Source organism: Papaver somniferum, chromosome 6 (assembly GCF_003573695.1).
Source record: "Papaver somniferum cultivar HN1 chromosome 6, ASM357369v1, whole genome shotgun sequence".
Lineage (NCBI taxonomy): Eukaryota > Viridiplantae > Streptophyta > Magnoliopsida > Ranunculales > Papaveraceae > Papaver > Papaver somniferum.
The window spans coordinates 169,581,514-169,653,602 of record NC_039363.1 but is presented as its reverse complement, the minus strand read 5'-3'; the positions used below and the strand labels follow the sequence as shown (position 1 = coordinate 169,653,602).

General features: G+C 39.4%; 2 protein-coding genes across 2 annotated transcripts; one reads left to right on the top strand and one right to left on the bottom strand.

Annotated features, from left to right (window-relative positions):
- Nucleotides 1-32,573: 32,573 nt before the first annotated feature.
- Nucleotides 32,574-44,226, bottom strand: LOC113291792 (G2/mitotic-specific cyclin-2-like). Its single transcript, XM_026541285.1, has 11 exons — nucleotides 43,978-44,226; nucleotides 35,325-35,448; nucleotides 35,151-35,215; nucleotides 34,876-34,998; nucleotides 34,594-34,770; nucleotides 34,374-34,502; nucleotides 33,957-34,046; nucleotides 33,627-33,867; nucleotides 33,388-33,473; nucleotides 33,108-33,286; nucleotides 32,574-32,843 (listed from the first exon to the last, which is right to left on the bottom strand). The coding sequence occupies exons 1-11, from the start codon at nucleotides 44,224-44,226 to the stop codon at nucleotides 32,780-32,782; spliced, it is 1,527 nt and encodes a 508-aa protein (XP_026397070.1). The 3' UTR covers nucleotides 32,574-32,779.
- A 17,651-nt stretch (nucleotides 44,227-61,877) lies between these two features.
- Nucleotides 61,878-65,032, top strand: LOC113290082 (pentatricopeptide repeat-containing protein At4g02750-like). Its single transcript, XM_026539607.1, has one exon. The coding sequence runs from the start codon at nucleotides 61,906-61,908 to the stop codon at nucleotides 64,147-64,149; it is 2,244 nt and encodes a 747-aa protein (XP_026395392.1). The 5' UTR covers nucleotides 61,878-61,905; the 3' UTR covers nucleotides 64,150-65,032.
- The last annotated feature ends 7,057 nt before the right edge of the window (nucleotides 65,033-72,089 follow it).

Here is a 72,089-nt window from a genome sequence, read left to right as displayed (position 1 = left end):
GTCACTCAAATCAGCGATTGCTTGTTCAGTAGCAGAAAATTGAAGACCTTCAAGACTTGATGGAGTAAAATTCTGCAACAAAATTAAAAACATTGGCTTCACGATTCTAATGTTAATAGCAACGAAAGTTACGGTGAGAAATATTGAGAACTCACCAAAGAACGAACTGGGGAATTCACGGTATTAGGTAACAGCTTATAACTTTTGTTCCTTCCTTCTCCGCCGTGAACAACTTCTCCAATATCTGAAAAATCTGCATGGATTCGAGGTTTACGCTACGACCGTCCTGTAAAGAATTCAATAACATGATCAGAATACAGTTACCATGGTTTCATAAAAGACATGTGGAGAATCTTACTTGAGAACATCCTGGAGATAATTTTTGTTTATCACCAGAAAGGTACTTCAGTCTTGGTCGACCAGAGATCATCTCAGCATACGGAGGAATCTTCACTGGAGGCTGACTAACTGTCACAAATTCATGCAACCTCTCAAATTGTTGATGCCAGAATTCATTATAACCTGGGGTTACATATGAAAATCTATCAGAACCAGGAAACATGTAACTACTCCCTTCCACGTGAGTGTGATCTAAACGAGATGCAAGATGATCAACTGATGGTTTCCTTCTCCGAGTAGTTGGAACACATTGATTCATACCGATTTGTCGAGCCGCCCTATCCATGTTGTATTCTTCTACGGCCCACTCTCCATGCATAACGGATAACAAGTGACCTGGAGTACAACTCAACATGAAGGATCTCTCACCATCATTCGGGTTAGCACCAGATTTCAGAGTCGTGCTCTCTCCAGTATTGAAAGTTGTTGGTTGAGAAACATAATCAGGAACCTACACCCACGGACGAAAGTCGAACTCCGATTCTTCGTACAACACATCAATGAGGCGTGCTTTAGATCGAGGCTGCTTTGTAGACCAACGCATGATTCAGGCATTATCTTTCTCGGCGAAGATGTGACGGGCATCAGTATTTGGTCCTTGCAGGATATTACGTGGGATGGGCGCATAATTCTTGAAGTGTTCCCACATCAAAGCTTGAAGAAACATCGTGTTAACATAACACTCAATCTTCATGAAGCCATTCGACACGCTGGAATCTAACACCAAGGAGTCTAAGTTAGAATACAAGGAACCCAGGAATAAGCTACCTATTGGGAGTTGCTCACCTTGAGCCATCTTAATAGCAAAAGGGATTAGGAAAGGCTTCAACAAATGTCCACTGTCTTCGAATATGTCTCTGGATAACCATAAGCATAAGAAAGCGACAATAGGTAACATAACGGTGATGGGACTATCAGAAACTTCATCTCTTGGCCACCAACGTGTCAACCAATGGGCATAACAACCTTTACTACCCGACGCCTTGTTCTTCTTCCATCGCAGCTGTCAGAGTGTCAAAAACCACTTTTTCCTCATCCGAAAGACCTCCAGAGAAATTACCTGTAATCGGGAGATGCATCAAAGCATCCACATCTTCTAAGGTAACAGTAAATTCTCCCCATCTACATATGAAGGTGTGAGTGGGAACACACCAACGATCCAGCAAAGCCACAATACTTTTCACATCATGATTAATAAACAAGTCTCCAGAAGCTTGAATATCTCTCGTCACTTGTGCCTGGTTGAGCATAGCCCTGACATGAGGGAAGCCCAACATATACCTCTCCCATCCAGAATTTTTTTCCAAAGGGCGTCGAGAAAGCTTAAACTCTATGGTCGATGCAAGGAAAAGCCCTCGTTCGAGACAAAGCCGTATTATTATCTTCGGGGTCACCAATTTATTCTGGGTCACAGTCCTAGGGTTGATCAAAAGACGATATACTGGGGATTTGAGATATGCTTCAGCTCCTTTTGGATCCTCCTCAAAGAATGCGTCGTCTATATTCGGAATGTTATTCACGCCAGTGGCATCCTCCTCTTCTGCACCAATGGAGGTCTCGTCCATGAATGCATCATCCTTGGAGATGTCATCATCAGAATGCGATTCGTCCCTTGAAGTATCGTTGACTGAGGAATTGGTCATTTTTTGCTAAAACAACTGCAAAGTCCACATTGCATTCTACTTCAGTATGCTGTCCAGACATGAATCAAGGAAATACGGAAAAAATGGTAACTCTTACCTTTTACTTCCACTAACAATAGTGATAGTAATGCTAGAGTTAACACCTCAAAATCGTTCGTCTCTTCGAAAAACTGCAAAAAAAACGAACGAAACTTTATTAATTTCCAAAACTGATTTTTCATAAAATCATGGACACAATTTTCATGATGTGAACATTCACACAACTGACCTATGAAGTTTACAACAATAAAATATTTCATCATAAACATATTGTCTATCTTCGAAGGTTCCTCAAAACCCACGTTTCTGATTTTCCAATAAAAACAGCAATTAATGCAACATTGCTTACATAAATTCTCAAGAATTTTATCTAATGAAAACAAATTCATGCAAATAAAATATATCATCATATTTTACACAATATATGTCAGGGCTGCATATATATATGTATATAAAAAAAAAAACTATTTTTCCTTCGTATCGTCGTTATTTGTCTTTAAAACGAAGGTTTATTTCAAAAATATTGTGAAAGCTCACATCTCATACATATGATAAAGTTTTGTATTTACATGAAAGCTCATAAGCAAAATTTTATCACTGGACACAAATTCATAATACATATTTTCCTTCGTGTCGTCATTATTTTCTTTAAAACGAAGGATTATTTCAATTACGTGAAAACTTACTCCTTTTATGATAAAACCGTGGTACACATAAAAGCTCATACACTAAGTTTATCACTAGACCTAGGTTCATATTTAAAAAAAATCTCTCCTAAATCAGGGATTATAGTTAGTTTTCAAAAACTAACGATCGAACGAATGTATGTTTTCAAAAACGAGGGTTTTTTTCATACAACTCACACTAATATACACACATGTATATAATTTCATCATGGTCGAAGAATGAACAACTCATGAGGATCATAAACATCAGCAAAAGTTTTTTTTTTTTACCTAACGTGTGGCGGCCGGAATTTGGCCGGACGACGGTCGGACGGCGTCGGCGATCGGTGGCGGCTGGCGGCTCCGGCGGAAAAAATTCTTCCCTGGCGTGAAGGTGATGAAGGTGCTTGTCGTGTGTGAGGAAAATAATAAAAAAAAGGGTTAATCCCTTTTATACAATTTTATTCCAAAAACCTAATTTTACAAGGATTTCCTTATTGGGCCCGGCCCGTGAATCCTAAACGACCACGGACTCGTCGTCCAAATCAGCTGTTCAACGCCAATTTATGCTCATCAAACGACGCTCCAATCATGGCATTGAAGCCTTCATCAAGTCGTGGTTTTCTCATGCTCTCTAAATCCGGTAACGTCTCAACTTACGACTAAGTTCAATTACTGTATTGTTATTTATGGCCGGAAAATCACCATTTAATGCTGACTGAGGAACACAACTTTCCTCAGTAAGCAGGGGACTTAATGTAGATGGTGGATTTTCGACAAGGGATAAAATCGTAAACTCATAATTATACGAAGCTCTGATCCAGCAATCAGACATGAGTATCGAGACACGGGTCTCTCATCGAATTCTCAACGGAGAGTACTGATAAGCACGTAAGTGCTACATTTTATGCCCATATTTATATTAGTTAGGACTCGATATTTTGGCTAATAACACTATTTTAGTACTTTTGCAGAAAGTACAAGTAAATCCAATCACCAGAGCGATAAGTAGCTAAAAGGAGGAAAAATGACGTTTGCGGCAAAAATGAGCAAAGTCAACAACTACAAGAGAGTCTAAAATGTGGCTGGCCTGGTATCAGTTTATATATAGCACCACTCAAGCTCGGCCCACTAGTGGGTAAAATTCCATGGGCCTTGGAAGTTCTCGGTGGCTGTCTACAGATCGTGGACGGAGGAGATTGTGGACTTCAAATGGTTACTTTCTTGTCCGTAGAAGACTTTTGTCGTCTCAGTTTACTGGAAGCAGTCAGCAGTGGTGTACGAGCTTTGAGAGCCGGTGAGAGCAGAAGAGAAACTGCTACTGTGGTTAATGCAATAGTTACAACAGAAACAACAACGGAATCTGTAGGGTTCGCAGTTTTGAAGAAGTTAAATTGGAGTTGGATGCCATATATTCGGAGATGGCAGTGTGCTTGATGTGCAGACGATGTTCAGTTCAGGGGATTATACTCGAGCGAATCAGAGCATTGGAGATGATTAATTGAGCTGATTATACTCGGTGAAATAAAGGGGATGAAAGAATGTAAAGAGACGGAAAGAGAAGGAGGCTTATCTACTGTAAGCTATGCATGGGTGATGAAGCTGCATGACGGAGTCTCAGTCCATCTGGTGTTCTACAACGGTAACTATGGGTATTCTCCAATGAAGTATGGATGAGTCGAAGCTAGCCGGAATTTTGTGTGCCGTGGAAACAGCAAGAGCACTGAGCAGTTGCCGTGGTGACTGAACTCATGATGGTCCGCAAAAGAAGAGATTAAGAAGTAGGTCTGTTGTTGATGTGTACGAGAATGGAGATGTCATCGATCTTCTACTCGCACTGAAGTCTGATGGAGTTGCTGTGCTTCGTCTAATCGGAGTGAACATGGGAGAATGGTCTCCACTGTGACCTCACTGTTTGAATGGGGATTCATTTGTTTGCTAGTGCCGAGACTGAGATGCTCAGACGAATGGAAGTGGTGCTGTGGCTCAACTGGATTCGACGGTGAACTGGTGAAGTCGTGAAGAAGAATATTGGATGGCTGAAGCAACGGACTGGTACAACAAAGATAGAGAAGGGTTTGAATAATATTTCTTAACTGAGAAGTCATAGAAGCAAACGACAACAGTTCTCTGTTGGCAGTGGTGATTTTTCGAGCAGGTGGCAACTGAGTTTTGGGTTCGTTGGCATAGAACTGATGCCATGATTTGAGCAGTGCAGGCAGTAGTAATGGAAGTTGTCGTTGAAGAAAAGAAGCTGCTGTTGAACTGGTGGGTTTGCTGTGGCCGGAAAGTGGGTTTCGTTGACAGTTCTCAGTGAAGAAAATTAATAGCTGCAAAGAAGAAAGATGCCGTGGGTGTTATTGTGCCGAGAACAGATGGGTTGTTGGATCGAGTTATGTACAGGCGAGGCTGTTTGGTTCGAGTGGAGTAAGTCTTGTGCTTGCAGGTGATGATTTGAATGTGTATAAGCTGAAGTTCTTGACCGAGAAATACACACAGCAGATGATGGAATTAGGAGTTCGTCTTGGATGAAGGAGGAGCTATGGGTTGGCTGAACTGGTGCCGAGTGGGGTTGTACGTAGCTGGTGATTTGAAGCCGAGATGGAGAATGATTGGCAGCAACAAGACATGGTGCTGTGGATTAATGGAAGTTTGATTGTGGCTCGATTCTGCTGCTTTTGGTTCGAGATGTAAAAGCTGCAAAGTCTGGAAGAAGCTGCTGCGATCGATGGGTGACGCTAATTCACATATGAAGAAGCTAAAGTCAGTGGTCGGGAAATGGATTCAGCTTGAGGATAATTGGTTGAGCTTGTACAACCAGCGATGATGAAACTCAGAAGACGAAGAAGAGTTTCATATGTTGGCTGAGATGACAACAATAGGCGATGGTTGAGTTGGTTTTACCGAGAATCGAAATGGATGGTTCGTACTGTGAATGGAACAAGGAAGCAAGCTCGCAAAGTTATAAATTCTGTGTTGCACACAGCACGCAGAGTGGGGGAGAGGTTGCGGCAACAAGCCAAAACCAGGGAGGAGGCGCGGCTACGGCCGTTTATAGAGAATTGGGTTTTGCTGTTTTGATTTCCTTTTCTCCATGATTTGCTAGATTGTTTGTTAGGGTTTAGGTAAAAACCAATTAATTGTGAAAACTCTACATTGATATATGCTTAATAATGATTTGATTGATTAATAGTTTTTCTTCACAAAGCTTGGTGTTTAATCGTTTATGTGATTTTCTTAATTATTTATACTTTTGAATTGATATTTCGTGCTTCGGTTAAATCCCTAAACGTGGTATGCAAGGATTGATAGCTAATGCTTTAGAATCACTACCCATGAAGCGAAGAAAACTACAGCGGAGAAACAGTATTTGAAAATAAAAGCATGTAATATATTTTTAAAGATTAGTAAAGTTTGCACAGTTATTTGGTGGAAACCGAAAATTCTAATAACCCGCTCTCATTCCGTTTATTGTTAATAATTATTTATTATTTCATTTTGTCCCGAATTCCTGAAAAATCGTTAAACATCACCTTATTGATTTGTTGATTCTTGGTATTAGTTAGTAGAAGTATTTCACACTCCTCGTGGGAACGACCTGTACTTGCCATTGTTCTCCTAATTAGACACTGTGCACTTGCAGTTTTATTATTGTAGGTTTCTGAGCCTACCAAGTACTTTCTCTCAGAGTACATGTAGATATGTAGTCTCACGACTGGACAACGGCATATCTCATGAATACTGAATACTTTCAGTGATTGTTTCTACATAGTATCACGAGATGGACGGCTCCTAGACAGCTTGCTCTGCTAGTATAGAGCGATAACGTCTTCAGGAACAAACAACGAGTTTACCCTGACTATATAAAGGATATGACTTACCGACAAACTCATATCGGGATAATTAATGCTCCTAGACAGCTTGCTCTGCTAGTATAGAGCCACAAAGTTAATTATTCCTAATTACAATTGCTCCTATTCCATGGTCGAATCCACGACTGGTCCCATGGAATGGCAATAACAATTGCTCCTATTCCATGGTCGAATCCACGACTGGTCCCATGGAATGGCAATAAAAATTGCTCCTATTCCATGGTCGAATCTGTGACTGGTCCCACGGAATGGAAATAAACAATTGTTCTGATTCTATGATCGAATCCACGGCTTGATCTCATAGAATAGCAATAACTATATTATCTCATTACTCCGATTTCATGATCGAACCCACAACTGGTCTCATAAATGGTAATAGATAAATCTTAATTACTCCGATTCTACGGTCGAATACGATCCCATGGAATGGTAATGCTCACTTTATTATTCTGAATTCGTAGTCGAATCCTCAGCTGATCCTATGAATTAATAATAAACATTTTATTACTCAGTTTTGTGAATTATTCTCCACTGAATTCCACAATTAGTAATAAATAATCAACAACCGGGCGTCTGAGCTACCTCTAAGTAAGCCCCGATTCAAATGGTGAAAGTGTATTCAACGACGATACACTAACAGTCACCGCACGAACGAGTATTTCAAAATACAACGAAACGATGAACCTATACAAAATAGGGAAGAAAATAATAAATAATTAAAAATATTGACCAAGGTGCTGGGAACACGGACACACGACCTACCGACCGTGCCGTGGTCAGTTCCACGCCAGTTTTATATTTTAAATACATCTTTATTATTTTCCATGATTTGATGAAAATTCTCTCATCTGATCAAATCTCCTTCGTCTCGAGGAAGCTCCTCGGTTTCATGGTACTTCCATAAATCCATAACAAATAATATAAAATTAAAGAAGGAGTGTGACCATTGGCCAACCGGCCATGCCTTGGTCCCAGACGACCCCACACCCCACGGTTCCTTATTATTTTATTATTATTATTATTATTATTTCTTTAATTTCATGAAAAAACTCCTTGATTTCATGGTATTTTTTGCACAAATCATCATATAATAATAAAATAAAATAAAATAAAATCATGAAAACTTGTGGGATCGGGCCACTAGCCGGCCGGCCATGCCCTAGCCGGTCCCACACGCCCTTTGCTTTATTATTTTATTATTATTTATCCTATTTTTCCTTGAATTCATCAAATTCCTTGATATTATGGTATTTCTCTCAAATTAGGAAAAATTCCCTCAAATCATCAAAAATACCTAAAAATATTAAAAAATTATGAAAGAACTCGTGGGACCGGGCCATAGCTGGCCGGCCATGCCTCCATGGTCCCACACGCCCGTGTTTTTATTATTTTAATATTTTTCTTCCATGAACTCATGAAAACTCCTTCAATTCATGAAAACTCCCTAAATTCATCAAATTTCTCAAAATTCATGAATTTTTCATAAAATCATCAAAATATTATAAAATTAAGGAAAAGGCACCACGTAACCGTGGTCACGACCGGCCGACCATGCCTTGACCACGGTGGTCCCACGCCTCCTCATTCCTTAGTTTATAATTATTTTTCATCATCTCATGGTGTTTTCCTCAGTTTCGTCGAAACCCTAATTTTGGCATATTTTCTCGAATGGATGCTCAATTGCACGCCAGAAAATATCAAAATTCTCAGGACTGAGACGCGGACGCCTTGGGGATACGAGCATGCTATCTTGAGAGACCAAGATTGGCTCTTTGGTTCACGGAATCCGGTCCCATCAATTTTCACAGTTTTGACCTAATTTGCACAATTGCTCGTATTAGGTCCAAAACTCTTCAAAACACTTTGGATTTTCATGAAGTGATCGTCAGGCGGTCACGTGGCAACCCAGGGCCGGTTTCATGACTCCATGGTCGGTCCCTCGCTTCGTCATAATTAATTAGGTTTTCTCACCTAAGGCTCAGAGGAGCATTTTTGAATAAATGATTAAGCCAGCATTTAATCATTCTTCCACCAACAAATCGTCAAATCTTCAGGAGTTCTTCGTATTTTCTCACGTGAGCATATGGAAACTACATGGTTGATCCACGGTCCCATGTAGTCGCTCCCTCCTTCATCCCATGGTTAAACTTCTGACGAACCATGAATTGATAATCAATTGATCAAATTAGGGTTTCTGAATCCAAGGATCATCATTCCAGATTCCAACCTTAATAATTTTACGACGGCATCATGGTCATTAATTTTATTAATTATGCTCGGTTCAACGACCAGTATTCTAATTAATATTTTTGGTACGCTGCCAATAATCTATTAAATGAGCAACACATGCTCAGACGATCAAATATTCAACAATTCATCACATGAGCAACACTTGCTCAGATGATAAATATTTGCTCAAACCAAGGAATATTGGTTCAACAATCAATATTCAACGATCCACCGAATGAGAAATACTTGCTCACTTCATCGTAAGAATTATACCTCTGTCTCATGACATGTTCAATTCATGAGTTTCAGAACATCATGTTCGACACTCAGCAACTACATGGACTCATCATCCCATCAAACCACGAAGTCGTCAATTGACTAACAAACCACGAGACGTCAATCGTGTCACTTGGGGGGATATCACTTAAGGTTTTGGTCTGGCGGTCTACGACACGCATGTTCAAATACACGATGAAATGTGAGCAAGTCGTGCATTCAGTTGAAGGAATTCACGAGGTAGTGGGTGGAAAATCGACCAAGTATCCACATGTTGATCAACTGGTTTCAAACACGATATCCACTTTCCCACTCCTTGATTCCATCAACTGTCACACTTCATGGGATCACGGTGTTTAAAATTCCAGCGATACAAATAAGTCTCTGAATCATGATTGAATCATCATCAGTATCATCAATCTCACGTCAAACTGACAATACGAGATCATCAACTCATCAATTGAGCAACTACTCTCAATTGAGCAATTTCAATCATTCAGAGCTTATCATATTCAGAATTCACACACCCACAATCTTTGATTACCATTGATTCCACGTATTTCTTAGATTCCCTCCTACAGATCAACCCATCCTCTCTTGTGACCGAATTTACTCTGGAACGGTCATTGTCTTGATTTAGGCCAGAGTACTACAGATTGATCTCTCAATTCTAAAGCACCCCCTTTGCAGCGGTGCATCTGTGTGAGGTTTAACATTTCGCTCGGTTCGAGGAGTCTCCTCCGTACGGTCGTCTCCTCAATTCCTTAAAAACCAGCAAATCGTTTTTCCCCATCTACAATACCATTTGTTGAGCATTATGAATTAAATTAATCATCCTTGGTTATTTAGTTTGTACTCCATAAGTTTTCCTTCTTATGTTGAATACATGTTCGGTTAAGATGGTCATGTTCCATGATAATCTTAGTCGGGGTTCCATAATCTCTTTTATGTTGAGCACAAAATAATTAAATTGATTACTTCGGTGATTAGTTTGGTTGTTTGCTTCTGGATTAGATTAATTATAGGTTCTCTTGTAATTAATCTAGTTGTGTTTTCATATATTCCACAAGATATTGTATTGAGTATATGAACGGCCACACTATCATGTTCTACTGGTTAATGTAGTCATGTATTTCGTAAGGGTTTCCTTATGTTGAGTACTTGAACGGTTAAGTTAGTCACCTCCATATGATTAACTTAGTCGTAGCCTGTTGCTCCGTGAGTTTACTTATGTTGAACACTTTCAATTAAATTGAACACTTTTGTGGTTTTGATTTAATTGCGTATTCCAATTAGAATATTCATGGGTTTACTTGTGAGTATTTTGGTTGAGTTTTGGATATAAAAAATCATTCACATGGTTTTTGGTGTCCAAATAAAAATCCTTCTTTTCTTTCGAAATTAAGGTCGCTCTTGTTGTTCCTTTGGGAATGACATCAAATGGGGGGGGGGGGGGGGGAGTTCTTTTGAACTTGTGCTTAATGAGAATATCTTGCGGGGAGTGCGGCTGTGGAATTTTTAAGGGGTTATCTTGCATCTTAAAACTCCTTGATGAATGTTGTTAGCTTCGGCTATAAGATTGCATCTAAATTAAGATGATATGTTGTCTTTCTTTTGGTCATGAAATGTCTCTTGTGGAAATTTCATTATGAACCCATTCTTGTACCTTTGCCAATTTTATTGACAAAAAGAGGGAGAAATATTTTAGGTCACACTACAAATACATATGGTTTTCGGATCATTGTGTAAGGGGGAGTGGTTTCCATGATCGAGATGGAGTATTGACTAAGGGGGAGTGATACATATCACCATAGTATTATTGTTAAAGTTGTGATGCAATTGGACTTTGATGTTCATAATAATACTATGACACTGTATAATAATGATCGAGAATCTCGATTTCTCTCATTGTTATAACTACGGATCTTCAACAACGGTGATACTAAACTTACAACCTTTGGGATCATTGGAGTACTTGGAAGGACGAATATTTCAAGGAACTTTGAAGATTGGACTATGGAATACGAGCCACTAAAGTTTATCTTTTTCGTATTCCATATGTATTAATAGTTTTGTCACTAAAATTGACAAAAGGGGAGATTGTTAGAGCATAACTCAGTCAACCTCGCATGCGTTGCTATATCAAGCATGTTTGTCAATGTTAGTGATCAAAACTATAAAGTCTTGATTTCTAGCCTATTAGCTAAGTCTCGGACTAGGATAAGAAAAGTGTAGTTGAGCTCAAGGACTTCATGGTGATTTAACGACAATGACGAAGATCTACACCAAGGAACCGTGGAACTTCATCAACAAAAAGGTATGTGAAGACTTGAACTTATCTATCACTCGAAAGTCTATCTATTCTTCTCCTAATTCTTATGAGACAAAAGTCGTATGTTATATAGACTAGATCATATATACTTGATAATTCATTGTGTAATTGGCTTGCCAAGTCCGCGAACCCAGTCCGCAGACCCAGTCCGCGAATTGACGGAAGTTCTCGACCCGAAAATTTCTGCTGAGTTTGGAAAACTCAAACCGATTAACTTAAGTCCGCGAACTTGTTTGTGAGCTTAAGAGGTTATGATATAAATATGTGCCAAACATTAATTATTAAGGAATGCTTTATGCAAACCGTGGGTATAATGTTCATGAGCCGATTCTAATCGAATCAAATCATCTTTGTTTCAATTGTGTCTTGTGTAGTTACATAAGATCTCATAGCAATTGAACAACTCTTAACTAGTTCATTTGAGTCAATTGGACTAGTTATGGTGAAGAAGAACATGATTAATATAAGACGCTCATATGGTTGACCTTTTGGGTTATCATGTTGAACCAACATACGTGTACTCGTTTGGGCATGGTTTTCTCAAACCCAGTAAACGTGTACCCAAGTGTGTGTGACAAGCTATGTCTTTCGATCTAACGGTTGAGAGATATTTGCTTGAATCTAAATCAGGTTTTCATCTAACGGTGGATAGAGTTTGCTTTGTACCTAAGGCAAAACCTGATTTGAAAGGCTATATATAGGAGACATATAGCTAGAGCAAAACTTAATCCCCACACGTCTGTGTGCTACTAGGGCGCTCGCTAGAGTCGATCTCCATTAACCCTTGATTTTCTTCTCTAAAATCGGGTTAACGACTTAAAGACTTCATTGGGATTATGAAGCCAGACCGATAATACTTTTATCGTAGTTGCGTGATCTGATCTTGCATCTTCTATCTACGAGCACAATCTGTGATTGGCTTGAGATCGTGAGAGTTCTCCGATAGGCAAGATAAAGAAGTCACAAACATCTTCGTCTCACTGTTTGTGATTCCTCGACAATCCGCTTGTGTAGTCAGGAAGGATTGTAGATAGGTGATTGATTAATCTAGGCTGTTCTTCGGGAATATAAGTCCGGATTGTCAATTGGTTCATGTTACCTTGATTTTATATCTAAAGACGGAACAAAACCTAGGGTTTATCTGTGGGAGACATATTTATCCTTTTGATAGACTTTTCTATGTGAGACAGATTCGTTTATTATCAAGTCTGTGATTTTGGGTTGCAGCAACTCTTAGTTGTGGGTGAGATCAGCTAAGGGAATCAATTACGCAGTGTCCTGCTGGGATCAGAGGCATAGGAGTACAACTTTACCTTGTATCAGTGGGAGATTGATAGGGGTTCAACTATAGATCAGTCCGAAGTTAGTTTGCAGTAGGATAGTGTCTGTAGCGGCTTAATACAGTGTGTATTCAATCTGGACTAGGTCCCGGGGTTTTTCTGCATTTGCGGTTTTGTCGTTAACAAAACTTCTGGTGTCTGTGTTATTTCTTTTCCGCATTATATTTTATATAATAGAAATAATACAAGTTGTGCGTTAAGATCATCAACTTCTCTAATCCAACCTTTGGTTGTTGATTGTAGTTGATTGATCCTTGGACATTGGTCTTTTGTACCGTCCAAGTTATTTCTCTTTGATAAAGACTCGCAGATTTCTTTTTGCTTGAGTAAAGATCAAATCGAGAGATTGAGATAATAACTTCTTGAGATGCTTTTTATCTAGATTGAGTCTGAATGTCTAGTTGATTCTCTAGCAAAGTATTTCGGATTTAGTCCATACAGATTTCTAAGCAAAATATTGGGTGGTGTTGTTAGACCCCCGCTTTTTCAATGAAGTTTCATGGAATCACATCATGTTGCAATAACTTGTTATGTGAATAATATTTATTGAAATAAAATTGATTTCCCCAATAAGATCAAGTCCCTGGTGTATGTTGAAGGAGTTTGTGCCATCCATGGATGAATGATATTGCATCTGCTTCAGAAGTCTTATCATGGGATAAATTTAGTTACACTTTGATCATACTGGTGTTGAATCAGTGTGTCATCGTCGAGATATTTGTGCTGAAGCTAGAGGCGCCAGTATAGAAGGTGTACTCTTTGATTGGGAGTACAATTTGAAGGCTTCTTAGATGCTTGAGCGTTGAAGTGTCATATCCCTTGAGATATTAGGTTTGATCATCTCGGCCCTGAATATCTTCTGTTGATTCAGCACTCTTTTGTTGCAGTAATGGGATTCAACAGTTGTGCAGACATCAGAGCTTTCTGATATTGTGGCATACATGAACACTCCTGCAAGGATACACCCAAAGTGTTCTTTGCCAGGCTTGGAAATTATCTCAGTAATGAATGTCTCAGTGTTCGATTAGGAGAAATGTCAGATTCAACCACTTGGTAAAATACTAATGCGTTAAAGCTACCATTCGTCTTGCAATAACAGAGTTGCATATTAAGTCCCCATGTTAGGATATCATGTGAGGAAATAAATGACATAGACATGGAAGTAATTACACTTTCCTGAGTGCGGAACCTCTTGATGAATGTTTATGCATCTTTTGCAGGTTCTTGCGTTAACCTCATCAAAGTTCAAAATTTCCCAAGTGCTTTGATGATGGAATGTCCGCCAAATCTTATGGATCAGAACTTTCTTTGTTGAAGAGATGTGAACCAAAGGCGCTTTGTCAGTACCTATATTTTCAGTGTGGATCCACGCTCGTCTGAAGAACATGTCATATCCCGGATCTTCCTGATTATGTGAAACTTGGTTTCTGTCCAGGTTGAACTTATGTTCACTTTGAGAGTGATGAATCCATAAGTATTTCCGAGCGTTCATTCAAGGTCTCTGATTGAGATGGGATCACGAATAGCTTCTTTTCGAGTGATTCTTGCGGCTCTGGGGTTTTTCAGTGGAATGACGTTGATGGCGGTGTCAGTATCGATCATTCTTCCGAATTCATTTCCTCTGAGATGGAATGTGGTAAGCAGTCCCCAGTCGTGCATCTCTGCTAAAGGTTCATGGAATATTTCCAGATGGACAGACGTTTGACACACTGTGATTCAGTGTTGTGAACATATCTTTCCTTTGTGCTTTAGAAAGATAGAGCAATTCACGTATATGTTCGACCAAGGATTGAACTGCTTCGTTGAATGATTGCTCGGAGAGATTGAAGTTCTGATTGAGAGAGGATATTTGTGCGCTCCTTCAGTCCCTAGTTGAAGCTCTCCTGTATCGACCTTCTCTTTGAAGATGCGCTTCAAAATATTGCAGTCACTTGTTGGATGATTGAAGAACCCATGAAGGCGAAAATATCTGGGATTCTCCATTTCTTCTTCAGTTGGCTCTCTCCTGATGAACGACAATTTGATTGCACCATCTTGAACCCAGACTTCCAGTAACTCGATCAATCCTTCATGAGAAGAGGGAAGTTTGAGTCTGTATGATCATTTCCCTATTTGTTGATGTCGGGTCGAGTTTTGTGCATTTCAGGATTGGTTATCTTTTCTTTGCGCCTTCATAGGATCCTGGGATGTTGGAGAAGCGCTTCGGTTCTGTGTCTCGGCTTTCCTTTCATTACTTTCATCAACGACGTTTTTTGAAGGCTGGAGATTGTACTGATTATTGACTAGGTTTCGACTGCTTCGAGGTTCCTCGATCTTGCAGACTTTGCTCTTTCCAGTAAAACAGGTGCAATAGTTGCATATCTCTTAGCCTCTTCATGAAGTTATGAGAAAGTCTGAAACCTAAGATTTTCCAATAAAGCTTTGTAGACCGGGATCATTCCATTGATGCACAAGTCCACGAGTTGTTGATTTGTGACATTTGGATCATGACAGTCCAGAGCTTGAACTCTGAACCTTTTCACATAATCATTAGGATGTTCATTGCTCCTTTGAAACATCCTTCCGAGATCAGAGAGGGTTATTTGCTCTGAGACGAATAAATATTTTCTGTAGAAAGCATTAATCATTTCTCCCCACTAGTAATACTTCCTGGTGTGATGTTATTGTACCAGGTAAATGCCCTGCCTTTCAGAGATTTTGAAAATTCCTTCAGACGAACAACATGGTTGTGCTCATGTTCGCCCAATGCCTCCATAAACGGGGAAACATGTTCTCGTTCATTGCCTGTTCCATCATAAAGTGTGAATGTTGGATAAGTATAACCTTTTGGTAGAGGAATCCTTTGTGTAGCAGCAGGGTATGAAGGTTGGTGACGATGGACAAATGAAGTTTTATCTTTTCCACAGTCCTCCAAGAGGCGCTCCAAGTATTCACGGGTGATGAAACTGGATTGTTCCTTCGCTGGCGGATTGTATGCAGCTTTAGCTTTAGGAACTTTTTTATCATCTACTACATGGATTGGAGTGACTTTAGGATCATCTCCGAAAGATGTTTCCTTAGCTTTTCATTTCTCCTGAGTTTTCTCTGACATCTTGTCTGTAAGAGTCTTGAGATAATTGCATAATTCTTTCTGAGTAGCAGCCATGTCAGTCTGATTTTTTGCAAGAGTCTCTTGCACCTTCATGAGATCACCAATGGTAGTGGATTTTCTATGATTTCTTCAGGAGACCGACCAAAGAGTGGATTGTTGATGGCGCCAGTGCCGTCACTTTCAGGTTGATCACCGGAGCACTTGGAGAAGTAGATGTGGCAGGTTGTGTCGGAGGAGTAGTAGTAGCACTAGAGCTTGCAATATTGGGGTCGGGTGTTGAACCCATATTGGTACCTGAACCATCCTTAAGACCGACCATCTTTGTGAGAATTGTGATTGCAACTGAGATAATGATCTCCCACTGTGGTCGCCAATCTGTAGATGGGGCAAAACGAGTTGATGGTTTTTACGGAATTGAGGAGACGACCGTGCGAAGGAAACTCCTTGAAACGGGAGAACTGTTAAACCTCACACAGATGCACTGCAAGAAGGGAGTGCTTCGAATTCGAGAGATCAATCTGTAGTACTCCGGCCTAAACCAAGACAATGGCCGTTCCAGAGTAAATTCGGTCACAAGAGAGGATGGGTCGATCTGTAGGAGGAAAGCTGAGAAATGTGTGAGATCAATGGTAATCGAAGATTGTAGGTATGTTGTGTATTCTCAAAATAAGATAAGTTCTGAATGATTGAATCTTGCTCTGTTGAGAGTAATTGCTCAGACGTTGAGTTGTTGATCCCGTGTTGTCTGTTTGGCGTAAGATTGTCCTGTTTTCAATCATGATTCAGAGACTTATTTATATTGCTGGAATTGTAAACACCATGATCCCATGAAGTGTGACAGTTGATGGAATCAAAGAGTGGAGAAATGGAAATCGTGTTAAAACCAGTTGTTCAACGTGCGGAAACTTGGTCAATTTTCCACCCACTACTTTGTTAACTCCTTCAACTAATTGCACGACTTGCTCACATTCTCATCGTGTGTATGAACACATGTGCCATAGACTGCCAGACCAAAACCCTAGTTAATATCCCCCATGTGACACGATTGACATCTCGTGATTAGTTAGTCAGTTGCTGACTTCATGACTTCGTGGGACGATGAGTCCTTGTATTGTTGAGTCGAACATGATTTGAAAATGTTCTGAGGCTCATGAATTGAACATGTCTATTGAGACAGAGGTATAATGTGTGAATAAATGTTGATAGTTAACGTGAGCAAATATTGCTCATTCGATAAATTGTTGAATATTGATAGTTGAACCAATATTCAAGGAGTTTGTTGAAACCCAGGAGTTTTTTGTTAAAATCAAGGAGTTTCCTTGAAGTGGAGGAGTTTCCATGGGATCAAGGAAACAAATAATATTATTAATAATAAAATAAGGGCGTGTAGGACCGGTTTGAGCATGGTCGGACGGCTATGGCCTGGCCCCGTGCGTTTTTCCTAATTTTATATATTATTTCATGATTTGAAAGAATTTTCATAATTTGAGAGAAATACCATGAGATCAAGGAATTTCATAGGATCAAGGAGACATAAAAAATAATAATAATAAAATAAGGGGCGTGTGTGGGACCGGCTAGGGCATGGTCGGCCGTCTGGGCCCGATACCACGAGTTTCCTTAATTTCTTATTATTTTTTCATGGTTTTAAGGAAATACCATGAGATTAAGGAGTTTTCATGGGATTAGGAAAATAATAATAAAATAATGAGGAATCATGAGGTGTGGGACCGACCAAGATCAAGGCATAGCCGGTGGGCTAGTAAACACGGTTCCATGACACTTTTCCCAATTTTATATTATTTCTTTGATGCGAAGGGAACACCATGAAACTGAGGAGTTTCTTTAAAACGGAAGATATTTGTTCAAATGAAAGGATCTTCATAAGATCAAAGAAAATAACAAAAATATGATAAAATATAAAATTGGGCATGGGACTGGACAGGGCACGACCGGCCGGCCGGTGGGCCCAGTCCCCAGCGCCTTGGTCAATATTTTATTATTTGTTATTTTCTTTCCTATTTTGCATAGGTTCATCGTCTCGTCGTATTTTGAAATACTTATTCGTGCATTCAGGTGCTCGTTAGTTAGTGCATTGAATACACTTGCACCATTTGGTCGGGGCTTACTCGATAGTGCTCAGACGCCCGTACGTTGAATATTTATTACTAACCCATGGAATTCTGCTGGGAAAGACCATAAATTGAAGTAACGAAATATTATGAAAATATTGAATTTTTCCAGAGATTCAAGGAATGAATCTAATAACTTGAGAATAATCAACTAATAGCTCTACACTAGTACGATCGTCTAGGAGCATTAATTATTCAGGAATTGAGTGATATGAGCTTGTTGAAGCGTCATATTTCTTTTATACAGTCAGGGAAAACAATTGTTACATCCTGAAGACGTTATTGCTCTATACTAGCAGGCAAGCTGTCTAGGAGCCGTCTAATCTTGCAATTTTATATAAAAGTGATCACTGAAATTGCTCAGTATTCATGAGATATGCCGTTGCCTCAGCTGAGAGACTACACATCTATTTATACTGTGAGAGACAGTATTCTCAGTCATAGATTCTTGTGGCGTGAGCTTTCACGCTTTCGATAAGAGACATGAGCCTCAATACTCGTCTGATTACTGGATCAGGAGCATATACAATTATGGGTTTACGATTTTAGCCCTTGTCGAAAATCCACCATCTACAGTGGTTAATGGCTATAATGCTCCCGTCGTGGCAGTTGGAGATGTAAACTTTTCCAAGCCTATTGGTGAATACACCCCTGCTGAGATAAATGTTGCAAAGAAAAATTCCGAACGTTTGAATGTCATTATACATGCCATTACCCCAAATCTTCAGCATCATGTGTAAAATTGCACGAGGTCTAAAGATGCGTGGTATTTTAGAAACCGTATTCGAAGGAACTCCAGTGAAAAGGAAGCTAGGATTCAAAACCTTAATTCCGATTGGGAAAACCTTTGTATGGAAGATGAAGAAACATTTGATGAGTTTAATCACAAAGTGCCTGAAATTTTTAATGCATCTTTTGCATTGGGTAAGAGTATTCCTGAAAAAGGAATTGTGATGAAAATTCTCTGATCGCTGCCATCTAGATACGACTCTAAGAAGCATGCCATCGTTGAGTGAAATAACCTTGATAATCTCTCCAGAAATACGCTGGTTGGGAAGCTTAAGATCTTTGATCACGAACATTCATCCAAAACTAAGGATGTTGAGTTCAAAGCAAAAAAGGACACTAAATTACTTGATAAGAGTAAAAAAGTGTATATCTCTGAAGATGACCACTCTGAGACAGATTCATCAGATGAAGATCTTGACAAGTCTTTCTCGATGATCACAAGACAATTTAGGGATCTTATGTTGAAGAGAAGTAAACGGTTCTCCAGAGATAAGACTAAAACATCAGTTAAACCTCATAAACGTATTCCTCCTAAAAACAGGGAAACAGATGAAACTGATGATGACGATATGCCTAAGTGCTTTAAGTGTACGGGATTTGGTCATTTTGCAAACGAGTGCCCAAATCGTAGATAATACACCGTGAACAAAGGTATTGCTGCAACTCTTGATGATATGTCTGACAACTATGATTCCAATGAAGACGAGAAATCAAGTGTTGCACTTCTTGGTGAAAATATTGATTTTGATAATTGTAGCATTACATACATCAATCTCAATATTCTTTCAGAAGAGAACCCAACTAATCTGGAAGAAAAAATTGACCCATTTCTTGGAAACTCTGTTTGTAATGTTTCAGGTTCCACCATGTGTCTAGCTGCGTGCACATCTCAGAAGCCTGACTTTTATCCTAGTTTGACGTGCTCGTATTGTTCTCTAAATGGTCATGAACTTTCAAGGTGTTACAAGTACAAACACCAATTGAGGCACGTCAACAAACTTCAGCGAAGATCAAATCAATTAGCAAATAAGCTTAAACTTGCTCAGAAGACCGTTGAGGTATGTAGGATTTTATCTTCATCTAAGAAGTTAGTTTCCAAGGATAAACCAAGACCATTAGAGAAGAAAGTATGGTCGAATCGTGTTGATAGACATAGGTCTGTGGATTCCTCTCAAGAGGAAAATGGTGGACAAATTATTGTTCACCGCAACACAACTTGATTGTGTTGTTTTGGAAATCTTGTCTCATGTGCCTGATCAAAAGAGACAATGACTTTGTACCTCTCATGCTTTAAGAAAATTTTTTTTGTTCTTTTCTTAGTTTTGTTCTTCCCTGTCAATCAACAAAGGAGGGTTATTATCGACAATTCTACTCTTTATAGTGTTGTGAGTCGGACGCGTACGAACCTGTTTAAAGGTTTCGAAACCCTACATTTCTTTTTCCTTCCTCAAAACCTCTTTTTATCTCAAGACTACTTGTTGAGTACAATTTGTGATTTCCTCTCACAAACCCATACCTATGGATACTCCAAGCATGATGTCTTCTGATGGAAAAGATGTTAATATGATTGTTAAGCCATCAATCATGAAGGAAAAATATAAATCTCCGTTATCTCCTACCTTGAAAAGAAAAATAAGGAATGTGAGGAAGCCAAGAGCCGTTCCTTCAAACTCTCAGAAATTTTCTGGTGTTCTTGAAGAGTTGAAGGAGATGCGAAAGGAGATTCAACAAATAAAGGCATTTGTGTATAAGACTCATTAGATTCAGAAGGCCCTGGTTCGACAGCATCATCCGAGAAGGTTTATTGATATAAACTCCTACCTTAATGAACCTTATGTCCCAATGGCTGTTGAAGACAAGGAGTTCGGGGACGATAAAGAATTATTCAAAGGTCTTATTTCCTAGTAAATCTTCTATTTTATTGTTTTTGTTAGAAGAGTAACTAGAGTTTGGAATAGCCATTATTGTGATTACACATAGCTATGTCCAACGTTTTCATCTTCATGTCTTTAGAGTTATTGGTTTCAATTCTAGACTTGTTTGGAAGATGATTTTTGCAGTATTAATCTTTATGGTTTTATATATTGCAATATTTTTATGTGATATGTGTGTTTACGTCCGTGAACTATGATTGTCATATACCTTGTCAAAAGTAAAGTCTTTCGCAAGTCGATATGCATGTATTGATATAAGAATGAATGTACTTTTGACAAATACAAAAGTTAAGCCTATTATGTCAATTATTGATGGAAGATAGGTTAAAATCTTTTGTTTTCAAGGATTATGTCTATTGAATGTCATTATGCGAATAGTGATGGGAAATAGAATGAATCCTTGTGTATTCTGCAGTATTGATCTTCCCTGATCCATATTTTATGTATTACTGTGAGGCTCCGTAAAGTGTCTTATGTTAAGCACTAAAACGACCAAGTTGATTATTTTTATGATTAACTTTGTTGTTGTTCCATGAGGTACTTTATGTCGAGCATTTTCAACTAAATTAATCATCTTGTTTGGTTATTTAGTTGTTTCTCTGTAAGTTTTCTTATGATGAGCATGACCAATTAAATTGATTACTTTTGTGATTAGTTTGGTTGTGTATTTCAATTAGATTGGTTATGGGTTCTCTTGTGATTAATCTAGTAGTATATTTTTGAGTCTCCATAATTTCACTTATGTTTGAGCATTTTTTGATTAAATTAATCATGGGTTCTCTTGTGGTTAATTTAATTGAATATTTTGGATTCAAATTCATACTTGTACGTGATTTGTTATGTCCAAAGAAATCCTTATTTTCTTTCGAAATTAAGGTCGCTCTTGTTGTTCTTTCAGGAATGACATTTTATGGGGGAGAGTTCTTAATTGAACTTGTGCTTAATTGCCAAATCTTTATGGGGAGTGCGGCTGTGGAATATTATAGGGGTTATCTTGTATCTTTACAAACTCCTTGACGAATCCATTTAGCTTCGACTTTATAATTGCATCTAAATAAGATGATATATTTTTACTTTCTTTTGGTCAAGAAATGTCTCTTTCGGAAATTTCATTAGGATCCCGTTCTTGTACCTTTGCTAATTTTATTGACAAAAAGGGGGAGAATTAATATGTAGTTCACACTACAAATACATATGGTTTCGGATCATTATGTAAGGGGGAGTGGTTTCCATGTGAGATGGAGTATTGACTAAGGGGGAGTGATACATATCACCATAGTATTGTTGTTGAAGTTGTGATACAATTGAACTTTAACGCTGTGTAATGATACTATGATACTGTATAACAATGATTGAGAACTCTTGTTTTTTCGTTTTTATAGCTACGGATTTTCAACAACGATGATGTTGAACTTACAACCTTTTGGATCATTGAGTGCTTGGAAGTGACGAAGATTTCGAGTAATGTTGAAGATTAGGCGTATGGAATATGATCTACAAGATTTTATTTATTTATTTTTTGTATTCCATATGTATTAATAGTTTTGTCACTAAAATTGACAAAGGGGGAGAGTGTTAGAGCATTGCTCGGTCGACCTCGCATGCATTTCTATCTCAAGCATGTTTGTCAATATTAGTGATCAAAACTATAAGTCTTGATTTCTAGTCTACTATAGCTAAGGTCTCGGACTAGGATAGAAAGTGTAGTTGAGCTCAAGAACTCCATGGAAATCATCATACAAGACGAAGGACTACTCAACGAACCGGTGGATCTTCATCGACTAAAAGGTATGTGGAGACTTGAATTTATCTATCACTCAAAAGTCTATTTATCTCCTATCTTGAGACAAAAGTGGTTTTGCTATATAGACTTAGATTATACACATTTGCTATTTCGAGCCGAGTTTATCTCACATATCTATTTCTCGAAATACGTGTTGGTAAGTGTTGATGGTGGTTTTTAGCTTAGGGTTAAAATCGTAAAACCTTAAATCTGACATGACGTCACTAGCGCATTTATTGAATCATCCAACATGCCTAAGTAAGAATTACCAGGGTACCTTTTTTTTATGCATGTGTCATGTTCCACGGCAGAACCCTTAGTATTGACCAACATCACCTTCATACCAAACCCTAATTCTCACGCCGTGCCAATGGAAAACCATGCCACCCACGTCTCCACGCCAAGGCATGCCAACCATGCCAGCCGTACCACCGTGACAATGGAAAACCATGCCAGCCACATCTCCGCGCCATGGCATGACAACCATGCCAGCCGCACCACCGTGCCAATGACAAACTATGCCAGGCACGTTTCCGCGCCAAGGCATGCCAACCATGCCAGCCGCACCACTGTGCCAATGGAAAACCATGCCAGCCACGTCTCCGCGCCAAGGCATGCCAACCATGCCAGCAGCACCACCGTGCCAATGGAAAACCATGCCATCCACGTCTCCGCGCCAAGGCATGCCAACCATGCCATCCACACCGCCGTGCCAATGACAAACCATGCCAGCCACGTCTCCGCGCCAAGGCATGCCAACCATGCCAGCCACACCGCCGTGCCAATGGAAAACCATTCCGGCTAAGATGCTTAATTCTCTCATATATAGTTGTGTAGCAGAGGGCATCAAATGCCTAATGCTCATTTATAGTTGTGTAACAGAGGGCATTTGATGCTTAGGCATTATTATGCCATGCCGCGGACCCGGTGCTGCATAATCATTGTGCATCTTCATGGAACGACCTATACGGACTAGGCCATTACCATTTTTGCTAGGCTACGGCCTTGAAAATGAGTTGGTTAAGATTCTGTCCCTTCGATGATGAACTACGGTCTGTGCTTGATCCCTTTAGAGTATGAAAGGGTACGTAGGCAGCCGCAATGAGTTGCAGCATTGCCGGTCCAGCACATTGGCCCCTCATATCATCTAAGATCGGTAGTTCGATGCAAGAGATGATTGCGGCCATGCTTGATGAGGCTTGGTTGCATGCCAGCAAGTGGATGCTCATACTTTCTATCAAGCTACGTAGAGTTGGTAATCGAGATAAGGTAGGGAATGGAAAGGGCTTAGTGCGGCCTATGCCAAAGTCCAAGGCTTACGCCTGGATAAGACTTGGCGTTATGACGGTTGGTTAGCTAGATAGGAAATTCAGTGATGAATTCCCTACATTGAGGCAGAACTAGAGATGCATGCAATATGCATTAGCGTTGGCCTTATGTCCCTAAACCCTTTAGAAGACAAGGGTAAGTTTGGAACGGTGTGGAAGCTAAGTTAGCCGCGTCATGCTCCACGATCATGCTTGTAAGGGCAAATGGACGTGCATTTGCCTAGCTTTGAGGCCCGGATCGTAGCTTCATCATTGACGCACCGGGGGAGTTACGGCCTGCGGGGCAACGCGCCAAAGGCGTAATTTTCCGGTCCGTCACAGTTGGTATCAGAGCAAGTTCTGAGAAAACACTAGGGAGCGGAGTGGACTCTTCAAACGAGTATTTTTCCTTCAAAGGGAAATAAAGTTGGGGAGTAGGCCAAATTTTGCGCGGGAAGAGTTTGTAACTGCTATGCCAGTAACTATGTGAAAAAGCGGGGGTCTAACAACACCACCCAATATTTCGCTTAGCAATTTATATGGACTAACTCCGAAATACTTTGCTAGAGAATCAACTAGACAGTCAGACTCAATCTAGATAAAAGTATCTCAAGGAGTTAATATCTCTCTCTTGTTTTTGATATTACTCAAGCTAATAGAAATCAACGAGTCCTAATCAAACACAAGGAATACTTGGACGGTACCAAAGACTAATGTCCAAGGATCAATCAATATCAATCAACAACCAAAGGACGGATTTCCAATTGATGATCACGAACGCACAACTTGTATTATTTCAATTATATAACAAATATAATGCGGAAAAGAAATAACACAGACACCAGAAGTTTTGTTAATGAGGAAACCACAAATGCAGAAAAACCCCGGGACCTACTCCAGATTGAATACACACAGTATTAAGCCGCTACAGACACTAGCCTACTCCAAACTAACTTCGGACTGGACTATAGTTGAACCAAAATCAGTCTCCCACTAATTCAAGGTATAGTTGTACTCCTACGCCTCTGATCCCAGCAGTTTACTACGCACTTGATTCCCTTAGCTGATCTCACCCACAACCAAGAGTTGCTGCAACCCAAAATCGCAGACTTGATAATAAACAAATCTGTCTCACACAGAAAAGTCTATCAAAGGATAAATCTTTCTCCCACAGAAAAACCTTAGGTTTTTTTCCTGTCTTAAGATATGAAATCAAGGTGAACAGGAACCAATTGATAATCCGGTCTTATATTCCCGAAGAACAGCCTAGATTAATCAATCACCTCTCAATGATCTTTGTTGACTACACAAGCAGATGTTGAGGAATCACAAACAGTGAGACGAATATGTTTGTGACTTCTTTATCTTGCCTATCGGAGAACTCTCACGATCTCAAGCCAATCAATAGATTGTACTCATACGATAGAAGATGCAAGATCAGATCACACAACTACGATAAAAGTAGTATCGGTCTGGCTTCACAATCCCAATGAAGTCCTTAAGTCGTTAACCTGGTTTTATAGAAGAAAACCAAAGGTTAGATGAGAATCGACTCTAGCGAGCGCACTAGTATCACACAAACGTGTGGGGATTAGTTTTTCCCAATGCTAGATGTCTCCTATATATAGTCTTCAAATCAGGGTTTTTCCTTAGTTATAATATTTAGATTCAAGATAATATTTTTCAACCGTTAGATCGAAAACTTAGCTTGTCACACACACTTGAGATATACGTTTACTGGGTTTGTGAAAACCGTGCCCAAACGTGTACGTGTATGTTGGTTCAACATAGTAACCCAAAAGGTTAACCATTTGAGCATTTAAAATTAACCTTGTTCTTCTTACCATAACTAGTTTAATTGACTCAAATGAACTAGTTAGAGAGTTGTTCAATTGCTATGAGATCTTATGTAACTACACAAGACACAATTGAAACAAAGATGATTCGATTCGATTTGAATCGGCTCATGAACTTTATAGCCACGGTTTGCATACTGCATTCCATAATAATTTAAGTTTCATGTTCAGAGCATATCTTTAGATCATAACCCACTCAAGTACGCAAGCAAGTTCGCGGACTAGGTTCGAGGATTCAGTTCGCGGACTAAACACGCAAACGAGTTTTTGGAAATCCCGGCAGAAATTCTCGGCAAGAGAACTTCCGTCAGTTCGTGGACTGAGTTCGCAAACTGAGTTCGCGGACTTGGCAAAGCCAATTCCTACAGTTTCTGTCAATCAAAAAAGTTCGCAAACTTCGGATTACAGAATAGGACTTGTGCAAATATGTGTATCCACACAATGCTTATATCCAACATTGGTTATATAGACCTAAACTCTCATTCCAACCATTGAAACATTCTTAGAGGACGTTATATAGTTGTTACACTATTTCTCGTCAAAGCGATTTTCGAAGTGATTGAAACAATATGACTTTCATCATTAGGTGAAGATAAACCCGATCAAAGAGAAACGCTTTACCAACACATGATTTCGAGATATAGATAGGCGAGATATACTCGGCTCGAAATATCAAATGTGTATGATCCAGTCTATATAGCATACGACTTTTGTCTCATAAGAAGTAGGAGATAGAAGAGATAGACTTTTGAGTGATAGATAAGTTCAAGTCTCCACATACCTTTTTGTTTATGAAGTTCCACGGTTCCTTGAGTAGATCTTCGTCGTTGTATGATGAATCACCATGAAGTCCTTGAGCTCAACTACACTTTTCTATCCTAGTCTGAGACTAAGCTATGTAGACTAGAAATCAAGACTCATAGTTTTGATCACTAACATTGACAAACATGCTTGATATAGCAACGCATGCGAGGTCGACCGAGCTATGCTCTAATAATCTCCCCCTTTGTCAATTTTAGTGACAAAACTATTAATACATATGGAATACAAAAAAGATAAACTTTAGTGGCTCCTATTCCGTAGTCTAATGTTCAACGTTCCCTGAAATCTTCGTCCTTCCAAGTACTCCAATGATCCCAAAAGTTGTAAGTTTAACATCACCGTTTTTGAAGATCCGTAGCTATAACAATGAGAGAAATTGAGATTCTCGATCATTATTATACAGTGACATAGTATTATTATGTAACATCAAAGTCCAATCGCATCACGACTTTAACAATAATACTACGGTGATATGTATCACTCCCCCTTAGTCAATACTCCATCTCACATGGAAACCACTCCCCCTTACACAATGATCCGAAAACCATATGTATATGTAGTAGAACTACACATTAATTCTCTCCCTTTTTTTCAATAAAATTAGCAAAGGTACAAGAACGGGATCCTAATGAAATTTCTGAGAAGAGACGTTTCATAGACTAAAAGAAAAAAATACATACCAACTTAATTTAGATGCAATCATAAAGCCGAAGCTAAATGCATTCATCAAGGAGTTTTAAGATACAAGATAACCCCTATAAAATTCCACGACCGCACACCCCGCAAGATATTACCATTAAGCACAAGTTCAAAAGAACTCTCCTCCATTTGATGTCATTCCCGAAAGAACAACAAGAGCAACCTTAATTTCGAAAGAAAAGAAGAATTTTGAAGAACAAAAGAGATACTAAAAAAATGACAACAATCCTACAGAAACTGAACTTGGAAAGTACCTACTAGAGTTTCAGACTCAATTGCCCAAAAGATAAGGATAAACATAGGGGCAAGAGTCATCGAAACGATTTAATGAACCAAAACGACACCAATAGACTTCCGCAAGTGTTGAAAAGTTGCAGTGTCTAAGGGTTTGGTGAGAATATCAGCCAATTTTTGTTCGGAAGGCACAAATTCCATACCAATGATACCATTTTCATAAAGATCGAATAAAATGGTATCTTATGTCAATGTGCTTTGTTCTTGAGTGCTCAACAGGATTCTCAGTAATTCGAATCGCACTGGAGTTATCACAAAAGATCTTCATTATTCCTGTATCAACTCCATAATCAACAAGCATTTGTTTCATCCATAGGAGTTGAGTACAACATGATCCGGCAGCAATATATTATGCTTCACATGTAGACAGGGATTGAGAGTTTTGCTTCTTACTATGCCACGCTACAAGATTGAGACCCACAGAGTAGAAGCCCCATGATGTACTTTTTCTGTCTTCAACACATCCTGCCCAATTAGCATCAGAATAAGCAGAAAGGTCAGTATTAGTATCAAAAATGTACGAGAGACCATACCCAACAGTGTGATTTATATATCGTATGATTCTTTTTGCAGCTGCAAGATGAGATTCTTTTGGATCCGCCTGAAACCTGGCACAACAACCAACACTGAAGGAAATATCAGGTCTAGTAGTTGTAAGATTCAAAAGGGTACCTATAATGGATCGATATAGTTTTTGATCCATTTTGATCCTTTCTCATCCCTGTGTAATTTACCAGTAGTAGGCATGGGAGTCAGCTTAGGAGACGACTTATACAGACCAAATATTGACACAATATTACGTGCGTACTTCTCTTGGGATAAGTAAATCCCCTCCTTATGTTGTTGAATATGTAATCCTAAGAAGTATCTTAGTTCACCAACATTGCTCATTTCAAATTCTTTAGCAAGAGAAACTTGAAAGTCTTTTTGCGATTTTTTCAGAAGTTGATCCATAGATGATATCATCTACATAGATTTGAGCAATGACAACATCTTTCCCACTCCATTTGGTAAATAATTTTTTATCAGCTCCTCCTCTTGAAAATCCTTTTCTAATAAGAGAGGTAGTAAGTTTCTCAAAACAGGCTCTTGGTGCTTGCTTCAATCCATATAATGCCTTTTTGAGCTTCAACACATGATCTGGGAAATCAGGATTTTCGAATCCCTTAGGTTGAGAGACATAGACTTCCTCTTTTAGAATTCCATTCAGGAACGCTGATTTTATGTCCATCTGAAACAACTTAACCTTGAGAAAGCAGGCATGGGCCAATAAAAGTCGAATGGAATCAAGAGGTGCCACAGGTGCAAAGGTTTCGCCAAAATCGATTCCTTAAATCTGTGAATATCCTTGAGCGACAAGTCTAGCTGTATTTATGAAAATTGTGCCAAATTCATCAGACTTTTTCTTGAATATCCATTTGGTACCGACAATATTGACATTTGGAGGACAAGGTACACGTTCCCAGACATCTTGTCTTTCAAATTGATTTAACTCTTCATGCATCGCATTGACCCAAAAAGGATCTTTCAGAACTTCATTAATATTCCTTGGTTCCACCTGCGAAAGATAACAACCACAATTGCATATATTTTGAAGTTGACCCCTTGTTTTGGCTGTAGAATCCCTTCCCCCAATGAAACTGTTGGGATCATGATTCCTTTGAACCCATAGATGTCGTGGAGAGACACGTTATTGTTCATCAGGAATGGATTGATCAGTGCCCTTCTCGTTGTCTCTAGAAATGTCAGGATCAGTAACAGTTGGGATAACTTTAACTGATTCTGGAATTTATTTGGCTTTCTCAATTGTCTCTGTTGGAGGCAACTCAGCAGGAGGGCTATCTTGACGAAAATTACTAATGTCGTCAATGATAACATTAGCAGATTCCATCTTGACTTGTGTTCTGAGATTAAAAACTCGAAAACCACGACTATCAGACGTATAACCAAGAAAGATACCTTTGTCACTTTTGGTGTCGAATTTCCCTCTCTGTTCTCGATCTTTCAGAATATAGCACTTACTTCCAAACACCCTGAGATAGTGTAGGTTGGGTTTCCTTCCATACCATAACTCATAAGGAGTGTTAAGGGTTTTAGACCGCAAATACACACGGTTGATCAAGTAGCATGCTGTAAAGACAGCTTCTCCCCAAAATTTTAAAGATAAGTTTTTGTCGTGGATCATTACCCTGGATATTTCCTGTATGTTCCTATTCTTTCTTTCAACAACTCCATTATCTTGAGGAGTAATCGGTGGTGAGTATTGTTGAATGATCCCTAGTTCATCACAGAACTCAAATACCTTGGTGTCTTTGAATTTAGTGCCACGATTGCTTCTAATTTTCTTTAGTTTGAGACCTTGTTCGTTCTAAATCCTTTTAACAATAATCTTGAATTCACCAAGGGTTTCATTCTTATGGTATAAGAATGCAACCCAAGTAACTCTGGTGTAATCATCTACCATAACTAAAGCATACTTCTTACCGGCAACCGTGGGTTGTTGAATTGAATCAAGTGGAGCTCCATATGAATTAAATCAGGTGGAGCTTTAGTGAGAATATCTCGGGATGATTTGTGGTGAACTTTTGTTTGCTTACCCTTTTGACAGGCACCACATACACCTTCAATCTTTGCATTGATTTTGGGAATGCCTCAAACAAGTTCTTTGTTAATGATCTTAGTTAGAAGGCGATAATTGATGTGACCAAAACGCTCATGCCAAAGATGTGTAGATTCCACCTTAGTCAAATTGCAGTTGTTGCTAAACTGAGTATCAAGAAGATAACAGTTGTTTTTACCACGAGCTCCTTGGAAAATCACTTTCCCAGATTTGTCAACAATATCACATCCATTCGCATTGAAGATAACTCGATGTCCCTTGTCGTAAATTTAACTAATAGAAACAAGATTAGCAGTCATACCTTTAAGGTATACCACATCAAGGATTTCTGGAAAACTGGGTAGCTTGATCGTTCCCTTTTTGCTAATGTAGCAACAACTTCCATCTCCGAACGTTACAGGGCCTCCTTCATAGTCAACAGACGAAACAAACCACGTAAGGTCTCCTGTCATATGTCGACTACATCCACTATCAAGAAACCATTGAAAGGGAGATGTAGATCTTAAAGCAAAGGTACCCATACTACTAGTACTTCTCGATTTAGGGTTTCCTGGTAGTGTTGTATGAACTTTTAGAGAATCATACAGTTTTTTAGCTTTCTTACAAAGAATACTTGCAACGTTAAGACTCTTTTGAAAAGACATACTGTATATGATCGGATGGATCACAACATGAGCCTATGCTTTGAAGATTGTCTGACTGGTTCCTTGTCATATCAGTTTTCTCAACATCCAGTCGTTGATTACTATCTGACTTATGACATTTCTTGAGATAGGAACAACTGAGATTTTTCAAATTCTCAAAGGGAGTATTTCCAGATATCAAATCCTTAAGAACTGCAATTTCTGCAACAAGACCATGGTTGATCCGGATTTGTTCATCCAAGCCTTTTTGAAGAGACATCAGTTTGTCAGACCTTTTCTTGCGGTTGTTTTTTACACCTAGTGAAGCGTCAATTGAGACTTTATGTCCATATAGTCAGATCGCTACAAACACAGACTTTTGAGGTCTTTAACGTGTTTTCCTACTCTGATACCAATTGAAAAAGAGGGGGTCTAACAACACCACCCAATATTTCGCTTAGCAATCTGTATGGACTAACTCCGAAATACTTTGCTAGAGAATCAACTAGACAATCAGACTCAATCTAGATAAAAGTATCTCAAGGAGTTAATATCTCTCTATTGGTTTTGATATTACTCAATCTAATAGAAATCAGCGAGTCCTAATCAAACACAAGGAATACTTGGACGGTACCAAAGACCAATGTCCAAGGATCAATCAATATCAATCAACAACCAAAGGTCGAATTTCCAATTGATGATCACGAACGCACAACCTGTATTATTTCAATTATATAACAAATATAATGCGGAAAAGAAATAACACATACACCAGAAGTTTTGTTAACGAGGAAACTACAAATGCAGAAAAACCCCGGGACCTAGTCTAGATTGAATACACATTGTATTAAACCGCTACAGACACTAGCCTACTCCAAGCTAACTTCTGACTGGACTATAGTTGAACCCAAATCAGTCTACCACTAATTCAAGGTACAGTTGTACTCCTACGCCTCTAATCCCAGCAGGATACTGCACACTTGATTCTCTTAGCTGATCTCACCCACAACCAAGAGTTGCTGCAACCCAAAATCGCAGACTTGATAATAAACAAATCTGTCTCACACAGAAAAGTATATCAAAGGATAAATATGTCTCTCACAGAAAAACCCTAGGTTTTTGTTCCGTCTTAATATATGAAATCAAGGTGAACAGGAACCAATTGATAATCTGTTCTTATATTCTCGAAGAACAGCCTAGATTAATCAATCACCTCTCAACGATCTTTCTTGACTACACAAGCAGATGTTGAGGAATCACAAACAGTGAGACGAATATGTTTGTGACTTATTTATCTTGCCTATCGGATAACTCTCATGATCTCAAGCCAATCAATATATTGTACTCGTACGATATAAGATCCAAGATCAGATCACACAACTACGATAAAACACTAGTGAAAAATGGAAGTTAAACTACTGTCAGGACATGAAGTAATATCACTAAAAATGACTGTGTCCATCAGCTGCATTCTAGAAGTGGTTTTTTCCAAAACGACTGTGTCTGGCAAAAGTTGAATTCTTTAAAAAAACTGACAGAAATAGTAGTTGTTTTAATGATATTTCATAAAAAAAAATTGATATTCATTCAGCTGAATCCAAAGCTGATTCAACTAAATCAAAAACTAAAAACGGGAATTAATTAATAATGACTTCGAAACTGAATATAATAGCGACTTTAAACTCATTTTGTATGGAATAGTGAATTTATTGAATAGTGAATTCAATTTACAATTTCAACTATCTTAAATCTTCAACTGTGTCAAAGTTAAACTTGGATTTACTACTTCCTACTTTCCCTGAAGAATCAATAGATGATGATATAAAACTTTTAGATGAAGACCTATTTCCCAAATCAGACCCAGAATGACCACCACCACTAGCACCATCTCTCCCACCACCAGGCGGAGAACAGAAAGACCCATTATCAATTCCCCCCGCCGTCTCCTTCAACACCCCAGTCAGTAGGTTGCTGCGAAGCCTTAGGAATTTCATTTACTTTCCCACTGAACATGACTAAATTCTCCCAATCCCACTACAAGGGAGTCTTTGTGTTCCACTCCATCACTGTTCCGAGTCCAGAACCACCTGCAACCATCCTTTGATAAAAAAAAATGTATATATTTAGTGGGGAGTACAAATGGTTTCTCAATTAGGAGAAAAAATACGAATCTGATATCTGGACGATGTCTACCATGAGATAAACCCCAATATATTAAAATTAAGAACATTTAACTAGCTTCTCGTAAAAAAAAATCATAAATGTCGGCTAAATGTGTACATTCATAACAATGGCACTACCTGTCGAATGTCCAAAGAAAAAACAAGGAATTCGGTGTGTTCAGGAAGAAGTTATCACTTACTGTAATTGATCTTCTGAGTAATATGAATGCCACTCTGTGGTCTTACTCCAATGTCTAGTCCTGTTAAGAGTAAATTGAGTAGTGTAGATGGATGCAACAACTAACAGAGATGGTGGTAACCTAAGCATGTCATGATCAACCAAGGATAGCTCGATCAAGAAAAAGGAGAGAAGCTCAAGCTGGTTCAAAATGCAGAAAATATGTTAGTATCCAAGATATAAAAAGTTATAAAATACTATGGATCAACAGTTTAATCTGATGGAAGACTAACTATACAAACCTTCTTATCAGACTGAGCCGTTTTAAGGAATCTTTTCATAAATACATATGAAGTTGGAGCTGACATATTGAATTGCAATTTATTTACTATCGATTTCTCTTGCAAACATGTTTATGCAGTGTTGGAATCACAATGTCAAAACTGGGTAAAACTAAGGATGCTAAACATGTTTCTGCAGTGTTAGAATCATAATGTCGAAACTGGGAAAAACTAAACACACTTGATAAGATATATATGACTTAGAAGTGAAACATTTACCATATCAAGAACTTGCTTCCTTGTATAAGCCTTGTCAGAAATTAGAATAAGATCATCTACAACCGGTACTGAAACTTCCTCATACTTGCATGCTAAAAGCATGGCTGTAATTCCGACCAACTGAAGTTTCTTTCGTTCCACAGTTTGGTGGGCTAAGAATCTGTCTATAATGTTAACCATAAGGAATAATGTCTCATCCATGAGCTCAAATTTATCATGCACCTGTTAAGATTCAAACCAAGAAGGATGCTTAGCATATGTTTTGTTTACCCTTTCTAGGAGATAGAAAATCATGTCAAAATTTTGTATACCTCGATTAACCAATCAACTAGGATGACCCTCATCTTCTCATTGATGTTGGATTGCTGAACCATATAGTTGGGAGATACACAACTAGAATTCTGCAAAACAGGCAAGGTTCAGTCAAGTTACCTCAGGCTTTACAAGTCTACCCTATCTTACTTTTGCATTCTTACTTTTGAAGTTTTGGGGATTTCAGCAATAAAGAAAGTAAAGGTAAAGTACACTCTCAATTGGAACAGTTAGGCAAAGCATTTGAAGGTATTCAGATTGAAGAATGTCACTAAAGCAAGTAAGACTAGCACTTGATTCTCAAATGTGCACTTTGAGTAAATGGAGTATGTGCACTTTGAGTAAATGGAGTAGGAAAATCAGACAATGCTACACCAAAATTGAAACAAGTAAGAGTTGAAAACAGTGAGACTAACCTCAGTTTTCTTGTAGTGAGCATATATATCATTGATATAATCTAAAACTGCAAGTGTGTTCTTTGAGTCGCAACTATCAATATCCAGAATGAGTTCTTCAACAATATCCTCCATCTCAACTTCCTCTTCCTACAACATTACATTATAGAACTGTTAACACTGTTGCCACTACAAGAAAATAAGGAACAAACCCTTAACACAAAACACAAAGTCATCATACCATTAAGTCAATATCCTCGAAGATTTCGAATTCATCAAGAATTGCTTCAGTGTGCTTCACAAACATTGGATCGGAGAAGGAACTATCTGCTCTATATTCATCTACATCTATAAGGACCTTATTTGATACTTTTTCAATCATAATCGATGATGAATTCTGTACTGGCTTCTTAGTTTCCTGCAAACATTTGAATAAACCTAAGGAAAACCAATCTATTTCGTATATCACATCTAAACAAAGAGATTACTGGGCAACATTTTGGTTCTAAGAGAAACGAATTACCACTTGACAAGGTTGGTTTTGGTTAGAAATTTGAGTAGCAATCTTTCTTGTAATTGGTCTATGCACAACAACGGAAGGATTTTTGTCACAGATCCCATGATTTCTATACAAAAAAATAATTTTCTGCTAACATCTTCTTAATGAAGGCTTTCTGTTATTTAACAGACAACAAAAAACACAAATCAATTATTACTTTTTCAAGCAATTTTCTTTAAATGAATCACAAGGAGCAAGATAAAATTCTCGTTTATTTTCAGCGTTCATGTGAAACATACCAAGTCATTGACTGCAGCATCAAGGGAATACATGTATCCATGGACGCCATCACTTCCACCATGTCCTGATTTAAAAAAAAAAAAGTACATAATACATCAGAAATGACTAAATTATGACATGAAACCTCTTCAAAACTATAAATCTAAAGAAATTGAGTGCTCCCACGTGATTACCAGCATCTACTCCATCTATGTACACAACGGGGCCAAATGATATTTGGATAACAAAACAACAGGGTGAGGTGTTCTCCTCTAGTTCCAACAGGGATGATGTCAAATAGTTAATTGCTTTATCAGGCTAATGGACCACCTGCAGCACATCAAGAGAGGCATCTCCCTCAAATGATCAGTATGCAAATTACAGTATATGCACCACACTTCCACCACCCCTCTGGTGAATAGGATGCAAACTTCAAACATAACAGAGAAATATGTCAAGAAAGCTTCAGTCCTACTGCACGAAGCGTGCGCTTTTAAAACCCCTGCATACTGCAATTTAGAGCAGGATTTATATTTTGTCCATCATTCAGTCATGCAGAAAGCAACTGCTAACCCATCGGTACACCAGACAAACAACATAATAATAATAATAAAAGCTTTAAAAGCATCTACAGTTCCACAAAATGAGATTTTAGCATTGTGATGACAAACACAGATGCAATTAACGTCCATCCTAATAAGAAATTATAAAGAAACTACATATAAAGAATTCCTAATATTATACACCCAAAAATCAAGCTAGCAAACTGAAATAGGATTGTAAAGGCTTTTCCCATGAAATTATCAAAAGCAAGGCGTTTTCGCCAATTTAAATGACTCATTAATGCTAATGCACACTTTATCATATTGATGTCCCATATCAAGAATCCCATTACACAAATTTTCAAAACTATAACAAAAAATGCATCAAAAGCAAACTTTATACTTTTTTTTGATTTGATACGAGACTCACAGTGGTGAATATGTCAACCACGAAACAATTGGAAAGCAGTGAACTAAGGATTGCGATAATTGATGCACCACAGAAACCATTTTAATCAAAGATGTAACAACACAAATTCCCAGCACAAGGATCCTAATTTAGAAACATAAGAAAACCCATATTTTTCAAATGGTATAATATGCATAATATTTCATAAACTAGACGAAGTAATGATCTTACAAAGCAAAACCACAGATTAAATCCTATCTTTATCAAACATGAGCATGTTGTTAACCTTCTCATTTTGCTTTCATTAGCTCCACTTCTGTAGAAATCACACAAAACAAAAACAAATCAATAAAAAGTACAGTAAAAGACCTAAATCCAACATAAAAGAAGAACCAATTATAGATTTAATCATGAATTGATATTCTTCTTTTGTTTACCTCCATTAGTTTTAGTTGGATTTGAAGATGGTGATGGAGTTTTCTACTTCTTCAGTGCCTGAATACAAAGAGAATACACACCATCAATAAAACAAAACTAAGAAAAAGAAACCAATGGATTAAAAGTATGAAAAAATGCACAAACTGATAACGAATCAGAAAAGAGAACTGAGATGTAATCAAGCTTTTAGGTTTACTGAGATCGATTTCTTTTTCTTCTGAAATTTCAATTTGGAGATGGATAAGTTAATCGATTGAACTGAAACGATAAATAAAGATGATACTTACCTTTCAATTCAGTTTTCTTAGATGAATCTTGGTTTTCAGTTGGTGTTGATAAGCATCATCACCTCTTTTTCACCGATTCAGAATAAATCCTCAAGATCTAATGTTGTTATGATAGAGACGAAGAGGACGCAAAACCTAATACTAAAGTTTTGATACAGAAAAAAATGAAGCGAAACAGACAGAGATAAGTGATGGAAGAGGATAGATGCAGATGAGATAAAAGAGATAAGGTTTGATTTCTTTTTCTCTTTCCACAGAATAATCCAGCCCTCAAAGTAGTTCTTGAATCTCAGAATTTTTATAAAAATACCCCTCTAAAGAACAACTGTGTGAGAAACAGGTTTAAGTTTTCCATTTTTTTTCCTAGAAAAACTACTGGGAGTCACGGCACCGCACATAACTACAGCCCAACAACAGTAGTTTCTGTAAAACCGAGGAAGTGGTTAAAAATCCATTTTTCGCTAGTGAAAGTAGTGTCGGTCTGGCTTCACAATCCCAATGAAGTCTTTAAGTCATTAACCTGGTTTTAGAGAAGAAAACCAAAGGTTAGAGGAGAATCGACTCTAGCGAGCGCACTAGTATCACACAGACGTGTGGGGATTACTTTTGCCCAATGCTAGATGTCTCCTACATATAGTCTTCAAATCAGGGTCTTTCCTTAGTTATAAAGCAATCCATATTCACCGTTAGATGAAAACATGATTTAGATTCAAGCTAATATTTCTCAACCGTTAGATCGAAAACTTAGCTTGTCACACACACTTGAGATATACGTTTACTGAGTTTGTGAAAACCATTCCCAAATGTGTACGTGTATGTTGGTTCAACATAGTAACCCAAAAGGGTTAACCATATGAGCATTTCATATTAACCTTGGTCTTCGTCACCATAACTAGTTCAATTAACTCAAATGAACTAGTTAGAGAGTTGTTCAATTGCTATGAGATCTTATGTAACTACACAAGACACAATTGAAACAAAGATGATTCAATTCGATTTGAATCGGCTCATCAACTTTATAGCCACGGTTTTCATACTGCATTCCTTAGTAATTTAAGTTTCATGTTCAGAGAACATCTTTAGATCATAACCCACTCAAGTACGCAAGCAAGTTCGCGGACTTAAGGAAACCGACAGAGTTTTCCAAACTCAGCAGAAAATCTCGGCAAGGAGACTTCCGCCAGTGCGCGTACTAGGTTCGCGGACTGAGTTCGCGGATTAAACACGCAAACGAGTTTTTGGAAATCCCAGCAGAAAATCTCGGCAAGAGAAATTCCGTCAGTTCGTGGACTGAGTTCGCAAACTGAGTTCGCGGACTTGGCAAACCAATTCCTCCGGTTTCTCTCAATCAACAAAGTTCGTAAACTTCGGATTAAGGAATAGGACTTATGCACATATGTGTTTCCACACAATGCTTATATCCAACGTTGGTTATATAGACCTAAACTCTCATTCTAACCATTGAAACATTCTTAGAGGACGTTATATAGTTGATACACTATTTCTCGTCAAAGCGATTTTCAAAGTGATTGAAACAATATGAATTTCGTCATTAGGTGAAGATAAACCCGATCAAAGCGAAACAATTTACCAACACATGATTTCGAGATATAGATAGGCGAGATATACTCGGCTCGAAATATCAAATGTGTATGATCCAATCTATATAGCATACGACTTTTGTCTCATAAGAAGTAGGAGATAGAAGGGATAAACTTTTGAGTGATAGATAAGTTCAAGTCTCCACATACCTTTTTGTTGATGAAGTTCCATGGTTCCTTGAGTAGATCTTCGTCGTTGTATGATGAATCGCCATGAAGTCCTTGAGCTCAACTACACTTTTCTATCCTAGTCCAAGACTTAGCTATGTAGACTAGAAATCAAGACTCATAGTTTTGATCATTAATATTGGCAAACATGCTTGATATAGCAACGCATGCGAGGTCGATCTTGCTATGCTCTAACACTATGCGAATCGAGTTGAGCTTGTTCATGCGCTGTGAGTTTTCCTGGCCTAAGTGGCACCCCACTTACGATTGGATATCCAGAAGACCGTCTGGGACGGTGGGTAGACAATGGGAATGATCATCCCCACACATTGGCAACTGGCCAATGGTGTGCATTGTCAGGCCCGGCTAGCATCCCACTTACGAGTGTCAACCTGGATGACCGTCAGGGACGGTTGGCAAATGGATACTGATACACACAATACTGTGCTAAAATCTTGTCATTTCAATGACATCAACCTTGTGAACTTTAGGGACTCCTGAGTGTGTAGTATGGGATGCATACTTAGGATACCTTGTTGAGATATCCTCTTGGCACTGTCCAATTGAGATTCTTGGTATTGTTGTGGGCACTTTTGGATTCCTGGGCAGGTGGTATGAGACAATTTGCTCAGAAGGTCTAAATTGTTGTTCATGACAACTTGAAGAAACTCGTGATTTCTGAGCATTTGGTATGGGACTTTTTCTCAGGAAATCCAAACCGAAGAGATTGTCCACAATAGTTTGGTTTTGAATTTCGGGGAAGAAATTCTTTGAAAGGGTGAAGAGTGTAATACCCCGTGTTTTTAGTATGGCGCATGCTAAAAGATGCACCATGGCTTGAGATGAAGCTTCATTCAAAGCTTTCGTTGCTTGGCAAGAGGTAGATTGGATTAAGGCAAATACCGCGCCAAAATGGCGCATTATGAGTGACATTTGGCCAAGAGACAAATCTCGCATCATCATGATGCGTTAGACCAGTTGGGTAGGTGGCCTTGAGCTTGCAGCGTAATCATTGTGCATTACGAAAGTTATTGGTCTAGAGCCAATATCGCACAATCATTGTGCATTACGGCAGAACTAGTGGTGCGTGATCATTGTGCATCAGGACAGAGAGGGATGGCAAACGAATGTTGGGCAATCATTGTGCGCAATGATTGCGATGAATAGTGAAGCAAGAATGTCATTTTTCTCCCCTTTCCATACTTGTAGAAATTCCATTAAGACATATATAGGGAGGGGTAGTCGGTTGAAGGTGCATATGCGGACTATGTGCCAAGTAAGCTTCATAGCTTAGACGGAAGAGTATAAATGATGCATAAGGATCATTTATAGTTGCGTAGCCTTGCGTCGCGGACCGATGATGCATAATCATTGTGCATCTTCACGGAACGGCCTATACGGACTAGGCCATTACCATTTTTGCTAGGTTACGGCCTTGCAAATGATTTGATTAAGCTTCTGTCCCTTCGAGGATGAACTACGGTCCGTGCTTGATCCCTTTAGAGTAGGAAAGGGTACGTAGGCAGCCGCAATGAGTTGCAGCATTGCCGGTCCAGCACGTTGGCCCCTCATATCATCTAAGCTCGGTAGTTCGATGTAAGAGATGATTGCCTCCATGCTTCATGAGGCTTGGTTGCATGCCAGCAAGTGGATGCTCATACTTCCTATCAAGCTACATAGAGTTGGTAATCGAGATAAGGTAGGGAATGGAAAGGGCTTAGTGCGGCCTATGCCAAAGTCCAAGGCTTACGCCTGGATAAGACTTGGCGTTATGACGTTTAGTCAGCTAGATAGGAAATTCAGTGATGAATTCCCTACATTGAGGCAGAGCTAGAGATGCATGCAATATGCATTAGCGTTGGCCTTATGTCCCTAGACCCTTTAGCAGACAAGGGTAAGTTTGGAACGGTGGGGAAGCTAAGTTAGCCGCGTCATGCTCCACGAGCATGCCTGTAAGGGAAAATGGACGTGCATTTTCCTAGATTTGAGGCCCGGATCGTAGCTTCATCATTGGCGCATCGGGGGAGTTACGGCCTGCGGGGAAACGCGCCAAAGGCGTAATTTTAAGGTCCATCACATAAGGCTACTTCTAGCGGCATCACTACACCACCTACTGATCCCAGCAGCACCGAAAGCACTCTTTCAGGTGTTACACCACCAATCACCAAATCCAGAGCCGCTGCCGCCTCTAATCTTTCTGCGCAACATGCTAATCCCGGCAGCACCGAAAGCGCTCCTTTGAGCGTTACACCGCCAGTCACCCGGCCCAGAGCTGCTGCATGCTACCACCCCTAATGCTTCGTCAAGCATGGCGCCTCCAACCGCCACTAGGACTCCAGTTACCCCACCAACGGGACGAGAAACCAGAAGATCCAGAGGGAGCCGACCCTATATCACCATCGCTGATTTGATGGAACGACATGAGGTTCTTGCTAGAGCCCAGACGGACATGGTCTCAAGAAGTACTCGTCTTTCTCAAAGCCTTGACAGAACGGCTACGCAGGAGTCACGCCATCCATAGCCGAAGGGAAACTCCTCCAACACCCCTGGCGCCGGCACCTCAGCAGAGCGCATCTCCGCGGACGAAGAGATTCGTGCCAGAACCCCATTGGAGAGAAATCGACCGTCCAATTTTGTCACACGAGAGGATTTGGAACAAATTCTTCAGAATCGAGTCAAAAGTGATGAAATAGGCATGCATCGGCATCAACCCCCTTACCCACCTGAAATACAAAGAATTCCTCTTCCAAGAGGATACTCCTCTCCTCAATTCACCATGTATGACGGAACCGGAAATCTCGATTCCTTGAGTCCCTAGGCGAACACGAATACAATCACGTTCTTCGTCTGAGGGAGTTTTCGAAATCACTTACCGGAAGAGCATACACGTGATACAACGAAATCGCGCCAAACAACATCCACAACTTGGGTGGCATGGTTACCGCGTTTTACAAGAAGTACTTCTTCGTGTCTGAGCAAGTTACCTTCTCGGACCTAGAAAGGATGTATCAGCGAGCCAACGAACATCCAAATGATTTTGTCAAGAGATTCAGGTTTCAAGCACTAGACTGTCATGACTCAAACGTAACCGAGCAGCAGTTGGTGAATTCCTGCATCAACGGTATGGTTCCCATTTACCGCGCCTTGCTTGAGAACCTACGTTTCAAGACATTCTATGAACTCCATGAATCTGCCAAGCGATCAGCCACGACAACACCAGCATTGTTAGAAAGAGATAGACCGACCAGAGCTGAAGACGTGCGTGAAACTCGTGGGAGTAGACTTATCATCGACAAGCAGTACAACGCCGGTCCCTCCTCTGTGAGCGTAGTTGATGAGGGAGGAAAAAGGAAGGCCCCAGCTTCGGACCAACAACCTAAACGCACGGCGCCAACACGACAAGCGGCTCCGCTACGGAGGCCGCCGCTAAAACTCCCATGCCTCATCACGAAGCTGAAGAAAATGTTTTGGATTTTCCCATTGAGGAGGTGATCGAACTCTTAGAGGAATGGATTCAATATGATGTTATCAGATTACCATCTCCCATGCGCCCACCAACCGAGTCCGAGATGGCAAACCCCAAATACTGCCACTATCACAGATTTGTTCTTCACCCAACCAATGATTGCAATAGACTAAAGCATATCTTCAAGGAAAAGGTAGAAGCAGGAAAACTTCAGCTAGAGAACGAGGGAGTGCATAGAGATCCACTTCCGGTGAGGAATTGCGAGGTCTTTAGGGACTCCGTGCACGAGACTGTACAATCCATGATGCAGCATATATGCGAAATTCTCTAGTTTTCCAAGGCGCAACGTCAAGATATCTTCACGGCTCTTAATCGTGTCGTGTCGGGAAAACGGCTCTTTCCTATTACGGAAGTCGCATCAATAGCCCAAGCTCTCTCAGAAAGCGGTACTGAAAAACACAACTGGGGACTGCTGACCACATCCTATTTAAGAGGCATTGAATTCGGCAACACACTAGTCGACGCGGCCTCTGACTTCATCATCGTTACCTTCAAGGATCTGGAAGCTGCGGGAATTTCGAAGCAAGAGGCTACCCGTTCCCCGTCCGTAATCGAGAACCCAGAAGGGGAAGACTTGAACGCGTACGGCTACGTTAACCTCGAAATCAAGATGGGAGACGCTATAACGCATAGAAAGTTCCACGTTGTCAAAGAACTAAAGTACGACATGATCTTGGGGCTCTCATGGGTACTCGACAATAAAACGAAACTGGGAACATCCCCTCTGCCGATGTCGACACCCGAAAGAATCTCCAACAAGCCGTCCGACCTGCTGTCGTTTCAATGACTTACCAACGGAACTCGATCACCCGGAGAAAGCATGTTGGCGCTAACTCATAGGTTCCAAACGCAAGTAAGTCTGGTCGAACGATATTCTCTACAAACAGTCATTTCTTCCCTTATCCCGTCATGAGGACTCAGTACGATTACCAGCACAGACGCTCTCAAGAGATGTGAGTGGGGCGCTGGGCCATTCAAGTGCTTTGCCAAGAATTTGGAAGCTGCAGTCGAAACTGACGAAACCAAGATTCAAGCGGTTACACAACACCTGAACTCGTTTCAAATCGGAGATATGGTGGTCAAAGCGACCTCGTTTCAAGTCGGAAAGATTACGGTGAAGATAGCTGTTCGAACCGATTTACCCAAAGAAAAAGAAGACGAGCCGTATCTGGTGGCAGACGTCCTTCTGGGTGGTTATTGAAATCTCATCAACACAGACAAGCTGGAGGGCGTGATAGTTCACTCGCGATGGCTCAAGTCTTTCAATACCTAAAACTCTGTACTACTTTCTCTTCCAGCACTCTTCCTTTAATATTTTCTTCAGCAATTCCTCTTTCCGCTCAATATTTGTATCCCCCGAGATGAATACACCGCTTGCATTCTTCATTAGGGTTTCGTTTTTTTATTTAAGTATACCTTTCCTTCCAAATGAGTCTTCCAAATCTCAAAAAAAAAAACATACCAAATAAATCCCAAATCATCGAGAAACCATTAACCATCAGGTCACAATCAGAAAAGCCGAAACCGTGCCAGAAATACCTTATTCAATTATTCAAAGCTCTGAAGGGAATAATGTAAGGACAAGAAAAGTCGAACAACCTATTCTAATGGAAGATTTGGGTCTTTTAAATAAGAAGTTTTATTCAAAGATGAGAAACCGCAAGCGGGATACTAAATGGCGAAACTCTAACTTCGCCACGAATACAAAGAAGGTAAAGATGAGCCTGAAAATCATCAGGACGACTACGCAAAAAAATAGAAACAATAAAAAGGAGAATCTAGTCATCGAAAGATGATGCGCGAGTTGCCAATTCCTCGGTCGGAGCTCTTTCAAGCACTTTCCCCAACAATCTCGAGGGAATCAAAGGTTCCATACGAAAGCCGCATCAGCAATAGCAACCTCAACATCCCACTCGGAAACTGTCTCAGCAGCAACAACATCCGTCTCCTTCCCGACATCCGCTTCAACAACCGACCCAGCATATGCCACCATAAATCCCCCAATGTCACCGACAACGGTTTCAGCACCTATGCCGAAAGCTGTTTCAGTTTCATCAAACACAGCGTCATCTTCCTCGAAGGTCTTCTCAGCACTTTCGAGGAGGATTTCCCGATTTAGCCGCATCAGAATCGAGAATTATGATGCTGTCTTGGAAATGGAAGTTACGTTGGCTTTCCCCTAAAAGTTTCACAAACTCAGTCTTTCGTCGTTTCAACCGAGAAACAAACCGTTCCGCCCTAGCACTGGGTCGTGAAGAAGTTTTGTTGCACTGAAGCCTCTCAATGCACTGGGATGTTTCGTCACCTTCCCATTCCTCCTCCATGTTCACTGAAGCCAAGAAGGTTTGAACACACACCCGCACTTCGTCTAGATAGATAGAAGGTATGTCTTAAATAATTCCGCCAGCTTCACGGAACAGAGATTCAATTCTATCTAATGCCTCCTTATGAGAATAAAACTGGTTTTTGCCGATTCCAAAGTTTCTCTCCGAAGAGTTAGAGGTACGGCTGCCACTGGAATATCCCATTATGCACTACAAAACCAGAGAGTGGGGGTAAGTTTTCACCCTGTCTACACCAGCAACCTACATAAGAAAGAAGACAAAATGGGAACCAGGAGAAAAAACGAGATGATACCTGTAAAGAGGATTGGCACGATTTCAGGACGACCTGTGCGAATGAAGGATTCAAGATCATCTCTTATATCCAGCAGAACGATGAAGTCCCGAAAAGGAAAGCTTTCTACTAGCCGTGAATTAAGGCGTGACATCAGGTCTTAATTAAACCCTATTCTACCAGCAAATATAGGGAAAAGTCTCATACATGGTCGTGCAAGATAATTAGGTATTGATGAGAAAACGTGGAAGTACGTGTTTGAGACACACTTGCCCGCGTTATTGCTTCTCTGCCGCCAGCACCGAGATTTGGAAGCAAAACCGGCAACGTAACATGAGGAAAAGGAGTAACGCCCCTTTATGGGCATAACACCTTCGGAAATTGAATAAGGAAAATATTTCCTGATTCGAGCTACACAAGAAAAGAGGCGACCAAGCCCGCAACAGCAAGCTGCACATCCCCAATAGTCCGTGCCGTGCCTTGCCTCACGGTGCCCTAACAGTCCGTGCCATACCGCGCTAGCACCGTGCCAAGGGTCCGCGCCATGCCGAGTTAGCACCGTGCCAAGAGTCCGCGCCACCCCACGCCCAGTCGACGTCCACGTCGAGCCAACGTCCACGCCCAGCCAACGTCCATGCACAGCCAGCGTTTGACCCCAAGACAATGCCCACGCCAAGCTTACGCTAACGGCTCCATTGCAAGCCGACCAACGCTAACGGCTCCATTGCAAGCCGACCAACACTAACGGCTTCATTCCAAGCCGATCTGATGCTAACAGCTCCATTACAAGCCGATACAATTCCTGCGGCTCTATTCCAAGCCGCACAATGCCTACCGTTCATAGTCCAATCCGACCAACGCCAACACCTCCGCGTTCCCTAGCCCAGCCAAGATGACGCATGACCAAGCCAAGCCAACAGTCTACATCACACCACTTCACGGTCTAGCAAGCAACACCACAAGAAGAATCTATGCAAGACCACTAACACAAGAATCACGAACTCTCCTTACCTATCGAAAAAGGTTAGCCGAGTCTTCTTGACCATCTTTTCACGACTTGTCATTTCGATTTGTCCTCGCCTGTCACCATCTTATGCTTACCTCGCAAGAATGCTCTTGTTCCGAGCTAAGAAGGGGACTTAATGTTGATGGTGGTTTTTAGCTTAGGGTTAAAATCGTAAAACCTTACATCTGACATGAAGACACTAGCGAATTTATTGAATCATCCAAAATACCTAACTAAGAATTACTAGGGTACCTTTATTTATGCATGTGTCATCTTCCACGGCAGAACCCTTAGTATTGACTGACATCACCTTCATACCAAACCCTAATTCTCAGGCCATCGTGTCAATGGCAAACCATGCCAGCCACGTCTCTGCGCCAAGGCGTGCCAACCATGCCAAGCGCACCACCGTGCCAATGGAAAACCATGCCAGCCACGTGTCTGCGCCAAGGCATGCCAACTATGCCAGGCGCAACACCGTGCCAATGGAAAACCATGCCAGCCACGTCTCCGCGCCAAGGCAAGCCAACCATGCCAGCCGCACCACCGTGCTAATGGCAAACCATGCCAGCCACGTCTCCGCGCCAAGGCATGCCAATCATGCCAGCCGCACCACTGTGCCAATGGAAAACCATGCCAGCCACGTCTCCGCCCCAAGGCATGCCAACCATGCCAGTCGCACCACCGTGCCAATGGAAAACCATGCCATCCACGTCTCCGCGCCAAGGCATGCCAACCATGCAAGATGCACCACCGTGCCAATGGAAAACCATGCCATCCACGTCTCCTCGCCAAGGCATGCCAACCATGCCAGCCGCACCACCGTGCCAATGGGAAACATGCCAGCCACGCTTCCATGCCAAAGCCATGCACGACGCTGGCTTCCAAAACGAAGGTTGCAATAATCAACGACTACCCTTCCATTTTAGATGCAAATCTCAGCCGTCCAAGTTCGCCACCCAATGCATGGAAACTTCCAGCCCAAGGCCAAACGTCACGGTTTATGCAAACCCTAATTTAGACGCGCCTAACACATGCCAAATCCATGCACGACGTTGGCTGCAAAAACGAAGGGTTGCAATAATGAACGTCTACCCCCTTCCATCTGAGATGCATATCTCGGCCGTCCAAGTTCGCCACCCAAGGAATGCCAACCATGCCAGCCGCACCACATGTGCCTATGGCATGCCGTGTAACCTTTCCGCACCAAGGCATGCCAACCATGCCACATGTGCCAATGGCATTCCGTGCTAGCCGCATCTCCGCGCCAAGGCATGCCAACCATGCACCATGTGCCAATGGCATGCCGTGCCAGCCACATCACCGCGCCAAGGCATGCCGCATGTTCCAATGGCATGTCGTGCCAGCCACATCACTGCGCAAAGCCATGCCAAACATACCACATGTGCCAATGGCATGCCGTTCCATCCACATCACCGCCCCCAGGCATGCCAACCATATCACGTGTGCCAATGGCATGCCGTGCCAGCCGCATCTCCGCGCCAAGACATGCCAACCATACCACATGTGCCAATGGCATGCCGTTCAAGCTACATCACCGCGCCCAGGCATGCCAACCATACCACATGTGCCAATGGCATGCCGTGCCAGCCACATCTCCGCGCCAAGGCATGCCAATCATACCACATTTACCAATGGCATGCCACGCCGCATCTCCGCGCCAAAACATGTCAACCATGCCAGCCTTTCCTTCACGCCGTTGGCTGCCAAAACGAGGGGTTACAACAATCAACGGCCGCCCTGCCATCTAAGATGCAGATCTTAGCCGTCCAAGGTCACCAGCTAATGCTGGCAACCTTTGGACCAATGCCAAGCCTTAATTTTGTCCGCGCCCAAACTATGCCAAAATCCTAGTTCTTGGTCGCGCCTAAACTATGTCAAAATCCTAGCTTGGCCACACCTAACCATGTCAAAGTCATGCCGGCCATGCTTTCATGCCGCTGGCTACCAAACGAAGGGTTGCAATAATCAACTGCTACCCTTCCTCTCAAGATGCAAAATATCGACCGTCAAGGGTCACCACCGAGCTGGCAAGTCTCCCAAGCTCAACTTGCCAAACAGCAGCAACATGCTACATGTTTTCCACGAAAACACTCGAGACATCAACACATGTCACAAACTGGGGGATTCTCATTAGGGTATTGGTTTGGCGGTTTACAGCGTGCGGCGTACACTACGCCCGTTACAAGACAGTGTCATAAGAATGAGGCGGTTAGTAAATACAGGGAGTAATGGTGAAACGCTTTCCTTCATTATGGAACATCAATTCCAGGCGTTACCGGTTACCACCTCCTCCCATTTACTCATCAGTTTCTATTTCTTACGAGGCCAGAGTACGTTTCACTTCGACTTGTATAGATAGGTCTTACCTATTTCCACCGAACAACAAGTTTTGGTCAGGAGCATACAACACTCGAAAATCACTTGTTAGCTTTCCCATCTGTTAGCTTTCACTTTCTGATACAAGTCAAACAACTACTCTTCCAGAATCAACTATTCTGGTCTCAACACTCTCTTCGCTTCCCTCCCCAAAACCAACCCTTCTCCTTCACTTTGTGACCGAAGCAAGTCTGGAACGACCATTTCTTGGTTTAGGCCGGATTCTTACAGATTGATCTCTCGAATCTAAAGTACTCCCTTGCAGTACATTGTTTAGGGTTTAAGCTCATTTCTCACCCACAACACACGAAATTACCGAAACCAACAAAAACTGTTTTCACCCTCGAACAATAAGCTTTCTCTTTAGCCAAGTTCATCTTTAACTAGTGACGAATGTCATGACAAGTTTCAATCACTTTGAAAATTTCTTACTTTGACGAAAAATAGTTTGTGAATAACAACCATAGAATATCAATATCCTCTAAGAATGTTTTAATAATTGAAATGAGAGTTTGGATTTTATAAGCATTGGAGGATATAAGCATTGTTGTGAAAACACATATATGTATAAGTCCTTATTCCTTGAACCGAAATTTGCGAACTTTGTTAATCAAGAGAACCATCGTGGTGGCGTGAGCCAAGTCCGCGAACTGGTGGAAGTTCTCGTCTCGAGAATTTCTGTTGGCGTTTGTGAACTCCGTCCGGGAACTTAAGTCTGCGAACCCAGTACGCGAAATTGAGTAGGTTATATCTAAAAACAATGTTTATGAACTTATTCTTATATAAACTAAGGAATGAAAATTGCAAACAGTGGATATATAGTTCATGAACCGATTCGAGTGAATCAAATCGTTTTTTCTTCGATTGTGTCTTGTGTAGTTACATAAGATTTCCTTGCAATTGAACAACTCTCTAACTAGTTCATTTGAGTCACTTGAACTAGTTATGGTGAAGAAGAATATGGTTGATATGAAAGTGATCATATGGCTAACCATTTGTTTGACTACTGTTGAACCAACGAATGTACAAGTTTGGGTACGGTTACACAAGCCTAGAAACGTGCATTTCATTTGTGTGTAGCAAGCTAGTTTTCGATCTAACGGTTGAAAGATATTAGCTGAAATCTAATCAGGTTTTCATCTAACGGTGAATATTGAATGCTTTGTTACCAAGCTAACATTGATTGCAAACCCTGATTTGAAAGACTATATAAGGGAACTATAGAAACTGGGAAACCTAATCCCCACACCTTCTGTGTGATACTAGTTATGCTAAGCTAGAGTCGATTCTCCTTTAACCTTTGGTTTCTTCTTCTAAACCAGGTTAACGACTTAAAGACTTCATTGGGATTGTGAAGCCAGACCGATACTACTTTCTTGTAGTTGTGTGATCTCATCTTGTTGTTTCTATCGTACGAGTACAATTGTAATAATTGGCTTGAGATTGATATCTCCGATAGGCAAGATATAAAAGTAATCACAAACACTTCGTCTCATCGATTCCACAATATCTTTTTTCGTTGCGTCGATTAAGATTATTGTGAGGTGATTGATAATACTAGGATGTTCTTCGGGAATATAAGTCCAGTTTATCAATTGGTTCCTGTTCACCTTGATTTATCAAAAGACGAAACAAAACTCGTAGGTATATTCGTGGGAGATGTATTTATCTATTACCGTATACTTTTCTGTGTGATACAGATTTGTTTATTAAAGTCTTCGACTTTGGGTCATAGCAACTCTTAGTTGTGGGTGAGATCAGCTAAGGGAATCAAGTACATAGTATCCTGCTGGGATCAGAGACGTAGGAACATAACTGTACCTTGGATCAGTGTAAGATTGATTGGGGTTCAACTACAGTCCAGACCGAAATTAATTTGGAGTAGGCTAGTGTCTGTAGCGGCTTGATACAGTGTGTGTTCAATCTGGACTAGGTCCCGGGGTTTTTCCGCATTTGCGGTTTCCTCGTTAACAAAATTTTGGTGTCTGTGTTATTTTTTTTCCGCATTATATTTTGTTATATAATTGAAATATCACAGGTTGTGCATTGTTCAATCAATTAGAATATCTGACCTTTTGGTTGTTGATTTAAATTGATTGACACTTGGATATTGGTCTTTGGTACCATCCAAGTTATCTCTCTAGTATTTGATAAATACTCGCAGATTTCTATTTGCTTGAGTATATATCAAATCGAGAGATTAATATATAAACTCTTTGATATACTTTTATCTAGATTGAGTCTGACTGTCTAGTTGATTCTCTAGAAAGTATATTGGAGTTTGTCCATACAGATTGCTAAGCGAAATATTGGGTGTGGTTGTTGTACCCACGCTTTTTCAGCATATCAATTTCCTCCATTGTTGTTTTACTCAATGGAAATCCTTGTAATGAGTTTAAACCCACAAGAGACATTAGACAAGGGGACCCTTTATCCCCTTATCTTTTCATCTTACATATGGAAGTCTTTTCCCGTCTACTAAACCATCTAGAAACACACAAAAAAAGTCCAGGGTATCAAATTTACACCAAAAGAAACACCCATTTCACATCTCTTCTTCTCAGATGACCTGCTCCTGTTTACAAATGCAGACCTAATAAGATGTAATAATATTCTCCATGTTATCCAGATGTTTAGTATAGCATCAGGACAAGTAATTAACTTCACAAAATCTGGGCTATTCTTCAGTAAGAAAGTCCATAACAAACATCAGGGAATTATTTGCATACTTATGAAAATAAAAAAGATAGATATAGAAGACACTCAGCTAGGGGTTCCACTCTTCATAGATAGGTCTGTTTGTATGGTAAAATTACTTCTACCGCGAACACGAATTTCTTTATGATTTTGCTGAGAATCGAATCAGTGCTCCAGACTGCAAACGGATTGAGTAATGAGGGGGGTTTACCTGCAAAAAATCCTCTGATGCTTAAGTTAGCAAGAGATTTTTCACAAGAGTTTTTAATGGGGAAAGATTGCATACCCTTTGGGGTTGTGAATTCCCCTATTTATATGATGCCAATTTTAGTTTAATATCTTTGATTTTATGACAGAAATCAATTGTTGTAACTGACCCCTGCATGCCTCCTGTAATAACTGGCCCTGCATGCCTCCTGTAATAACTGGCCCTGCATGCCTCTCTCTCATTATTCACCTTGCATGCCTCCCTGTCATATCCTGCATTGACTGGTCCTGCATGCTTCCAGAATCTTCCATGTGGGCTGTGGAATTAACCAAACCAAAATGGTGCAAAGGGTTGTCCTAACAAATTAGTTTACATGCCAAGTCCAATAGTGGGAAGTGTGCATAAGCCCACAAGGGAGGAGTGTGTATAAAGAGGGTAGAATTCCCAAGCCCACAATGACCCAACTCGGCCAATCAGTGAGTCAACTCGGTGGGGTGAAAACATCCGCCATTGTTAATCTCTGGGGCGTGAACATCCTAGGAGCATGGGAGTAAATTGTGTCGCGTTGCACTGGATCAGGATTACCGAATTAAGTTTCTCCCGCTACACCGAATCAGGGCTACGGTATTAAGTAGCATCGGGTCACACTGAATCACACCAACTTGCCGGCGTCGTCATCTGTCGTTCGCCGTCGGCCACCTGCTACTACACTGGTGCCGGCCGTTGACGTTGACTAAGAAGATGACCAGACGTCATCTGCTGACGTGTCACAACCAGGTTCGTCTTATCTACTGACGTGGCATCTGACGTGTCAGGTTCTGGTTGGGTCGTTTTGCTGACGTGGCAAGTTCTGGTTGGACCTTTCTGGTGACGTGCAGTTTGGTGATGACGTGGCAAAACTGCTGACATGGTTGGGTGATGACGTGGCAGGTTCTGGTTGGACCTTTATGCTTACGTGGCGAAACTGCTGACGTGGTAGGGTGCTGACGTGGCAGGTTCTGGTTGGACTTTTCTGCTGACGTGGCAGTTTGGTGATGTGGCAAACTGCTGACGTGTCACTGACATGTCACCTTGCTGCTGACGTGTCTCCTTCTGATTGGCCCACGCTGTTGACATGGCATGATGACGTGGAAGTGGGTGATGTGGCTCTCCCTTAGCTTGTTTCTATGCACATGGGTTTCTATTTAAAGTGCTTTCGAGGTCTAGTTAGCCATACTTGGCTAACTAGATGAGCATATTAGGCCCATTGAACCATATTTAGTTATTGAGAGGAGCTTTCTAGTCCTAAGTAAGCCCATTTTTGGTGTAGAATATTTAGGGTACAAACAAGGTCCAAACTGAAGGCTTTTGATAACATTATTGAGAAATGGAACGACGGATTAAAACTTGGCTAGGAAAAATTCTTCCACAACCTAGTAAGATTGTCTTGAAAAAATCAGTGCTCTCCAGTATGCCCATTTTTAGTATGGGTTGTTTTGTCTTACCAAAAAAAAATAACTAAAAAAATCAACAACATTCAGCGTGATTCTTGGCGAGGTAAATACACAAACTCTAAAGGAATTTACATTAAAGATTTTGACTTCCTATGTAGGCCTATTGATCAGGGAGGTTTAGGATTTGAAGAAGCCCATAAGGTAAATCAGGAAATGATCAGTATAATAGCTTGAAGGATAGTTAGCCATCCATATAACCTGTGGGATCAAATATTAAAGGGTAAATACTTTAAAAAAACAGGTGCTTTATAGGCCAAGAAGAAATCAAATGCTTCTTGGATATGGAACTGCATTCTGCAAGGCATTGAGCACATAAAGAAATACAACATCTGGGAAGTAGGGGATGGAGCATGAATAAATATATGCGAGGATAGATGCATATCAGCCAGAATGAAGTCTTAGATAACTCTGTACAAAGAACAAACACTCACATAACACTTGTGTCTGAATTGATTAATCCAGACACGAAAAAGTGGAACATTCAATTGTTACAGTCAATTTTTGATAATGTTATAGTTCAGGAAATTTTAAACATGAATCTGTACACTACTAGGAGTGGCAACCTGAATAAAGACAAATCAAGATGGACCTTAACCAAGAATGGTGAATTCTCTGTCATTTCAAAACTCTTAAACCCTTCCAATCTTGTTTCTCATTCTTCTAAAAAAATTTGGAAGGGATTATGGAGCATGGATACATCTCAAAGAGCAAAACTTTTTATTTGGAAATGTTTACAAGATGCCTTACCAACTAAGCAAAAGTTGGGATCTGCAAGAGATGAAGATAAAAATTGTGTTTTTTGTCGAAACAGAGAAGAATCGACTTATCATTTATTTTTTGAATGTGATTTTGCAAAGGCTGTTTGGAGATTACCACCAATGGCTACACAGGGAGTACATTTAAACTTACATACTACTAATAGATCTTTATTTTAGATAACTATTATGAATGGCGGACAGAAAACATATTGTTTATTTCTAAGGCATTAGCAGCCACAAAATGCTGGTTTATATGGAAAGAAAGATGCCTTAGACTCTTTGAAGATAAATCTAGATCACATGAACAATTAGCTCTAGTTATTACCAGACGTTTTGCTTACTGGCACCCAGAAAATAGAGCCAAGACAAATGAAACTAGCAGCACTACTCAAAACATTACAATTTCTTGGAACTTACCTGTTGTAAATACATTTAAACTTAACTGTGACGCTTCTTGGTTGTCTGGGATTACTAATGCTGGTTTTGGCTTTATCATTCGTAATTGGACAAGCACCTTTCAAGCAGCTGAAATTAGATGCTACAGGACCTTCTCAGCTGAAGAGACAGAAGTTGTAGCTCTGCCAAAGGAAATATAATGGGCCAACAGAAACAATATGCAAAATCTGGTGATAGAAGGGGACAATCAGGCGACAATATGGTATCTTCGAGGAAAGAAAGTAACTGTTCAATGGAAATGTGTAGCAATATTAGAAGATGTTAGAGTATTAGCAGATCAATTAGTTTCATTTTAGGATTCCAGTACGTAGATAGAAGAGCAAACAAGGTGGCAGACTTGTTGGCAAAAAAATGGAGAAGCTCAAGCAACACGGTTTCTTGGAATGATTAGGCTCCTAGATTTTTATTTCCTGCAATAGATTTTGATCAAAGCTTATGATATATGTGAAAATACGAGGGTACCCAAATATACCTCAATCTAAAACTTTTCCACCTATAAGTCCTTTCTCCGAAAAGTGATTGTCTATGGACTGAGTCGAGACAATACAACTAATCGGTTCACACTTCGTGTGATCGTCTATGGATACAAGATCGAGACAATACGACAACAAGATAACTTGCGTGATTGACTATGGATACAAGATCGAGACAATACAACAACAAAGTATGATTACTTGATAATAGGTTCGGAGTTAACCAAACACAATAGGATTGCTATCAAGTAATTAGGAATTAACGTCTGTGTATTTTACTTCTAATTATAATAAAAACAATTATAATTGAGGAAATAGAAAAGTAAAAGACACAATAATATTCTCTTAACGAGGAAACCGCAAATGCATAAAAACCCCGGGACCTTGTCCAGAATTGAATACTCTCAGGATTAAGCCGATATACAAAATCTAAACCAACTTCGTATAGTTGAGACCAAGCAACTAAACCTATAGTTCACCTAGTTCCATATGTATCCTTGCGCCTCCAAGTTGCAATAAGTCACGCACTTGGAACAATTCCTTTGCTTCCTATTCCAAACAGTATATGAACAACAATTCTGTTCGGTAACAACTCTTTTCAAACAAGTGATGTGAGTTTGACAAAAGGATCTTCGTTTATCCCAATAAACTCCTTTGTCAGGTTCTTAGATCAATCTATTAACAACTACCAAAGTAATTGTCTAGACTATGCAATCAATACTTTGAATCACAAAGAATTGTATTGATGCCGATCTACTCAACTAATCAATCAAGGTTATCACAAAGATAAACCGATTATAGTTGGATCCCCAAACGATCAAGTTTTGTGCACACCAAAGATTATGAACTCAAATAAGAAATATTCCTTGTCTTCAAATCTTCTTAGATCTTCAATAAACACCTGCACACAATCAACTTGAATCTCTTGTGATCAATCACACACAAAATGGAGTCTGTTAACAATGGATTATCACAAGACGTCTTTAGATCTAGAAACAGTCTAAAGATCCCCGTAGAAACTTCGATATAGTTTGAGTGAATTTTATATTAGAAGACAAGATTCTCAAGCACAAAAAAATTAGGTGCAATTAAAGTTCAACAACTGTTAGTCAATCAAATCAATCGAAAACTAATAATAAACTGCAATTATCTAGTTTCCCACCAACGGTACTCGTAGAGATTCCCAATCCCAAAGAAGTCTTTAAAACGAGCGGTCGTAAGAGATTTTGCCTAATTATGGTACTTTCCTCTCCGAATAGACGGCTCCACCAGTAACAGCACAACTAGGTAGTTTTGCTGGCTCTGAGGATTGGTTTGCTTGAAATGCAAACTTTAATATGTATAGACCAAAGAAGTTTGGACACCAAGGAATTTCCAAAACCGAAAATATCCTCAAGATATGCAATATATTTCCAAATTCGGTTTTCATAATTCCTGGAAATGCTCTGTCCAAATATTGACCGAAATCTCAGTAAAAAAATCTCCAATTAGTAAATGCACATTACCAATTTTTATTTTCTAAAGATATGCATTTTAATTGATGGAAATTAAAAGCATATAAAACTAAAAACCTTAATTAAAAGATTCTCAATTTATTTCGATCCGGGATTCTCCTTTAGTTATTAAGGAATATCTTTGAACAATAAAAGATAAGAATTACTTCACATGTTCAAAGTATGTCGATATCTTTACTTTGTAAATCCTTTTTCATATTTACAATCTTGGAACCGATTTTCCACACTTCCAAACGAGTTTAAAATTGGTTCATCTGACTTCCAAGAACTATGTGATTGATTATCCTACCAAATCACCATTAATGGGTTTCACGGTTCTACTAAAACACAAAGCTTCGGTTCTACCTCCATGTGGGTACTAGGATCGGTCACACTAGATTTCCAAAAATTGGTTGACTAAGTACTAGGATCGGTTACCACATAATTATGGCATTTAACTTGTAATCGGTTGAACAAGTCATATGATTGGTTACCAATTACTAAGACTTGTTGTACCTCTTACAAGGATCAACTCCACACACTTGCGATTGGTTGCACCTCTTACTAGGATCGGTTCCCCAATTTCTAGAGTTGGTCATACCAATTACAATATATTGATCATACCATCTCAGGTGATTACTTAAGATCGGTTTCACTAATAAAAGTCATACCAATACAAAAGTCAGGCATTGTGAATAGTTTTACCAAGATACATAAACAAGTTATGAGCGGTTATACTAAACACACGTATTGGTAATCCAAAGATTTGCAATGAAATAACAATACCAATAAGCCTAGTGATTTCCCTTTCGATTCATAAAACAAGTTTCTGAATTGTACTTCCTTTAAACGAATGTAAAACATTATTTCCTAGGACGAAATCTTCACCCATACCCATACATAATCACAATAACATTCATACGATTATGTCTATGTCTTATATACGAAGTTCAAAAGATAGACGTTATACTTCGTGTTATAATTCCTTAATATTATGTCTAACTAGAGTATAACCATTCACAGTTTCGCAGTTATGTTTTCAATATGCACGACTTGAAAGATACGTTAGGAATGAAAAAGTTCAAGTCAAATATTACTAATGATGTCGTCGATGTATCTCTTTACTTCTTCACATTCTTCAAGTCTTCATGTAATACTTGTAAGTCTCATATCCTAGTAACTTTCTAGCTAACCTATATGAAGTTGACTCTAGTAAATAATCAAGCGACTCTTTAAATGAGTTTTGATTCACTAAAATATGACGACCAAACTTGACATACCAACGCTTGTTGGGTTCAACCGAGCAATGTTCTAACAATATGTACTTTCAATAACAATGTCTCTGTAGTTTCTTCTGTCGATGTTAATCCAATAAATTCAGTCATTGAAAGAGCAACTCACCATGAGTCTATCTCTGAAGAGTCTGAATTTTGCAGATTAACGGTTGACCCAGTAATATAAGTATTATTTTCAAAAAAAAACTGGCAGAATTTTCGATCGGAATTTAGACATGTTACGAGCAGACTAAATCGCTGTAATTGATTGGACTATTTCCATTGGGCTTAAAAGACATGATATGGGTGTCTGATCCGATTAAAATTGGCTGGATATTCGGTGAAAATAAAAAAGAGCCGGTCATGTACATGAGTTATTTCGAGATTCTGTGGAGATTTTGGGCAAGCATGAGGAGATTTGATCTACAATTATTTTAAAGTATCTTGTGTAGCAAAACAGGATTGATAAACGCGTTGGAATCGGAAAAATTGGGCTAGAAAATCACGTGGAAGAAAACAGATAAACTCGGGTGTTGGTTAGGCATTCACGAGATTTCACAGGATTGTGTGTGTTTGAATCTGTTTAAACTATGCATTGCACGTGCTGGAGGGTGCTGGCTTGGAGTAAACAACGTGAAAGAGGAATAAAAGGAAAGAAAATCGCATGATATTGGAAAAAAAGAAATAAATATTCTGTGAAAAATAATAAATTGAAGGCGAGATATTATGAAGATTTGATGCTGCTATGAGTATATACAGGGTTGTCGGGAGTTAAAGAGAGGTTACAGAGAGTCTGGAGAAGAATATAGTTAGATAGAATTCGAGAATTAAGAAAACGCAGAAAGTTCTGCTGCTGTTATTCAACGAAGAACACGAAGAACAAAAGTACGTTCAGAACAGTCACAAAGAAGCTATCATTATTCAACTACAATAGCTGTCTATCGTTAATAATCCAATAGCGGAATACCTTCTGCAACTCAAACTGTAGTAGCTGTTAACTTATTTGCAGAGCTGTTTTGGTCGCTATACATCTTTAACGACTTCAAATCATTGTAAGCAGATTTCTATTATTTTTTAATACAATGATTAATCAAATTTTCTCCACTTCTCGATTCATGAGTAACTAAGTTTCTTTTCTAGGATTTTGGAAGAAGCTATTTTCGATGAGTGAATTTTAATAAGTATTTTCTTGGACTTATACTCCAATATCCTGCTTTTAAATTGTCTAAAAATTTTCTCTTATTTATATGCTTCGTAAAAATTGTTTAGGGTAGTTTAGCTACCGATCTCCTATAAGCGAAGTAAATTTAGGCCTTAGAATAGCGACAAGAGTCATAAAAAGAGCTTGTAACATTATATCTTCCAAATCATGATATTGGTTCGAAATTGTTTTGAGTAAAGTAGAAGTATTTTGTCAAAGAAGTTGTTATTGAGTTTACAAATATCGGAAGTAGTGGAATCCAAAACCCTAGATTCATCTCTCCTTGATAAACCAAAAATCAAAATTTATTAGTTTTTCTTTTATTCTTCTTGAACCAAACCTTAAAAAATAGTCCGAGCAACGAATCTCTTTCTTACCAGTGTTAAAACTGCATCAGTTTTTAGCGCTGCTGCCGGGGACTTGCCTTGAGGTTAGGTTTTATATTTTCATTTTATTTTTGTTTAGTTTAGTTTAGTTTAATTAAATTTTATTTTATTTTTATTTTATTTTATTTTCTTTGAGGTATTTTTCTTGTTTTTATTGTGCAGGTAATATTCTACATTTATTGTGGAATTGTCTAGCAAAAGAGGTAAGTAATAAAAATCCAATTTATTTTTGATTTTACTTCCTTTTTGTATATATTTCTTTTATTTTTATAAAAAAATAAATACACTTTGCATACACCAAATTGCATCGTTAGAATTACCGAATTTAGGAAACCCGTGGAAAAGTACGTTGAACCCGTACCTTGGGCCTTATGGGAGTTACTAGCCGAAATTCCACAAGCCTCAGCCCCGTATCTGTAGGTATATTTTGTTGAGGTAGTCCAAGCTTACCTAATTTAGTAAACCCTGCATTTGCATATGCATGATTTTTTCTTGCTGAACAATAGTATTCTTGCTTGTGTATGCGCCGTTGGAAACAGGTAGGAAATAGACATGAAGAAAACGACCTTTTTAATTTGAATTCGAACCATTACGCGGATCTAGGTGGTATTTCTATCTTTGTCGACAAGGTTATTGATGATGAAGTCACGCCAACCAAAACCCTTAGGAACTGTTTGAACCCGTCTAGAGTAGTCCGTGACCCTGGTGTTGTTTTACCGGCCACTACCGCTAAGTTTGATATGGAACCTGAGACAATTGGCATGATACGTAAGTTTAGGGGAATAGAGAATGAGAACACGTATACCCACATCCGAGACTTTGGGATGATTTGTGACACCATGAATTATCTGAATGTCTTCAAAGACGTTCTTAGGTTACGTATGTTCCCTTTCTCTTTTGCAGAGAGGGCCAATGAGCGGTATCACATCATCCCTTCTAAAATAATCACTACCTGGGATGGATTTGTATAGGTTTTCTTTAAGAAATTCTACCCACACCATAAGACTGTTGCTATTCGACAGTGTATCCAAACCTTTAAACAGATATTAGGTGAACACATACACGATTATGTATAAAGGTTTAATGAGTTATTATACCAATGCCCACATCATGGCTTTGATAAATCCCACATGACCCAAATTTTATATGAGGGCCTAGATAGTGAAACCTGAATGCATGTAGAAATAATGAGTGGTGGAGAATTTACCCATCAATACCCAGAGGTATGTTTTGACGAGTTTTTCGAGTTAGCTGATAAAACTAGAAAATGGGCTTCGATGAGGGAGCTCGAAATAACTAGGAACCCTATCCATAGGGTCAATAGAATTGATAATGGGTCTGATAACCTTAGGCGTCTAGAGGCCTTAGAGATGAACCAAGGGTCCAACCAGACCATGAGCTGTAACAGTGAAACTTATCCATGTATCATTTTTTGTGACCAAAGTCATAGTGGACCTCAGTGCCCACTGTTTTACCCAACTGAAACTACCCGTGACCAGGTTAGTGTCCTACATGGTTGTATGAACTCTAAATATGAGGGTCAACCAAATTTTGATCCCTATTCTAATATATATAACCCGGGTTGGAGGCATAACCCGAATTTTTGGTCTAAAGGTGCCCGTCAGGGTGGGCCATCTAGTAACCTACCACCAGGTTTTCCTAGGAACCAAACTCAAATTTAAGAACCAAGCCCAGTTGATAAAAATGTGTCATATCTAGAGGAAAGTATAAAACTCTTTATTGAGGGTAATGCCCTAAACAATGCCCATACTACCCAAAATATCAACCTTTTAAGTCAGAAGCTCGATGACTTTATCCTGACGAGTCAGCGTAACCAAAAAAACAGTGACCGAGCTATTGTCAACTTAAAGACTCAAATAAGTAAAATTTTGTACCGGTTAAATGATAGGGAGAACGGGACATTTCCTAGCCAAACGACTCCAAATCCGAAAGGAGTTAACCAGGTTAATAGATCAGGTAGTTCTAACCACAATGAACATATCAAAACAGTTATCACCCTTAGGAGTGATAAAACTCTATAGAACTCGGTAGAACCACCTAAGGACAAATGTCCAGCTGAAAAAGAGACTGAGGTTGACCAAACTTCGTCTAAAGATCCTAATGTCCCTGAGAGTGCTAAGAGTCCAATGAGGAAAATATCCCTGAGAGAGTGTACAAACCACATGCACCATTTCCTCAGAGACTCGCTAAGAAAAAGCCTAGCATATATGTTGAAATCCTAGACATCTTTAAGCAAGATAAGATCAACCTGCCCATGCAATAAAACATGTACCGGCTATGGACAAGTTCCTAAAAGAGATGTGTACTGTCAAGAGATGTTCTGAGAGTCCAAGTAAGGAAAATATCACTGAGAGAGTGTACATACCACCTGCACCATTCTCGATAATAATTTTAAGAATATTAAACCGTAATAACTTAATAAAACACTGATTATAGGATAATGTTAGATCGGCTAGGTTTTCTTGAAAAGACCTAGCCGGTTTTGATGTGTTCATCATTTTGAAAGAACTTTTATCACATACGGCTGGATGGTTGGGAGTAATTTAACCGATTTTTTCTATCATTTCGTTTTTAACGTACAATATTTTTCCATGAGTATTTGAACCAATCAAAAACAAACATATGAGGAATAGATGATGGAAACGATGTTTGAAAATCGTTTAAAACAAAAAAAAAAAAAAAAAAGAAGGTAAATGAAAATCCATTCGATTATTATTAGGAAACAAAATAAAACTGAAGTTTTGAATATCTGACGGTTAGTTGCATAATTTTGTCACACAAAAATAACTCAATTTTTCCCTGCACCTATTTGCGTGCTTGAATACCAAACGTACGAATGTTCCTGCTTCTCAATCCTAGATCTTAGCCTATGTGGACATCCCCGAGAGCTACTTTTGACTTCTGGAAACAATATAGTTAGAAGTTAGTTTGGGTACACAGTTTAAAATGACTTCTAAAACCAAAAAATTAACTTTTTGTGAAGCAACAACATTTTACTTCTGACTTATGTTTTTGATATCTACTTCTGGTATCCAAATAGGCTATTAAGTCAATCCCAAAAATTAAACCCAAAAACTTTCACAAAAAATTACTTTTAGATATTATTTTAAAAATGTGTTGTCACCTCAATTTAACTTCTGACATTTTGACTTCTAGAAATCAAAAAGCTACTCTACTTTTGTATCCAAAGTCCAAACACCCGATAAAGACAACCTTTGCTATACTACGGGGATCGCCCTATCCAAATTAACTCCCCCAGCCTTGCTCGTGCTTTGGCCCAACGGAATACCAATGTTGAGCGTTGTAAGAGGAAAAGAAGAAAATGAAAAGGATTCTGAAACCAATGAGTGGAAATGGAAGTTTGGTTTTCAAACAAAATACGAAGATTACCCAATTGGGTAAATCTGGTAGAGTTAAAGAAGCCATTCAGATATTTGAGAGCATATCAAATAAAAATACTGTATCATGGAATTCCATGATCTCTGCTTATGCTAAAAACGGGAAAATTAATGATGCACGTAGGCTGTTCGATGAAATGCCTCGAAGGAATCTTGTTTCATGGAACACAATGATATCTGGTTATTCTCATAATGGTCAAGTACATGAAGCAGCTGCCTTGTTCGATGAAATGCCTCAAAGAGATTACTTTTCTTGGACTTTGATGATAACTTGCTACACCAGAAATGGTGAGCTTGATAAAGCAAATAACTTGTTTGATATGCTTCCGGATAAACAAGACCCAGTTTGTTGGAATGCTCTGATAGCTGGTTATGCAAAGAGTCAGTGGATTGAAGAAGCTCGAAGGTTGTTTGATAGAATGCCAGTCAAGAATTTGGTTTCGCGGAATTCTATGCTTGCGGCTTATACTCAGAATGAACTCATGGATTTGGGTTTGAAGTTTTTTCTCGGAATGGAAGATAAAGATGTTGTTTCTTGGAATCTGATGGTTCATGGGTTTGTTCAGCTCGGCGACTTGGAATCAGCATCATTGTTTTTTAATAGAATTCCAAACCCGAATGTCGTTTCTTGGGTCACATTGTTAAGTGGTTATGCAAAAAGTGGTAAGATAGAGGAAGCGAAAAGAACGTTCGAGGAAATGCCTGAGAAAAATATCATTTCTTGGAATGCTATGATCGCAGGTTATATGCAGAATTCACAAATTAATGATGCTCTGAAAATTTTCAAAGAAATGCCAGAGAGGAATTCTGCATCATGGACTGCAGTGATCAATGGGTACGTCCAAAACGGTAAGCTTGAAGAAGCAAGAGAGTTACTTGAGAAGATGCCTTCAGGGAATGCCACTGCTCAAACTAGTATGATCTCTGGGTATGTGCAGAAAATGAGGATCGATGAAGCGCGGCAAATATTTGATAAGATTGGTTCCCGAGATTCTGTATGTTGGAACACTATGATTGGAGGTTATGTTCAATGTGGTAAAATGAGCGAAGCGATAAGATTGTTTGAGCAAATGCCAAGAAAGAATTTAGTTACATGGAATACTTTGATTGCTGGTTTTGCTCAAAGTGGGAAAATGGATAAGGCAATTGATATCTTTGAGGTTATGAAAGAGAAAAATTTAGTTTCTTGGAATTCAATAATATCAGGATTTACTCAAAATGGGTTGTTCTCGGAGGCTCTTCAGCATTTCGTGTTAATGGGAAAGGAAGGGAGAAAACCTGATCAATCTACTTTTGCTTGTGGTCTCATTGCTTGTGCTAATCTTGCAGCATTGCCAATTGGGAAGCAAATCCAAAATCTTGTTTTCAAGAGTGGCTATGCTCAAGATTTATATGTTACAAATGCTTTGATCAGTATGTACTCTAAATGTGGAAGAATCTCAAAGGCTGAACAAGTTTTTAGAGATACAGATACGGTCGACATCATTTCGTGGAATTCTTTGATATCTGGTTATGCACTGAATGGATATGGGAAAGAGGCGATTAAAATTTTCGAAGAGATGGAGGTTAAGGGGTTATGCCCAGATCAGGTTACCTTTGTTGGGGTTTTATCTGCTTGCAGTCATGCAGGGTTGGTTGATCATGGGATAAAATTGTTTAAATTAATGACTGAAACTTACTCCATTGACCCTGTGGAAGAACACTATGCCTGCATGGTTGATTTGCTAGGGCGTGCAGGAAAGTTGGAAGAAGCATATAAACTTGTAATTGAGATGCCGGTGACGGCTAATGCAGGAACTTGGGGTGCATTACTCGGGGCGTGTCGGATGCATAAGAATGCAGACTTAGGGAAAATTGCAGCTGAGAAGCTTTTCGAGTATGAACCACACAAAACATCAAATTATGTTTTAATGTCTAATATTCACGCCGAAGCAGGTAGATGGAATGAGGTGGAACGGGTGAGGATGCTGATGAAGGAGCGGAGAGTGGAAAAACAACCTGGGTGTAGTTGGATTGAAGTAGAAAATCGGATCCATCCATTCTTCTCTGGTGATTCAGCAGAAACCAGGACAATAGACATTTGTGAAGCACTGACTCTTCTGACATTGCATGCTAGAAGCACAGATTTTGTTCCTGATGTCGAACTTTTCCAGCTTGATCATGGGTGATTAATTACAACTGAACTCTCGTCGAAATTTATCATTTTGAGAAACCCTGGCGAGTAGAACTTACTAGTGCTTGCCTAAACCTGTCATTCTATATGTTCCGTTCGATAGTGTTGGAAGTGTGGCAACAATAACTTCATTGGGTGTTCAACAGAAGTCACACACAGGCCATTTATTGGTGGAGTGGTTCAAGCTCTAAAACTAGTATGTAATGAATGGCGATGAATCAAAGCAAGAGGTGAAGAAAGGATTCAGAACCCATAGTGATCATCTCAAATACCAGATTCTTCTTGACGTGCACGTTATATGATGTCCTATAACATCCCCAGTCCTGAAGGTCGTTGTGTTTTGTCTTTGTCGGCCTCCGACATATTTAGCTCTAAAAGAATTGGATGACAGGAATCAGGGTCTTTTAGAAGGTATTCTAGTTCTGGACCTTTGAGAAGAGGAAGGAGTAGACAATTCTGGCTTCTGGCTTCTGGGAGTGAGTACCGGCGCTTTCTAGATGCAGCGTTGGCGAGCATGGGGTTGCATTCAGGTTATAAACAGGAGCCGTAACGGGGTTAGAAACAGAATGTCCCTATCATCCTGAACCTACGACGGTGACCATAAATATATACTTCAAGAACCATAGTATGTCATGCGATCTAATTTGTGCACCATTCACCCAACATAAAATATTATTCTTCCATTAGAAACTTGTGCCCTTTTCATTTCTTTTTGCTGGAACCGAAGAAAGATTGTCCCTGTTTATTATATTCATTCTAGCTACAGAAAAACTCCACATGAAAACTAAATTCTTCAAACATTCATTAATCGGCATAAGCCGTAAATATAGTATTACACGTACATATTCATTGTAGGTTATAATGTAGCTTGTATAGAATGTCGTTTATATAGAATCCCAGGACAAATTGTCCAAACTTTTTCCAATTATGAAAACAACTTGTGGTAGTTGCTTCTAGTTGTGGAAACAACTTGTGTTAGTTGCTTTCAATACTTTCTCTAAACAACCTGTGGTAGTTGCTTCTAGTTGTGGAAACAACTTGGGTTGGTTGCTTTCAATACTTTCTCTAAACAACCTGTGGTAGTTGCTTCTAGTTGTGGAAACAACTTTGGTTGGTTTCTTTCAACTTGTATCTTATTATCCTTTGCAATTTACTGATTTTCTTCTCTTTGCAAGGTAAATATGGTTGTCGCAAAGATCAACTTTTGCAACTTAAGCATCTCTCATGTTATCTATGAATCAACTACCTTCAAGGAGATGCAAAGTCTTGTGTTACGTTCTTGGAGTATTCTTTCTCAAGTCCCTTATGTGATTCTTTCTGATGTTAATGGTGTACTTCAAACCATTCGGTCTGATTTAGATTTGAATTTTCTTTTTATATACGGCCAAGCTAAGGGAATACAAGTTTTGAAGTTCAATGTTCAATTCGAAACTCCTTCTTCTTCTTCTTCTTCTTCATGTGTTGCTTCTTCTTCAGCTTCTTCAAGTTGTGTTTCAACTGAAGGTTTGGCTTTTGTTGAAGACATGACTGATGACGTTTCAATGAATCAATTATCCACAAGAGAACCAAAAAAGTGTGATGCTTGGGATGGAATTCTTACCGGCGTTGGTCAGATGTTTGAGGAAGGGAAAGAGGAAGTTGTTGATGTCATGTTGAAGTATCAAGTGGAGAGTGGGTACAAAGTCAACTGATCGGAAGCGTTATACAGTTCATTTCCTTTTCAAAGAAGAAAAAGGATGTAAGTGGAGGTTTCACTCATCTTTAGCATTCAAAGGTGGCCATGCTTTTAAGTGCAAGACTTTTATATCAGAGCATTCTTGTGGTTTGGCTTGCTCTGATCCTTCAAACCTTCGAATGACGAAGACTTTTATAAAGAACATTATAAAAGACGATATTAGAGTTTCAGGTAAGCAGAAAACAGCCGCTGAACATTCAAGATTTGTTTTTCAGGGAGTATCAAGTTGACCTCACCTACCATCAGGCATATCCTGGACTGAAATTTCGCAAAGAATGTATTTTGGGAGATGATATCAAGTCGTATTCTGATTTCTTGTGGTATGAAGAAGCAGTCAAGAGTTATAATCCTGGAAGCGTCATCAACTTTGAGTTTAATGCTGAAAACCGGCAGTTTGAGAGGTTTTTCATTTCTTTCGAAGCTTGCATCACAGGGTTCAACAAGTATTGCCGTCCTATGCTGATAATAGATGCTACGTTTCTTACTGGAAAGTTCAGGGGTGGTCTTATGGTGGCTTGTGGAAAAACTGGCAACCAAGGTATTATGCATCTTCTTTACTATTTTTCTTTTTATTATGCGTTGTTTTTATGACAAACCTTTTGGTAGAAAACTTTGTAGACAACTGTATGTAATTGCACAACCTCAACAAACCTTTTAGGTTTAGATTTTTGTGAACAAATTCAATAACTTGTGAACAACCTCAACAAGAATGAAAATAACTATCACAAGTTGCCTCCAAAATATGGAACCAACTTGTGCTAGTTATTTTCATTCTTGTAGTTTGGCTTTTATATTTTTGAGGCAACTTGGTCAAGTTGCTTCCATATTCTGGAGACAACTTGTTCTAGTTGATTTCATTCTTCTGGAGACAACTTTTCGTGGTTCTTCCACTGTGTAATTCGAAACATGCTACTCATTTTTGTGTTAAATTTTTTTATTTTTTTTTATTTGCAGAGATATTTAGTTGCCTTTGGGATTGTTTCTGGTGAAAAATAGTGATAATTGGCGCTGGTTTCTAGAAAATTTGAAGGGAATTGTCGATGTTGATCGTCCATTGACCATCATATCTGATCGTGGAACTGGAATTTTGAACACTGTTCCTGAAATATTTCCGAATGCTTTTCACTCATATTATTCGTACCATATGAAAGGAAATATTCCAGTTGTCAAAGGCAAGAGTAGACAGACTCCTATTAAGTTGTTTGAGCAATGCTACAGTGCTGTCACCAAGGAGAAATTTTGAAGGTAGTTTCAAGCATGGTCAATCTTAAGTTGTTCTCTGTTATTGAGTGGATGAACAAGATCCCACTGAAGAACTGAGCTTCTCATGAGTTTCTTGGGGAAATGTGGAGAACTTACATCCAATATAGTTGAAAGCTTTAACAGCTTGATTAGGCACGAAAAGCGACTGAAAGCCATCGAGTTGATTTAATGTATTCGTGCTCGGACAATGGAGACAATGTGGAAGAGGAAGGTTAAAGCTAGCAGCTGGACTACAAGACTTACCTATAAGATGCAAGCACGGTTAGACAAGAGGATAACTGACTGTCATAGATACAAGGTGCGTAGAGCTAGTGAAAAGGTATTTGAGATCATAACTAATTAATGCGAAGCATACTGTTGACTTGGACTCCCATACCTACACTTGTCACCGTGAAAGTTATGGTGCAGATTGGTGAGGAGGAGGTATACAAGCACATATCACCTTACTACACGGTCGAATACTACAGAGGTTTGTACTAAAAACCTATCTATCCCATTCCTGATGGTGACAAGACGGATGAGATTTCTCGTACCAAATACGTCATGCCTCCCCCTGTTGGACCATAAGTTGTAAGACCAAACTCTGTTCGTAAACGCAGTTACCGTGAGAAAATCCGCAAGAAGAGAAAGTGTGGCCGCTGTGGAATGCTTGTATACCATGCCGTAGTGCTCCATTGGCACCTCGCCCACCAATATTCAAGAATCAGTCTAGGATTGGAAGGTTCTACAGGATGATGTTCCTATGAAATCTCTCAACTGCATTTGTTCCAGTTTGTTTTATGTTTTTCTGAACCTTTTCTTTAATGCTTTACTGAACTTGTGATTCATGTTTATGTGAACTTGGTTTTGTCTTTAATTGATACTGGTACACTTTTTATGCTGCAGTTGTTATGAAATCAGTTATTGTTCTTTAGTTTGTTGCAGGGTCTGTAATTTTTTTTCATGGAAATTATGTTGTTTATGGCTACAGATTTGAAGGAAAGTTGTTCTAGTTGAAGGCAACTTTTACTAGTTGCTTCTTTTTTATGGAGACAACTATTGGTAGTTACTTCCATGTTGGGAACAACTTATGCAAGTTGGTTCCACATATGAAGACATCTTTTGCTAGTTGCTTCCATTTCAGTTCTTGTATGATTTTTTTGATGACAACTTTTATTATTTTCTTCCATTTTTGGAATAAACTTGAAGCAAGTTTCTTCCATAGATGGAGACAACTTGAGCAAGTTGCTTCCATTTAAGTACACAACTTGAGCAAGGGTTTGTCTGTATTTTTTTATCAATCTCCCCTTTTACCCATGCATACCTGCAACCATACAGAAATATTGCAGCACTTGATATAATCAATGGAAATAATCAAAGCATTCAGACAAATGTTAAGAAGTGTACTTTAATTAGATAATACCAAACATTGTTTTACAACCAATAGTAGTTTGTAGTTCAATCAGAATAATACTAATAAATGTAGTTCAATCAGAGAGTAATACTAATAATACCAACATAATGTTTTACTAGATAATACTAACAAGAACAAATGTTTCCCTTTCAATTAGTTCTATTGAGAGTATATTACCAACTGTCCGAAATATGTTCCTTTCTGACGCTTCCATTCATCAGTGGCATTCAAGATGCGGAAGGCCAACTTCACCCTTTTCTTGTTGAACTTCTCCACATAAGCATCTTTTTTTCCTCGTAGAAATTCCATCATCTCGAATTTCACCAATGTATGCATATACCAACAAACAAAAATTGCGCAGTCGGGGTATTCTCGTTGTTGAAGCACTGGAAGAACCTTGAAAGTATGAGATATAAGCGCACCATTTTTGTCTCTGCGTCCCATTTCATTGAGAACTTTAGTTAACGGCCTTGTCAGGGAATGAATTTGTCTTGACTGGTCTGGATTTTTCTTCATTGAGTTGCACAGCTTCCACATGTCTTCATGTAGCACCAGCAGAACCCAGTGGTAAGGCCGTTTGTTTTTGTACATGCACATCGTAATGAGAAACATCTTTCTTCTGCCATCCACTTGGTAAAATTGTCTTACATTATTTGCAACTGCACTTGATTCTATTGCACATTCATCCCCATTTTCTAAGGAAGATTGTACAAGACCCTGCATCAATGTAAATATTTTTCATTCAGATTTCTATTCATCATATACAAAATTTTATCATCTTAAGTTCTTAACATAATCGAAAAAGTGACAAAGTAATGAGAATAGCAACAAGTTTTTTTATGAATACCTACAATAGATCAGAAGATAATGTTGTCAAATGAAAAGTAAGAAAATTACTTACCAAAGTATTTGTATTTAAAATGACATGCTTGTTGTATCCCTTATCAGGACCCTTTTCCATCTTCTCCTCTAGAATAGTGATGTAATAATCAATTACATCACCGTTGATATAATTATTATCCAGCAGATTCTGGATGTGCAGCTTATCAATGTGAAACTTATTATCCTTTCCAGAATAAGCCATCTCCCTGCATAACCCAACAACCATAAATAACACAGCAGAACATTCTAACGCAAATACTTGAGGAAACTTCAAGAAGTTGCTTTCGTATATGGAACAAACTTGCACAAGTACTTTGATCTTTTTGATCTTTGAACAAACTTTCTTTCTTATATGGAACTGTGAGTGGGGAAAAACGATTTGCTGGTTTTTACGGAATTGAAGAGTCGACCGTGTGGAGACTCCTTGAACCGAGCGAACCTCACACAGATGCACTGCAAGAAGGGAATGTTTTAAGTTCGAGAGATCAATCTGTAAGACCCCGGCCTAAACCAAGAACAATGGACGTTCCAGAGTCAATTCGGTCACAAGAGAGAGGATGGGTTGATCTGTAGGAGGGAAGCTGAGAAATGCGTGAGATCAATGGTGATCTGAGATTGTAGGTATGTTGTGAATTCAGCGTGAAAATGCTCTGAACGATTGAATTTTGCTCAATTGAGAGTAATTTCTATGAGTTCGTGTAGACGGAAGATTGTCTGTATGAACTTTGATGAGAAATTGCTCGTTTTGGCGAATGTTGTTCGAGTGTTCGAAAACTTCTTCTTTTTCAATCAGGATTCAGAGACATTTTATAATGTCGGAGTTGAAAACACCATGATCCCATGAAGTGTGACAGTTGCTGCAATCAGAGAATGGGAAATGGGGAAATCGTGTTAAAACCAATTACTCATCGTGCGGAGACTTGGTTAACTTTCCACCCACTACTTTGCTGACTCTTCCAACTGATTGCACGACTTTCTCACATTCTCGTCGTGGGTGAACACACGTGTCGTAGACCTCCAGACCAAAAACCTAGTTAATATCCCCCCATGTGACACGATTGAAATCTCGTGATTTTGGAGTCAGTTGCTGACTTTATGGGACGATGAGTCCATATATTGCTGAGTTGAACATGATTAACAAATGTTTCGAAACTCATGAATTTAATGTGTCTGCTGAGACGAGGTATCATTATAACCTAAGACGAGCAAAACTGTGTTGCTAAATTGTTGAATATTGATAGTTGAACCAATATTCTTTGATTTGAGCAAATATTGCTAATTGAGTAAATATTGCCGGTTCGAGCGAATATTGCTAGTTCGAGCAAATATTGCTAGTTTGAACAAATATTGTTCTTTTGATGAATTGTTGGTAGCTGGACCAAATAAAATATTAATTTAAGTTACTGACTGCTGGTTCGAGCAAAATAAATATGAATGTTAATCATGGAATCAACATAAAATTATCAGAGTGTTCGAATCTTCTCAGAATTACGTTTCTATAGAGCTCTGGATTCAAAACCCTAAGTTTACCGGGATAATGATTTATCGCAAATCACATAAGACCGGCTACATGGGATGACGAGTTCACCATATAACGCCCAGATGCTCGAATGAGCAAAAATACCAAAGTCTCTTGAGGACCAGTTGGTGAAAGAATGATTAAATGTTGGTTTAATCATTTACTGAAATAATGATCGTGTAAGCAACAAATCATAAAACCTAATATAGAAAATATGAGGGACCGACCAAGAGGTCATGATACCGGCTCTTGGTGGTCGTGGGACCAGTAGATGGTCATTTGAGCGAACTTCCAATTGTTTAGAAAGAGTTCGAACCTAATACGAGCAACTGAGCAAATTAGGTTAAAATCATTAAAACATGCGGGACCAGCTGTTTGCAAGCCTCAAGGTCACCCTTGGTCAGTCAAGGGGATGTGCCCGTGTCACCATAGTGTCCGCGCTTCAGTCCTGAGAATTTTGATATTTTCTGGTGCACGTTTGAGCAACATTTGGAGAAAATATGCAAAATCCATGGTTTTGCTGAAACCGGCAAAAATACATGAGATGATGAAAATAATAAATAAACAAGGAATCACAAGGTGTGAGACCGGCCACGGCTAGGGCATGGCCGGCCGGCACGGTCCCACATGCTTTTCCTAGTTTTATGTGATTTTATGTATTTTTCTCCGATTTAAGGGAAATTCCATGAAACTAGAGAGTTTGGCGAAATTAGAGAACTTCCATGAGATGAGAGACATAAATTAAAATATAAAATAAGGAATGGGAGTGTGGGACCGGAAATGGCCGTGGCATGGCCGGCCGGCCAATGGGCGCGAGTCCCAAGGCACTCTTCCCAATTTTATGTAATTTTGATGATTTTAGATAATTTTCATAAAATCAAAGGGATTTGTTGAAAACCATGACATTTTGTTGAAATCGGAGAGTTTTCATGAAATCAGGAAACAAAACACCAAATAATAATAAAATAATGGGCGTTTGGGACCGGCTAGGGCATGGCCGGCCGGCTAGAGCCCGGTCCCACAAGTTTTCCTAATTTTTTAATTTTTTCCATGATTTTAGAGAAAATACATGAAATTAGATAATTTTAGGAAAAATTCATAAAATCAAGGAATTTTCATAATTTGAGAAGGAATAATAAAATA

Coding starts and splice junctions, on each gene's coding strand:
- LOC113291792 (XM_026541285.1), bottom strand. CDS start 44,226: ATGCGGCTAAATCGGGAAATCCTCCTCGAAAGTGCTGAGAAGACCTTC. Junction 33,868..33,956: donor TAGTTGATTGGTTAATCGAG/GTATACAAAATT, acceptor GAATCTTAACAG/GTGCATGATAAATTTGAGCT. Junction 33,474..33,626: donor GGTAAATGTTTCACTTCTAA/GTCATATATATC, acceptor AGAAATCGATAG/TAAATAAATTGCAATTCAAT.
- LOC113290082 (XM_026539607.1), top strand. CDS start 61,906: ATGAAAAGGATTCTGAAACCAATGAGTGGAAATGGAAGTTTGGTTTTC.